Consider the following 72089-nt stretch of genomic DNA (forward strand, 5'->3'; position numbering starts at 1 on the left):
ATCTACCTAGATCCATATCACATCACATCTCATCCATTCACATCTACCTAGATCCATATCACATCACATCTCGTCCATTCACATCTATCTAGGTCCACATCTCATCACATCTATCCACATCACATCTAATCCATTCACATCTATCCAGGTCCACATCTCATCACATTCATCCACCTTACATCTCATCCATCCATTCACATTATATCACATCCATTTATATTCATTCAAATCTCATCACACCACATCCATCCACATCACATCACATTCACATCCAATCACATCACATTCACATCCATTTACATCTCATCATATCACATTCACATCTCATCGCATCCATTCACATCTACCCAGATCCACATCACATCACATCCACTCACATCTTATCACATCCATTCACATCTTATCACATTGCATTCACATCTTATCACATCGCATTTACATCTTATCACATCACATTCACATCTCCTCTTATCACATTCACATCTCCTCTTATCACATTCACATCTCATCTAATCACATCTCATCCATTTACATCCCATCACATTCATTTACATTCATTCAGCTCCACATCACATCTTATCACATCCACTTTTAGTACCGTTTTCTACTTTCGATACCGATAGGACTTTTCTAAGTTTCTGCCAATTGCTTGGCCTAGTTAAAGGTACTTTTTCTTGATCCCTTTGAATCTACGTATCAAAGTGTTGTTGAAGGTTTAAAAGGGGAAAATAAACCTTATCCAGAATTGCATAGTAAAAACTCAGAAAGAGCATTTACATATTGTATTTTCATTCCTTAAGCTTCATTAATGAGAACTAAATCTAAACTTTCGTTTACTCATTGGATCCTTGATCCTCCCAGGGATTACAAATTCTCTTTTTTGAATAAGAATTATCCAAGTTCTCGATGGATATTTTCACATTCTTTCTCAAATTTCTCAAGTAAGATATATTCAATACTCTTCTTTCTGAATAAAAGATTCATGGGATTTATAAAAATCAATTCTACCCATATTTTTTAATAAAAATAATAATACTCGAAATTTCACTTTTGATAAATACTCATAATTTGGATTATGCCAAAAATTCCTATTTTACCATTTAATTACTTGGATCTCAAATATCGTGGGAATTTCTCTTTTTGTAAAAATAAATTTACCAAAAATTACTCTTTTCTCATAATCAATTAATTATGCATAATTACAAAAAAATATTTCTTATGAATATGATGAAAATCATTCTTTTTGCATAGGATGTCCAATCCTAGAATATGGTAGGAAGTCCTCTTTTAGAATTATGCATAAAAATAAGATATGTATTATTTTCTAAAAATTTTGCCATAGTTTCGCTACTATTACCGATAATTCTCAATTTTTCCTAAAAGAGTAAAAGCTTGTAATGAAAATATGATAGTAGTTCCTCTTTTATGCTTAAAATCAAACTATGAATTTAAATCATAATTTTAACTAAAATTAAACATAACTATGATTATCCCACTAGATTAAGCTAATTTCAACATTCCTCTTTTCCCAAATTGTTAGGCTGATCCATTTCTCATTTAGAATGAATTAAAGTAGTTTTAACTACTCATAAATAATTTAAAAGAATTTATCATTATTTTAATAGCACAAAATCATGAAAATATCATTTTCTTAATCTCTAGCTCATCAAGCCAAGAGTTCAGCTTTTAATTAAGTTACTATTATTGAGAAGCATCCTTTTCCAAGGGATTTAGCCATAAAGATGGCTATTCTTTTAGAGAGAGAGATTTACTTAAGGAAAACATTACAATTAAGTATAAAGATTAACTTTCTCTGAAATAAACACTAAGATTTTTAGGGAAAGCTTGATTTGAAATAAAACAATCATTTTGAAAGCTTCTCAAGCTTGAGAAGAAGAAAGTCATTGAGAAAATTGAAAAAACCATAAAATTTGATTTTACCTCCAAGTTTGGCTTGATTCTCTAATTGCATTGAAGCCCCTGACTAATCAATTGGTCTACCAAGAGGAGAAGAGCAACTCCAAGAGTTGTTGTAGAGAGAGAGAGAGAGAGCTCCAGGCTCCCAAGAGAGAGAAAATTTTAAGGGATAATAGAAAATATGATTATTTTAATTTAATACTGGCATGGTATAGCTCTCTAATTTTTTATTACAAATGACGGAGGGTCTATTTATAGGTGAGAAAGGCCACTAACCAAGTGGGTTCTAGAATTTCCCAAGTTCAGTTTGACTCAATTTGGACAAGATTTGGACCAGTTTGGCTCTCTTTTTTGATTTGGTTTGATCCAAGAGAGAGGAGAGATAAAAATATCACAATTTTTTGAATTAAAAACCCTTCCACACATGTGAAAAAGGCGCCTACATCAAGAGTCTCCCTATCCTTACCAAGGTGTCAAAAATGCACCATTATTCCAAAATATCTCATAATTTACTAACTAATATCTCATATTTTTTAACTAATAAACTTTGTACTCAATCAACTCTTCATCTTATGTGAGTATTTACTCATTTTTGGGTAATTTATTTTATTCTTTTGGATTTATCTCATCCCAACACTTGGATTAATCCAATTGGCCCATTGGAACCTTAATTGGACCATTATCCAAAAATTTCTGAAAATGTAAACTCTTAGGCTAAGGTCCCTTATACCATTTAAAATTAATTCCTAATGCACATTAGAAAGTTCATTTTGAACTTTTGTTTCAAGGGAATCCATCTTAGACACTAGGAGGATTTTTATATCCAAAGATATTTCAATTTTGAATTATCTCTCTCTAGATATTTTCTCTCTCTAGGCCAAAACAGGGTAAAACAAGATCTTTCTTCTATTTCAGAGAGGGGATTAATTACAAGAACATAAGGGGAGGTTCTTACACCTCAAAAGTTGGAGGGAGGAATCTTACATCCTACCCCACTTAAAAAACGCAAGATGTCCTCATCTCCAGGTGGAGTATAAACTCCTTCACCTTAAGATCCAACTCATTCTGGGGTTCCTTATAGTCTGGTCAACCCACACAGAATCCTGGGATAAATATCACTTCTACAAGAAGAACATACAGAACTCATTATCAGAGAACAATTCATTCAGAACGTATAGAACATTCATATCCTTAACACATTAATGGTCCATCAGACTGGAAATTCTATTTGAACATTCCCCACGGAAATTTTAGTTATGCAAGTTCTCAATTCGTCATTCCTTAATTAGATCCCTTGGGTCAAAGGTCAAATAACAGCAATCTGTCAGCACAATCCACTAATCTCATAGTGATTTGCTGAAGTCAAAATCGTCTTCCATTTACTAACATCATCACTAGGATTCTCCCCATTCATCCTCATTGTGGCTTTATTCAACTTATCTTCTTTCTACCAGAATTTAGAAATCATCATCTTTCAATCAAAATCCAAATCAATTCATCAATTCTCAACCAAAATTCAAAAATCATATCAACCAGCATTCGAATTCATCATCTGGATAGCATTTTTGCTTATAACTTCAAGGTCTTAGATTTACTCGTATATATTGTCAGTAAAGAGCTACAGATATACCCACGGTATATACGGGTAGTCATGGTCCTTAGAGCTATAAGGTAAATACCATCATATCTAGGCCTCAAGCAAGTCAGGGATTCCACAAAATTTCGGTACTTCCATCTGAAGACCCAATTTCTAATTTATGAATCTTCATTCTGAAAATCAATTTGTATGAATTTCATCACACAATTACAATCTTTTACTCATATTTCATAAATTTTTGACATTTCTTGCTTCTTGGTTTATCCATTTTAGCGAATTCGCTCTAATACTAGTTTAAAGATCCCTGCCCCCTCCGCGCATCAAATTTTGGGGTGCTAGCACAGCAGAAGTAACACTTCTTGCACCGGGTAGAGCCTCTCACTCGGGGCCTCGCCCACGGATATCCAGACAAAGAGACTAATTCCTCGGTTCTTCTAAAACCAAACCCGAAAAAACTTCCCTTGCCCAGGAGATAGGCGATTCCTCCAGGATATTTTATTCTAACATAGTCAAGGTCTTCACTAACCAAACTAATCCAACCGAACTCGTAAGTCTCATGGTCAGATCAAGGAAGAGACTTGCACTTGGATCGTAGAGTCTAACGCTTTTTTCCTCATCAAGAGGCATAGTCGTTGATTCTTTTCTATAGAACAAGGGTTATCTGGGATTTACTTCAACTATCGTAACTTAACATAATTGAGTCTCAGTTTAGGGATCCATCAGTCCAGCCTAGCCCCATCCAATCCCATGGGTTAGCAACCACTCTAGTGATAGGATCCATTTAGGAATTTGGTTATGTTTTGCCCCGGGTACCACGGAAAAGAGTTCCCAAGCCCCCTAGAGCCGGCGCTTCAACCTTTTAATGAAACCATAGTATCATTGATCATAAACCTCCAAAATATCTATTTTGAGCTTTAATTTCCTATCATTCTTTCATCGGTGTACCTATGGCATCATTGGCACGAGAACGCTTCACCACCTGCTCACTCAGGGGCCTTTTCGATAGTTCCTAGCTCATAGTACCCAGAAATATAATCAAGTATTACATTCATTTCTTCCCCAGCGTACCTATGACATCATTGGCAACCAGAGCGCTCACCACCTGTTCACTTAAGGGCCTTTTTGATAGTTCCTAGCTCATAGTACCTGGAAATATAATCACATAAGAAAGATCCACATGGACTCTCCATTGAAGATTAGCAAGATCAACCAACAGATCCATATAAAAGAGCCATGGACTCATCCATTGAAGACTAGCAAGGCCAATCAACCAGATCCATGCCTCCCGAGTTCAGAAAACAACTCTAACTCCTTGTTCCATTTTCTTTCCTGACGCACGCGTGGGTATCTTTGGTGACCCAGAGCCCGAGCACCGTATGGTCAGCACCCTCTAGGCTCCTTCACGTAGGTCACCTAGCACTTCACTCGTAGGCCGCTTCCTTGGTCCCTCATCCACCGTACCGGAAGCTCACCATTTAAATCGAAGCAAGGCTAGTCAAGACCTCGGCCGACCTTGCTACGCGAGACGTCCTCCGTTGACTCTCTGTCAGCTATTGCAACTTTATAACTTAGGTCTCCACGACCTTATTCACAAGATGGTCAAAATGCTTCCCCAGCATTCTTGACATAAAACAGTTATTTAAAAACAGGTCATAAATACAGTTTCTAACGAACTCTCATCTTTTCTCATTGTTCCACATCATTTCTTCACTCACTAGAATGCATTAGAGAGAGAGAGATTAGCAAGAGAAAGACTCTATTGTACAATGGGAGAGTATTCTTGTATTATGAGAGATATTCACTTATATATATAGCCATAAGTGTTCATACTCACTTAAATTGTGGTCGGCCAGGCATTTTAGGCTTATAAGAGGCCTAATGCTATTACAATGACTATTCTCATAATATATCCATGACGTACATCACTTAGGATTTCACCCTAACTTACTACCACACGCTCTTGAAGAGGGAATCACCATAAATACTATCACACCATTATGAGCACCCATCCAAGTTGTAGATTTTGATAGTTGTAGATTTTGATAGTTGTAGATTTTGACACCATTGCTTCATATCCTAAATGTATGGCCTTTTGGTGTATCTACCTTATCAACTCCTTGATATAAGATAATAGTAGTAGCTCTTGTTAACCCTAGGAATGGGTTAACATGCATATATATGTATGTGCATATGTGTGTGCATGCACATGTTTGAAGACAATGTGTGTATATATGTATGCGTTTGTGTACATTTACTAGTATGCATGTGTATATATGTATGCGTTTGTTAACCCTAGGAATGGGTTAACATGCATATATATGTATGTGCATATGTGTGTGCATGCACATGTTTGAAGACAATGTGTGTATATATGTATGCGTTTGTGTACATTTACTAGTATGCATGTGTGATAGCTTGCAAAGCATTTACATGTATGTGTTTGCATGCATGTATGTGTGTGCGTGTGCGTTTGTGACCCATAATAAGGGAGGGCAAGGGGGGCATGAGTGGGGCAAAGTTTCCCCCCTTTTCCTCCCTTGCACGCTGCTCTGTGGCCGGCCGGCAAGGGAGGGAAAGGGAGGAATGAGTGGGGCAAAGTTCTCATCCCCCCCCTTGCGGCGGCGACCGACCAGAAAAGGGGGCAAAGTTTCCCCCCTCACCCTCCCTTACAGGGCAGGCCACAGAGTAGTGCACACATTGCTTTGCAGCTGGCCAACAAGGGAGGGCAAGGGTGGAAACAGTGGCATGAGTGGAGGGGCAAGTTTTGCCCCTCTCATGCCCCCCTTGCCCTCCCTTGCGGTCCGAGCCATCCTTGCCCTCCCTTGTCGGGCGGTCATAGAGCAACACACACAGCTGTGAAGGGAGGGCAAGGGAGGCATGAGTGGGTTGAAACTTTGCCCCCCTTGCCCTCCCTTGCCGGTCGTGCACTACTCTACAGCTAGGCGCAGCGCGCGGTCGGCAAGGGAGGGCAATGATGGCTCGCCCCGCAAGGGAGGGCAAGGGAGGGCAAGGGGGGAATGAGAGGGAAAAAACTTGCCCCACTCATGCCCCTATTGTCCTCCCTTTCCAGCCATGTGCTGCTCTGCAGGGCTGGCTGGCAAGGAAGGGCAAGGGGGGAAAGTTTCAACCAACTCATGACCCCCTTGCCCTCCCTTGCAGGTCCAGCCACAGAGCAGTGCGCGCATTGCTTTGCGGCCGGCTGCTAGCAAGGGAGGGCAAGGGGGGGAAAGTTTCAACCCACTCATGCCCCCCTTGCCCTCCCTTGCTGGTCGGCCGTAGAGCAGCGTGCACTGCTCTGGCGGTACGGCAAGGCAATGCAAGGGGGGGCATGAGTTTCCCCCCTCTCATGCCCCCCTTGCCCTCCCTTGCCGGTCGGCTCGCGTGGTCGGTTGGCAAGGGAGGGTAAGGGAGCATGAGAGGGGCAAAGTTTTTCCCCTCTCATGCCCCCTTGCCCTCCTTTGTCGGCTCGCAACAGAGCAACATGAGAGGGGGTAGCGGGTGAGAGGGGGAGGGGAGGGGCAAGAGAGGAGAGGAGAAGGGGGGTGTACCTGGTAAATCAGGAGGTGTAGGAGGGAGGAGGAGGGGGCGCACCTTGGCCACACACACAATGGTTCTCTCACACACACACACATTAACTTAAGAAGTCTCACACACTATAGTGCACACACACACACACACACACTAACACTTTCATTTTCACTTGTATATCTCCTATATATCTATAGTATCTAAAGCAATTAAAGTGAAAGTATATATAAAATATATACTAAATCTATTATATATCTACATATACTATAGATCTAAGTGTATATATATATAATTTATTTACACACTTAGATATAGTAAAATATGAGTGTATATAATATATATTAAATATATAGTTAATATAAATATTAAATATAATATTTATATATAAATATATATATATATATATAATATATGCTTAATCTACCATATATCTACATATACTATAGATCTAAGTGTATATATATATATATATAATTTATTTACACACTTAGATATAGTATATATATTTTAATCCCATTTTGGATTAACAAGTATGCTCCTCCGATTGAGGACATTAATAAATGTCATTAAAAGGCACTATAAAAGTTGTACATTATGAGATATTGGCCATCCAAGGCCTTAGTTACGTAAGTTTTGGGCGCCCAAGTGTGAATAAGGGCCAAATGTATATTAAAAAATTTCTCATAATGTAAGATTCCTCCCTCCAGCTTGAGGTGTAAAGGTGTAAGAACCTCCCCTTCTGTTTAATCATGTACGTCAAATGTCTGACATATCAGAAAGTCAAAGCCGAGAGAGTAAAAATGCCTGGGAAGTTACATCCATTAGACATCCCCCAGATGAAGTGAAAATATATCAGTATGGATTTTATTACTGGATTATCTTCAGTGCAATCAGGTTACAACTCCATCTTCGTGGTAGTTGATAGACTAACCAAAGTTACCCATCTCTCTCATTCCAATAAAAGAAACCTACACTGCAGTGGATGTGGCCAGAGTGTTCCTCAAAGAAATCTTCAGATTGCATGGCCTACCCATAAGAATAGTAAGTGATCGAGGCCCCAAATGCACGTCAAGATTCTAGACTGCATTTTTTGAAGCAGTAGGAACTTTCTTAGATCTCAGTACGGCTTACAACCCCGAGACCGACGGTCAAACAAAAAGGGTAAACCAAGTAATCAAAGATATACTTCGGTCATGCTGTTTGGCAGGGAACCCAAGAAGTGGCTAAGTTATCTCCACCTACTCGAGTTCGCCTACAATGCTTCTTATCTCACCGAAGTATTGGGATGAGCCCTTTCAAAGCTCTGTATGGACAAGATTGCTTAACTCCATTAACTTGGTCTGACCCATTGATTAGGGTCGAGATGTCCAGACAGATGCTTGACGACATGAAGCAGCAGATGCAATCAATTCGCAAAGATATAAAAGCTGCCCAGGATAGACAGAAGCAGTATGCAGATAAGAAGAGGTCAGATAGAGAATTCAAAGAAGCACATATAGTCTTCATTCGAGTACGTCCCAAAAGAAGTTCTCTATCTCTTGGAAAGTACAAGAAGTTATCCCCCAGGTATTGTGGGCCATATCTGATTTCAAAGAAAGTAGGTGACTTAGCCTACGAACTTCTTCTGCCTCCTCATCTCAAAGTACATAATGTATTTCATGTCAGCCTTCTTAAAAAGTATGTACCAAGCCCAAATCATGTGCTTGATGAGATGAAATCTTAACTTCTTCAACCCAAGGGCAGATGGAACTCCAACCTGAAGAAATCCTTGAAGTTCGAGAGAAGGTTCTCAGGAATAGAATTCTGAGAGAATTATTGGTTAAATGGAAGTTCTATCCTTTTGAAGATGCCACCTAGGAGAAAGAAGCCGAACTGTTGCGGGATTACCCCCAGTTTGCGAGATGAGGACATCTCGCATTTTTCAAGTAGGAGAGAATGTAAGATTCTTCCCTAGCCTCTCAAGAAGTCTAGTATCTTCCCCTGTAATCAAATCCCTCTTCAGAAATATAAAAGATCTTGTTTCTACCTGTTTTGGCCTAGAGAGAGATGATTCAATTTTTAAATATTTTTGGATGAAAAAATATCTCATCTTATTAAAATAAATTCCCCCAAAACAGAAGTTCAAAAAGAATTTCAGAAGGTGCATTAGAAATAAATTATAATCTGTTCAAAAGGCCTTATCCTAAGGGTCCAGATTTTCAAAAAAAATTAAATTAAGGTTCCTATGGACCAATAAGATTAATCCAAATGTAGGGAGGAGGTAAATTGAAGAAATAAAGAAAATCCCCCCAAAAATGAGTAAATACTCACATAAGATGAAGAGTGGACTAAGGACCAAAGGAAATACTAAAAAAATAAATTTTTGACACCTCACAGTGGGGATTCCCTCTCATGAAGTAGGTGCCTTTTTTCCATCATTGCTTTTGAATTTTAAATCAATAAAGTTAAATATTTCATCTCTCCTCTCTCCTAATTCAAAACTGGATCCAAAAAGTGAACTAAACTGATCCAAAAATGGTCAAAAATTGACCAAATTGATCTAGAAAATTCTAGAATCGGTCTGCTTGGTTAGAAGCTCACTTTTTCCTATAAATAGAAGCCTCCCTCTTTGTAGAAGCTTCATAGTGTTTTATGCATTGTTACTCTACTCCTCCCCAGAGCCAAAAACAGTGAATTTATTGATAATTCATTAGTTTTTACCATTTCCTCTTTAAAAGAATTGGTGGCCACTCTTGTTGCAAACAAGAGTAGATCCCTCAAACCATCAAGCCAAAGGAAAGCTCAAAAAATTCATGTAAGCTAGAAATCCTACTTTTTCTTTATTCCATTTAATGGTTTCTAACTTTTGTTTTCTTTAAAATGAAAAATGATGTAATGCCTTGTTGGAAAGGCTTTCCCCCTCTCTTCATTCTTGAATTCAGCCTTTCTTTATCCTAGATATAAAAATCAAATTGTTAGAATTAAACTTTTTATATTGTTTCTCATATGCATAGTTTAAAAAGGAAAAAAAAACTTATTTCATTACTCCATCATAGCCAAAGGCTCATTATAAGGACTACATAATCTCAAAGATGTGCGGAGTACCACATTGTACACAAGGAATTGAGTTCTCGTATCTACTCCTAACCTTCCTACCATTTAACTTGAAGTAAAAGCTAGCAAGTGGATCAGGCAACATAAGGAAAACCTCTTAATAAAGTCAAGCAGCCAATTGTCCTCCACGCTTAATAGAATTGCAGCGTGTCGTCCCCAACAAATGGCATTGATATGCACCATTGTTGAATTCTGCGGATCTCGGGTGTCTTGATCCTATTGAGATTTGAGGTGACATGTGAGGCTAGAGAGAAGAGTGAGAATTATCCCACATCCAAGAGAAAGGCCAAATTGTACTCTCCTCATATAAAAGGGGGACATTTCAAGCAATGGATCACAAGCACATCTCAAGTCTTTTTATGAGTACAAGTTTTCATTTTGTAACCTAACTGAACTTGAGTCTAATCTTAATAAGCACACACTCACAATCTGTCTTCTTCATTTCTATCCACCTTAGATTAGCAATGTCATTAGAATAAGATTAGTGTCAATTTAGCAATTAGGAGAGCTCGATCCGTGATTTTCAACATGGTATCAGAGCATAGGTCCATCTCTCCTAGCTTAGGTCTATCTCATTAGCATTTCATTAGGTTGAGGTGATTAAGGTACAACTAACAATTAAATTAGTCTCTTCCTTCTTCTCATTTCATTAAGATTAGGGTTCTTATTTCACTTAGCCATCTCTACACTTTTGTTGCTTCAAAATTGTTAGTGAAAGCTATATCTAAGAGGAGAAAGGAGTCGTCTAGCTTCATCTACAATTTCTCAGTAGAGCAACTCCCAAGGAAGCAATGGAGTCTAGGTCTTTGATTCAATTTGGCATTTGTGCATGCACAAACTAGAGGCACAAGGGAAATTGTGGAGGAAGAACATTTTCTAGTGGTTCTTACAGAGAAGAGAGAAGCCAATAGCTCTAGGCTGTGAATAGGTGTAGAGTAACGCAAGAGAGAGGGAAGAAGAGAAGGTAGCCTCCTTGGAGTCTACCGCAGGCCATCAACTGAGGCATAACACAAAACGCGACAGCTCAGTCGCAGCGAGTAAGAGAAAGAACAAGTGAGCAACATCCTCCTCCATGCGTAGATTGACAGCCGCCGAAAAGAGATAAGGTTGTATTTTAAAAAAATTTAAAATAAAAAATAAAAAGAAGCCATTCTCGTGTGTAAACACCCTTATTAAGGGATTGTTCATATGGACCTCATCTTTTGTACTTGGGCTACACCATTCTCATGTGTAAACACCCTTCATTAAGGGATTGTTCATATGGACCTCATCTTTTGTACTTGGGCTGCACCAGCACGAGCATCATGGATGCCTTTGACATCGTCATAGATGCATAAAATCTTTTCATACACACTATGCGCTTCCGCATCATCATCAACTTGGGCATCACTAAATCCCACAAAAGTTTGTCTAACCATGAGTCGAATATGATTATGTTGTAAGTGGCCAAATGAGCACGCTAGTTTGTGTGAAAGAGAAGAACATAACCCGTGTAAAAACACCACAACCACGTGAGTAGGCAAGCGTATGTGTGCAAACCATAAATGAAAAAATGTCTCTAGCTCCAAAAATGACCTCTAAAATATTGTATACCCTCTGGCACCGATGATGTAGCCACAATTTGTAACCCTACTCTTAGAAGAGGCCTCTAGATCTCAAAGATAGGTCAAGTCTCTATCTAAGGGGGGTACCTCACTCTTAGAGATGACCTCTAGTTCTCAAAGATCGGTCAAGTCACTATCAAGGGGACGTGTTGAGATTTGAGGTAACATGTGAGCTAGAGAGAAGAGAATGAGAATTATCGCCCGCACATCCAAGAGAAAGGCCATATTATACTCTCCTCATATAAAAGGGAAACATTTCAAGCAATGGATCACAAGTACAACATCTCAAGCCTTTTTATGAGTACAAGTTTTCATCTTGTAACCTAACTGAACTTGAGTCTAATCTTAATTAGCACGCACTCACAATGAGTCTTCATTTCTATCCACCTTAGATTAAAAATGTCATTAGAGTAAAATTAGTGTCAATTTAGCAATTAGGAGAGCGCGGTCCGTGATTTTCAACAGATCCATGTTGAGGATATCCCCTTTGACGAGCCTCCATCTTACCAATTAGTGGACCAACCAATCCTCACTTGGAGCCTTGTATGTGAATGTGATCTTAGTCCTCCTCAACCCTTCACAAGATGCAAAGAAAGATGCTAAACGACCAAATGGAATAAACCAACTCAATTGAACACCCTTTGGGCATATAGCTGGTTTCATTGAAGCTTGCACATCATTCACAAGCTTCACCCTGTAAGATTCTACCACATCCATGCTAGGTGTTGGTGGCCATTCTAGAGCAGACAAGGACGGGAGTGGCAGGTTTATAGAGTGCCATACTTACCATTGCCAAAAGAATGGAGAAACATTTAGTTTTCCACAACACTCATTTTGCCATTCTTCAAAACTAGATCTCATTTAGTATCAAACAAAAATTTATCAAGGAGTCGGTAGAGAGGAGCATAACTGTAAAATTTGCCCAAAAAACATGAAGCACAATAAGAGATGAGACCAAATTGAATCCCACAAGCAAGAAAAGGTGGAGAAATTCAATAATGCCAAAAGCCTACACTCCCCGTGTACTAAAGCAAAGAATGGCAAAACACCATACATAAGGTTGAGAAACACCAACCCCTACTCAATTAAATGGAATACCTATCGGACCAAGTAGGTTGACTCTTGATGATCCCCAAAAGACCACCAAGGCTTACAAAGCAACATCCATTGGAGAGTATATCTTTCCATACACAAAGGAAAAAGATCCCAAGGTGACCTTTGAGCTAAGCTAACACATTGAAATCCTCAAAGAAGTCCTTGACTAGAATTGTACAAGTGCATGAATAGTGATGGTCTACGGGTTCAACAATTCAAGGACCCTCCCTTCAAGCAATTCCCTACACTATAGCACATTCCAATCTCTCTCTTAGTGAGAGCGAACTTCAATGAAAGGATATAGCTGAACATACTGTGTTCCTATCCTCAAAAGTGAGCATTCCCATAATCGCATTGCTACATAGCAGTCCATGCATATGGAAGGATCTGAATGACTATGGAAGGAAAGCTAGAGGAGCAAGAGGAACCCAACCAAACTCCTTCACCTTACTGTACAACACACCAAACAAGTGGAAGTACCCATCAACAACCTTGGGCATTCAATATTGTAGGCACAAGTTCCATACAATTTTGGATGGGGATGCTCTAGTCAATATCCTCACCACTTCAATCAACAGGGTTAAGTGTCAAACTAGTTAATGGTTCAACAGCAAAACCATTGCACATGGTGCATGACTTCACATCAAATGGTTTGCCAAAACATAAGGCACTCATTTGTAATGGACTTCCAAATGTTCAATGATAAAATCGCTATTAGCAATACTGATTATTTATATACACGTTACCTTGTGGTGGTTGCAATTGCAAGGGTGCAACATTCACCAACACGGCATTCACATAACCAGTTAGGCACCGTCAAAGAATCAAGCAAGATGACAGGCCAAACAAAACGGAGGGGAAGAGTTAGGCGAGAGGAATGGTAGGGACAACAATTGGCTACAATTGCATGCAAAACGATGCCATGTGAATTTTCCAAAAAAAAAAGGTTTAACTGCTATGTTTTAAGATATGTTTTAGGAGGTAGATTAACTGCCTATCAGATCAGTGTTACCAATGACACCGTGGAGAAATGGAAAAAGTCAATACAAAAGAACACTAAACACATCTCTTTCAATATTTTAAAGTGAACCAACTTTTACATATGTGAAGGGCTCTTAAATATGAGCTCCTTGTGTACAGTTCTAACCCCTCATGGGTTTAGCTGACCATGAAGAATTTGTTGGGTTACTATGTCCACCCACTTCTTCAAGTGTCCTAGTTCATCCATGTGTAAATAGTGTTGAAGAACAGTGTCTAGGGTTCATAGTCACTGGAAAGTTGACATAGATGAACAAAGGCAGACGGGCAGGTAATGAATTCAAAGATACGTGTACAACAGTTGCAGCATGAATGGATTCCACTGCCTTTCATATGGAAACTATAATTGTGTGACTGGAACAAACAAGTCTGTGAACTTAAGAGTCCAGAAAAATTGCTTCATACACCTGAGAGTGAATTTAAAAAATCTTCTCAGTTGTACAAAGTGTCTCTGCTCCTCCTGTACAAAATCTGTACCCGTGTTCCAAGGGAATACTCCATGACAACACAAATTTTCATAGCTTATCAAATATCATCATCCTGACTTTATTCAGGTTCTGTTCTCAACCATTTATAAACATCACTAAAACCTGCAGAAACACTCAATTCCACAAAATCCCTGAATTAGCAAAGAATAGCAGGCATCCGTGCACACACCTACACAAATATGGACTACAAGCGTCTATGAGACAATGGTAGTTCATCAATACGCATCCATCACACAGTGACACATGGAAACACTTAGATTGAGAGAAGAGGGAAGGGGGAGGGATGTGTTGCGAAATAGCCCATGAGACCAATGATGATCAATGTATGAGTACTGACGAATGAAAGAACGTGTGTGTGTGTAGAGATCTTCCGGAAAGGGCGCGCAGGGGGCGGGGGGGCCGCCGGGGGGGGGGGGGGGGGGGGGGGGGGGTTGTGTGGTGTGTTTTGTTCTGTCGTGAAATAGTCCATGAGACCAATGATGATCAATGTGTGAGTACTGATGAATGAAAGAACGTGTGCATGTGTGTGTGTGGGGACACTTTCCTCAGGGTGGGCAGGGGGTGGGCGAGGGGGGAGAGCAGTGATGGTACAATGTGTGAGTACTCTGGTGCATCCCCTATATAAAGCACAATGAAGGAGTGAATAGATGAATGTGTGTGTGCGTGTGTGTGTGTGTGTGTGTGTGTGAGAGAGAGAGAGAGAGAGAGAGAGAGAGAGAGAGCGTGTGTGTGTGTGGGTGGGTGAGAGAGAGAGTGTGTATGTGTGAGGGGGAGGAGAGAGAGAGAGAGGAGAGAAGAGAGACCTTATCCCTGCCTAAGGTGGGAGTGTCCACATCGTCTTCCCATTTGAAGAATGCACACTCAGAAATCACCTGCAAAATATCCAACATTTATCAAGCTTTACCAATTGCAAGTCTAGGTAGATCCAAAAGGATCACTACCTTTAATATATAATATCATCACTATGGAATGAACCTTAACTAATTCATCTGTTGCATTAACCGGCCCACACTGCCTGTCATAGGGCCTTTCATATATAATATCATCACTATGGAATGAGACTTAACTAATTCATCTGTTGCATTCGGCCCTCACAACCGACCTCTAGCCACCTCAAAGCCTCTTGAACAGGTTCATTTCTGCTTAAATGGTCCAACAGCTGTTTCCCCACCTGTTGAATGATGGGTGATGTTCCATTATCAGACTCCTGGACAAGAACAGGTTTGAACAAAATAACTAAGCGTGAGTCCTGGACCCCCCCCAAAAAAGAAAAAAAAAAGCTTTGAATGGTACATCTGAAACAGTATTGGGGAAACTTACATACACGCTTCCTCTTAGTTTCTCATGAAGCCAGAAATTTGAAGAAAACAGCCTTACTTTTTGAAAAAAATATAACTATGATTACATTTTTTTCATCTGGCTCAATTGCTTCTAGAGAAGCTCTCAACCCTCCAATTTGAATTTTCAACCAATAAGCTGAGGCTACCCTTCACCAAATCTGATCAGCTACTTACATAACCTTGCAATGCTGCATTCCAGCTTGCCGGATCAATACACTGCAAATTATATTCTTGCAAGAATTCAGGTAAATTTTTGCTTCGAGGATTGTCAGAGGTAAGGAAGTCTTCAAGCCGAATCCTAGAGTATTTGAACATTTCCAACAAAAATGTATCTCCCCTATCTTGACGAAGACCAGCAAGCACCCTTCCAATCATATCAAGACCAAAATCACTCTGCACTACATTGCTTATTTTCAACAAACCCCCAACTTGACCAAGTAACAAGACTCCTGCTGCGGTCAGCCTCGTGAGCATTTCAGCTAGATATTCTGGGGCCTTAGGTGCATCCAGAGTCAAATCCTCCAATAATTCCATAATCATCTGAAAGCTGTAAACAATTTAGGACATAAGGTCTCAAAAAAACAAACTCTTTCATCAAATAAAAGCAATAATTCATCTTTACTTGTGTCTCTAGATGCATTCCCTAGTATCTGCAATTTTGTTGGAAAGCATGGTGTGCCAAGATCACACGGTGAGAGTGGAGATGGAGATGGACGCTCAAGCCATGGTGATAGTGACCAGGGCTAGAGATAGAGAGAGAGATGCAATAAACCTCAAGTGAGAGAGATTGCACATGAACACAATGATTGTATTATGAATGATAATACTCACACAATGTACAATGTATTTATAGGCACTAAGGCCATATCTTATGACCCATAGAGGTGGTTCACACCGAAAGACTCAAGAACCATTTCACACTATGCAATTGGCTTCAAGGTGCCATAAGTTTTGGCGTGATTATTTTCCTGGAGTCAACAACTCGTTGAAACTCTTTGGCATAGCTGGGGGTCTATGCTCGTCCCTAGGTAAAAGCGTTGTCAGCCCCGCTATTCTCTTCCTATCAGGACTAACTGAGACTCTGATTATTCCAACACCCCCCCTCGGAGCCAAGGTGGTGAGACCCAAACGTAAAAGAAGCAACCAACCTCCAACTCCATCACATCACTGCAAAGGGCGACCTAGCCATGCGCACGTCCCATGCCATAATTATTCCCGACCGAAGCTGAGATTATTACTTAGTCACCTCCCCGACTCCTAAATAGGATAAGAATACATCTTTGCCTTTCATAGCATTAAGGCTTTACGACAACTCCAAAAGACATCCAAAATATTCAGATTTTGGGGGACAACCTCGGCAAAGAACCCTTGACTCATACAAAATAGGAAATCAAAAGGAAGATAAAAGATAGGAAATTAGGATGCTTTGAAACCTCCGCTTCAGCATATGTCGATGAAGTCCTTTTACATGGTCGTTTCCAAGCCAAAGAGACTTGGGGTCCAAGCATGGTTCTCGAGGTAGATGATGAAGAAGCAACCTCCAACTCCGTCACATCACTGCAGAGACGCGACCTAGCCATGCGCACATCCCATGCCATAACTATTCCCTCAATCAGCTTATGACCGAAGCTGATATTATTACTTAGTCAACCGCACCCCCTCTGTAAGATTCCTCCCCTACCCCCTTTTTGATGTCTAGTATCTTTCCCTGTAATCAATCCCTCTTCAGAAATATAAAGACCTTGTTTCTATCTGTTTTAGCCTAGAGAGAGAAAAATATTCTAGAGAGAGAATATTCAGATTTTGAATATTTTTGGATAGAAAAATATCTCTTCTAATTCAGATGAGTTCCCCTGAAACAGAAATTCAAAAAGAATTTTCCAATGTGCAATTGGAATTAATTGAAAATAGCTATAAAGAACCTTAGCCTAAGGGTCTAGATTTTCAGAAATCTTTAGACTATGGTCCAATTAAGGTTCCTATGGACCAATAGCATCAATCCATGTGTAGGGAGGAGATAAATCCAACTTGTAAAAAGAAAATACCCAAAAATGAGTAAATGCTCACATGAGGTGAAGAGTTGAAAATGTACAAGGTTTATTAGTAAAAAAAACTATGAGCAATATTAAAAGTATGACATATGTAAGGAAGAGGAGTTCTTTAAAGGAGGTGCATATTTCACATAAGATGAAGAGTTGAAAATGTACAAGGTTTATTAGTAAAAAAATTATGAGCATTATTAAAAGTATGACATATGTAAGGAAGAGGAGTTCTTTAAAGGAGGTGCATATTTCACATAAGATGAAGAGTTGAAAATGTACAAGGTTTATTAGTAAAAAATTATGAGCAATATTAAAAGTATGACATATGTAAGGAAGGGGAGTTCTTTAAAGGAGGTGCATATTTCACATAAGATGAAGAGTTGAAAATGTACAAGGTTTATTAGTAAAAAAACTATGAGCAATATTAAAATGATTTCATTATGACACATATGTAAGGAAGGGGAGTTCTTTAAAGGAGGTGCATATTTCACATGCTTGAATGAGTTTTAAACTCATAAAAATTGAGATATTTCATCTCTCCTCTCTCCTCATTCAAGTCGAGTTCCAAAAAGTTAGCTTAACTGACCTAAAAATGGTCAAAAAGTGACCAAACTGACTTGGAAAATTCTAGAATCAGTTTGTTTGGTTAGGAGCTCAAATTTTCCTATAAATAGAAACCTCCCCCTTGTTGAAAAATATATAGTGTTTATGCATCGTTACTCTACTCCACCTAAGCCAAGAACTGTGAATTCATTTAATAATTCACTAGTTTTTGGAGCTTCCCTCTTTCTTCAATCCCCATTAGTGGCTCCATCAACATACTTAACCAATTGATTGGTTGGGGACCTCTACCGTGAACAAAGAATCAAGCAATTTGTAAGGTAATTAGTGAATATTGCTCTTTTCTATAATTTCTCAATGTTTCTCTCTTCTCAACCCCTCTCAAGCTTGAGAAGCTTAATTGGTATGGTTTTTTAAATGCTATTAAAGTTAATTGGTGAATAGTAGTGAAGAGTTACATAATTTAATAAATGCTATTGAAGTTAATTTCCATTTATGTTTAAATTCTAATGGTTTTTATGTAATTTCTCTCTCTCACTCAAGAAATGGTCATACTCATGACCCATTCTCAATCCAAAAGAAGCTTTTCATAAAGCTTTTCCTTAATCCAAGATTAAGCTATGCTTGAGGCCAAATTAATGATTTTTTTTCTATGCTTTTAGTTTATGCATATTGATGATTCAATCCATTATGGATTAAGGATCCAATTAGAGATCATTTTAATTATTTCCTTAATGATAAACTTTATACCTTAGAAAAATTGAGATTTATCAGTCATAGCAACGGAGCTATGGCAAAATTTTTATAAAAATTATGCATAAAATAATTTCATTCAAAGCATAAAAAGAGGACTTCCTACCATATTCTAGGAATTATCATCCTAGACTAATTGAAAGAATTTCATTATAATCATGGAGAAATTGAATTTTTATATTATGCATAAAGAATAAGTTTTTATATCAAAAGTGTTACTTTTATCATTTTTATTTACTTGCATAGAAGTATGCATAATGGATAAAATTTTATATCAAAAGTGTTACTTTTATCATTTTTATTTACATGCATAGAATTATGCATAATGGATAAATTTTTATATCAAAAGTGTTACTTTTATCATTTTTATTTACATGCATAGAAGTATGCATAATGGATAAATTTTTATATCAAAAGTGTTACTTTTATCATTTTTATTTACATGCATAGAATTATGCATAATGGATAAATTTTTATATCAAAAGTGTTACTTTTATCATTTTTATTTACATGCATAGAAGTATGCATAATGGATAAATTTTTATATCAAAAGTGTTACTTTTATCATTTTTATTTACATGCATAGAATTATGCATAATGGATAAATTTTTATATCAAAAGTGTTACTTTTATCATTTTTATTTACATGCATAGAAGTATGCATAATGGATAAATTTTTATATCAAAAGTGTTACTTTTATCATTTTTATTTTCATGCATAGAAGTATGCATAATGGATAAATTTTTATATCAAAAGTGTTACTTTTAGCATAATTGAATTTCATGCATAGAAGTATGCATAAAAGATATGGGAAGTGATAAGATATGATAAGATGCATATAAGATGAGTTAAGATGTGATAAGATGTGTATGGGATGAGATAAGAAGTGTATGAGATGAGATAAGATGTATATGGGTTGTGATAGGGTGAGAATGGATGTGATATAAAAGATTAGATATGAAGGCATATGGGGTTATATGAATGGGAATGTGAAAACGGATGTATGTATGTGGATGTGTGGATGTGGAGATGGGAGTGTGGATGTATGCATGTGAAAATGGATGTATGCATGAAGATGTATATGCATAGATGTGAATGTGGATGTAGACGTGGTTGTATAGAAGTGAATGTGGAATGTGGATATGGATGTATGTATGTATGTGGATGTAGATGTAGATATATAGATGTGAATGGGAATATAGATGTGGATATAGATGTGAATGTGAATGTAGATGTGGATGTATGAACATGAAAATGGATATATGCATGAAGATGTATATGCATAGATGTAAATGTGGATGTGGATGTGGATGTAGATGTGAATGTGGAATGTGGATGTATAGATGTGGATGTATGGGAATGTGGATGTGGATGTATGTGAATGTGAATGTAGATGTGAATGTGGAATGTGGATGTATAGATGTGGATGTATGGGAATGTGGATGTGGATGTATGGGAATGTGAATGTAGATGTGGATGTATAGATGTGAATGTGGAATGTGGATGTGGATGTATGTATGTATGTGGATCATAGTTGCCACACGTTTTTTGAAACGCGTTTTTGAAACGTGTTTGAAACGTTTCAAAAACGTTTCAAACAAATTTCCAAAAGTTTTTTAAAAGTTTTTTTCAAATTTTTTTTCAGGTGTTTTTTCCAGGTTTGTTTTAGGGGGGTGTCCATAAATTTATGTTTGGTACAGTTTAATGCTAAAATCTACATTCAACTTTCATATACATGAATCATGATACATCATGAATGATGAATCCATGATTCAAATTTCATACTGAATCCTGATTCTTAATACATCATACATGATTACAATTTACATCATACAATGATCATACATGTAACATGAATCATGATACATCATACATGATACATGGCAGTCTTCAGGAATCAGGAATTAGATCATAGATGGCAAAAACCCATATAATTATTAATAGCATAACCAGTTTGAAGTTACAAGTTACAACTTACAACATACTAAGCAACATACTAAGCACTAGTGAATAGTGTCAAATGATAAATCTGAAATCTGAAATACAGATGTCTGTACCGAAAGACCAAATACAAAAACTCTGAAAAAACAAATGGTCTCCAATGTCTGGAGTCTGGACTCTCAACTCTAGACTCAAGTGTCAAGAGTCAAGAGTCACTAGTAGTAACTAGTAACTACTCAGCATCATCCTCCTCTGAGGAATGTGAGTCTGTGTCGTAAGAAGATGAAGCCTCAGCCTCAGCCTCAGCACTCGTAGATGCATGATCTGCTGATGTCGGTGCCCGTGATCGTGTCATAGTAGCTGGTGCCATCATCTCCTCATATAGCATGGCATAGATGTCGCGCTCCTCAGCAGGGATCTCTGGTACGTCCTTCACTTTCTCTATGTCGATCTTGTCGACATTCACTTGGCGCGGCTCAATGGGATTGCCTTGCTGCTCAATTAAACGGAGGTTGCAATGACAATACACCAACCGTTCTAATTGAGCAGTGGACAATTTGTTCCTCTTCTTTGTATGGAAGAGGGCCCATGTGCTCCAGTTTCTCTCACATGGACCAGAGCTGCAATCCTGTGAGAGGACTCGTAATGCAAGGCGTTTCTGTCAAAAGATAACAGAAAACTTTATAAATAATAAGAAGAAACAACTTATATAAGTTGTAAGTACTAAGTTGTTACTTCAAAGTGCAAACTTATTACATGTAAGTTGTAACTTGTCAGTGGGCACTTACCAGAACTGGAGTACCGATGCCATATTTCTCCGATACACAATTTGACCCATTATCTGTAACTACCTGCACTATGTTCTCTGGGCCAATCTCTAGCACTGCCTCACGCAAATGTCTCCATATGAATGCTCCAGTAACAACTGTACCTGGAACCGAGGCATCAATGGCACGCAAAAACATTGTGCCCTTACAACAGGACACCAAAATGTTATATACATTTCTCTTTCTCATGTCTGTCCAGCCATCACAAAGCAATGTGCATCCATATTTCTGCCAGGTTGCCTTCAAAGGCTCCATCTCAAGCTCCACTGCCTTCTTCTCCTTCCTTAAGTGGGTTTTGCGAAGGGACTCATAAGATGGACCCTCCCACTCATACCCAATGCGGCTGATAGCTTTAATGGCCTTCTTCCAACGAGGAGTACGCACGACGTGAAATGACAAAGCGCATTGTATAAACAACTTTGTCAATTCACGTGTGGCCTCCTTGACAGCTTGCTTTTGTATGCCTGCTTTAATGCCTGCCCTCTTTAGAGAAGGCACGGTGGGCAATGAAGATCTGTGGGCTACAGGAATGGAGCTAGACCCACCTGCTTGACTCTGCAAATCATCCTCTGTCCTAGCTCTTTTGGACACATCACCTACAGAATCTGTATCCTGTACATCATCATCAATAGGCTGAATTCCCTTTGCTGCTTCATGTTCTCTCTTCCATTGCTGAAGAGACGCTACAACCTCTCTTGGTACTTGACTGCAAGGGCCAATGCCTTCCCCTCTTACTCCTGTAAAATGGGCCTTTACCCTAATAATAGACCCACCTGACACTTTGGCACAAAAATTGCATTTCCACCTTTCTGTGCCTGAACCCCCATATCTGCTCACAGGAGTTACGTGGTTCCACATGGCATCCTTAGCCCGAGGCATGATGAATGAATGAAGAAATTTGGGCAACCTGGCAAGAAATGCCCAAATTTCAAATCTGAAATTTGGTCCAAAATCAGAAAAAATCAGCATTTAGGGTTATTAAAAACCTGAGAAGCAGGGTGCGTAGGGGCCGGAGGAGTAGGCTTGGTGCGTAGGCAAGGTGTGCATGCACCAATGTAGGCAACCTGGCAAAAAATGCCCAAATTTCAAATCTGAAATTTGGTCCAAAATCAGAAAAAATCAGGATTTAGGGTTAGTACAAACCTGTTACCTACGGTGCGTAGGGGCCGGGGGAGAAGGACTGGTGCGTAGGTAGGGGTGCAAGCAAACCTGGAAGACTTCAAAGGCTGGAAACGTCTCTTTCAAGCGTCACTTTCAAAACTGAAATGCCAGGAGATACTGCATCGTACGTTTTCTATCATAAAAAAAAACTGGCCCAGCAAAAAAACGCGTTTCAAACGTTTGAAACGTTTGCACGTTTCAAACGAGTAGCCTAAAGTTTGAAACGCGTTTTTTTGCAACTATGATGTGGATGTAGATGTGGATATATGGATGTGTATGTATGAATGTGGATATGGGATGTGGATGTATAAATGAGGATGTGAAAATGGAGATAAGCATGTAGATGTGGATGTATGGATGTGAATGTGGATGTGGATGTGGATGTATGGATGTGGATATGGATGTGAATATATGATATGTGATGTGAAGGAATCTGAAGTGAAGAGATGGAAAAGGAGGTGATTGGATGAGTACACATATACATGGAATGTGGAATAAGTAATGTGGATTAATGAGAGATAATGTGGAAAAATGAGAGTTAATATAGAAACTGTATTTGTAAACTGTTTGTAAATGCTGTTTGTAAATGGTTGTTTTATGTCAAGAATGCTGGGGAAGCATTTTGACCGTCTTGTGATTAAGGTCGTGGAGACCTAACTGATAAAGTTGCAACTGCTGACGGAGAGTCAATGGAGGACGTCTCGCGTAGCAAGGTCGACCGAGGTCTTGACCAGCCTCGGTTCGATTAAAATGGTGAGCTTCCGGTACGGTGGATGAGGGACCAAGGAAGCGGCCTATGAGTGAAGCGCTAGGTCACCTGCGAAGGATCCTAGAGGGTGCTGACCATACGGTGCTCGGGCTCTGGGTCGCCTAGAATACCCACGCGTGCGTCGAGGAAGATATTGGAACAAGGAGTAAGAGTTGTTTTGTGAAACCGGGCATGGATCTGGTTGACTGACCTTACTGGTCCTCACAACGGATGAGTCCATGGCTCTTTTATATGGATCTGTTGGTTGATCTTGTTGATCTTCAACGAGAGTCCATCTTGATAAGTGATTATATTGCCGAGTATTATGGGCTAGGAACTATGGAAACGGCCTCTGTGTGGACAGGTGGTGAGCGTTCTAGTTGCCAATGATGCCATAGATACTCTGATGAAGGAATGATGGGAAATTATGAATCAACTGGATAAATTGGGAGATTGTGATCAATGGTACTATGGTTTCATTAAAGGATTGTTTTAAAGTTAGCTGATGCTAAGAAAAAGGCAATTTTCATATTGGGTGTGTAAGTGGTGTGGCTAGTTTTATGTTTGCATGAAATTCCGGCTAGGGGGCCTTAGAACTCTTTTCCTTGGTACCCGGGACAAAACCTAACCAAATTCCAAATTGGATCCCATCACTACAGTGGTTGGGCGGTTGGCTAACCCATGGGATCGGATGGGGTTAGGCTGGACTGATGGATCCGTAAACCGAGACTCAATTTCTGTTATTACGATAGATGAAGTAAGTCCCGGATAGTAATTGTTCTATGGATAGGAATCAACGGCTGTGCCTCTTGATGGGGAAAAAAGCGTTGATCCCAATGATCCAAGTGCAAGTTTCTTCCTTGATCCGACCGAGTATCTTTATAGGCGCAGTTGGATCAGCGTGATCAGTAATGATCTTGACTACGTTAGAGTAAAAAAATTATCCTGGTGGAATCGCCCGTGCTTTCCGAGTAAGGGAAGTTTTTCCGAAAAAACCGACGGATTAGTCTCTTGTCCGGATATCCGTGGACGAGGCCCCGAATGTGGGACCCCTGCCCCGTGCGAGAAGTACTACTTCCGCTACTAGTACCCGAATCCGTTGCTCGGTGGGAACAGGGGGATCTTACAGTTGGTATCAGAGCCTTTGGTTGATAAAGATCAACTGAGAAGACAAATAGGTCAGGAATTTATCAAGAAACACAAAAAAGTTGTAATTGTGTGATATAATTCATACAATTTGATATTCAAACTGAAATTCATAATTTGGTAATTGGGTCTTCAGATGGAAGTACCGCAATTATATAGAATCCCTGACTTGCTTGAGGCCTAGACATGATGGTATTTACCTTATAATTCCAAGGGTCGTGACTATCCGTATATACCGAGAGTATAACTGCAGCTCTTTACTGACAGTATATACGAGTAAATCTAAGACTTGAAATTATAAGCGTTAATGCTATCCAGATGATGAATTTGAATGTGGTTGATATGATTTTTAATTCTGTTTGGGAACTGATGAATTGATTGGGATTCTGATTGAAAAATGATGATTTTTGAAATTTAGTCGAAATATAATAACCTGAGCAAAACCGCAATGAGGATGAATGGGACGAGTCCCTGTAATGATAAATGATGATAATGATTTCAGCAAATCACTATGAGATTAGTGGATTGTGCTGTCAAAGTGCTACTGTTAACACTTGACTCGGTATATCAAGTTAAGTGATGACAAATTGAAAACTTGCTTGACTGAAATTCCCGTGGAGGAATGTTCAGAAAGAAAAATTTTTGATCTGATGGACCATTATCGTGTTAAAGATATGAATGATATGATCTGAAATGAATTTATCTAATGATGAGTTCTATATAAGGGATATTTATCCCCGTATTCTGTTGGGTTGACCAGAATATAAGGAACCCTAGAATAAATTGGATCTTAAGAAAAAGAGTTGTCCTCTACTTGGCGAGATGAGGACATCTCGCACTTTTTTAAGTGGGGTAGAATGTAAGATTCCTCCCCTGCCTTCGAGGTATACAGGAGTAAGAATCTCCCTTTTTGATCTTATAATTAGTCCCTCTCTAAAATAAAAGAAAGATTCTGTTTAAAAAAAGGAAGACCCTTCCCCTAGAATACTTCTCAGGAGTCACGCTGTTTTAAGGATTCAGAACAATGAGTTCAGAAGTGAAAATCGGTGTTTTGGATACCAAGGTTTTGGTTTTCATTCGAGTACGGCCCAAAAGAAGTTCTTTATCTCTTGGGGAGTATAAGAACTTATCCCCCAGATATTGTGAGCCTTATATCTGAATTCAATGAAAGTAGGTGACTTAGCCTACAAGCTTCTTTTACCTGCTCATCTCAAAGTTCTTAATGTATTTCATAGAAATATGTGCCAAACCCAAATCAAGGAAAGACGATAAAACTTCAGTGACAAGATACCGTTGGCTTCTAGGTTACGCTAACTCCTTCCTTTATATAAGTCGTAACTTTTACCTGTCGCTCACAGCAGTAATCTTACTTCCATCGATCTCCTCTCTTTCTTAATCTCCTTCATGGCTTGGCAACAAGAACTAGTTTTATCCATAATGATTCCTCACCTTCAAGACGCAAGTGAGTCTGTGAAGAAGGATTTTATAGAACAGTATGAGCGCTCACTTTTCCCTCACTTGGGAACTTCTGTAGCGCAGACCAAATGGCGGACCTATCAAGACATAACTAGGGTAACACCCTGGGGTCAGCAACATTTTCGTAATAATGTCCGCTTGGCCATGGTTATTGAAGCTTTGGGTTTGGGTCCCCGATACTACTGCGTCATGAGATCAAGGCATCCTGGGTTTTCTGAGCGGGTCTTCTTATTGGCGTGTTTTCTTCCTCATGAGAAGATATGCCTTTACCCCGTTTTTGGCTTGCCTCTCAGAGGTCCTTTTCTTAGAACACCTCATACCACTAAGATAGGCGCAGCAATAACCCACAGAATCATTCCCATAGATGAGTTACCTTATACTTGTGCAGCTTGTGAGGACTGCTTTTGTGACCATATGATGGACGGGCTTATGGAAGTGTAAAGAGTTCCTCTATCTTTACTGTATAAGTTCCGAGAATGAATAAAGTTTAAATCTTGTTCGTATTTTGAATCTTGCTCTCTTTAAGACTTATCTTGGTGGTTAATCTTGATTAAAATTTTTCTCTAAATCTCATATTCGTGCATCTTGCGAAATTATCCCAGTTTGCGAGATGAGGACATCTCGCATTTTTTTAAGTGGGGTAGAATGTAAGATTCCTCCCCCACCCCCTTTTTGATGTCTAGTATCTTTCCCTGTAATCAATCCCTCTTCAGAAATATAAAGACCTTGTTTCTATCTGTTTTAGCCTAGAGAGAGAAAAATATTCTAGAGAGAGAATATTCAGATTTTGAATATTTTTGGATAGAAACTAATTCAGATGAGTTCCCCTGAAACAGAAATTCAAAAAGAATTTTCCAATGTGCAATTGGAATTAATTGAAAATAGCTATAAAGAACCTTAGCCTAAGGGTCTAGATTTTCAGAAATCTTTAGACTATGGTCCAATTAAGGTTCCTATGGACCAATAGCATCAATCCATGTGTAGGGAGGAGATAAATCCAACTTGTAAAAAGAAAATACCCAAAAATGAGTAAATGCTCACATGAGGTGAAGAGTTGAAAATGTACAAGGTTTATTAGTAAAAAAAACTATGAGCAATATTAAAAGTATGACATATGTAAGGAAGAGGAGTTCTTTAAAGGAGGTGCATATTTCACATAAGATGAAGAGTTGAAAATGTACAAGGTTTATTAGTAAAAAAATTATGAGCATTATTAAAAGTATGACATATGTAAGGAAGAGGAGTTCTTTAAAGGAGGTGCATATTTCACATAAGATGAAGAGTTGAAAATGTACAAGGTTTATTAGTAAAAAATTATGAGCAATATTAAAAGTATGACATATGTAAGGAAGGGGAGTTCTTTAAAGGAGGTGCATATTTCACATAAGATGAAGAGTTGAAAATGTACAAGGTTTATTAGTAAAAAAACTATGAGCAATATTAAAATGATTTCATTATGACACATATGTAAGGAAGGGGAGTTCTTTAAAGGAGGTGCATATTTCACATGCTTGAATGAGTTTTAAACTCATAAAAATTGAGATATTTCATCTCTCCTCTCTCCTCATTCAAGTCGAGTTCCAAAAAGTTAGCTTAACTGACCTAAAAATGGTCAAAAAGTGACCAAACTGACTTGGAAAATTCTAGAATCAGTTTGTTTGGTTAGGAGCTCAAATTTTCCTATAAATAGAAACCTCCCCCTTGTTGAAAAATATATAGTGTTTATGCATCGTTACTCTACTCCACCTAAGCCAAGAACTGTGAATTCATTTAATAATTCACTAGTTTTTGGAGCTTCCCTCTTTCTTCAATCCCCATTAGTGGCTCCATCAACATACTTAACCAATTGATTGGTTGGGGGCCTCTACCGTGAACAAAGAATCAAGCAATTTGTAAGGTAATTAGTGAATATTGCTCTTTTCTATAATTTCTCAATGTTTCTCTCTTCTCAACCCCTCTCAAGCTTGAGAAGCTTAATTGGTATGGTTTTTTAAATGCTATTAAAGTTAATTGGTGAATAGTAGTGAAGAGTTACATAATTTAATAAATGCTATTGAAGTTAATTTCCATTTATGTTTAAATTCTAATGGTTTTTTATGTAATTTCTCTCTCTCACTCAAGAAATGGTCATACTCATGACCCATTCTCAATCCAAAAGAAGCTTTTCATAAAGCTTTTCCTTAATCCAAGATTAAGCTATGCTTGAGGCCAAATTAATGGTTTTTTTTCTATGCTTTTAGTTTATGCATATTGATGATTCAATCCATTATAGATTAAGGATCCAATTAGAGATCATTTTAATTATTTCCTTAATGATAAACTTTATACCTTAGAAAAATTGAGATTTATCAGTCATAGCAGCGGAGCTATGGCAAAATTTTTATAAAAATTATGCATAAAATAATTTCATTCAAAGCATAAAAAGAGGACTTCCTACCATATTCTAGAAATTATCATCCTAGACTAATTGAAAGAATTTCATTATAATCATGGAGAAATTGAATTTTTATATTATGCATAAAGAATAAGTTTTTATATCAAAAGTGTTACTTTTATCATTTTTATTTACTTGCATAGAAGTATGCATAATGGATAAAATTTTATATCAAAAGTGTTACTTTTATCATTTTTATTTACATGCATAGAATTATGCATAATGGATAAATTTTTATATCAAAAGTGTTACTTTTATCATTTTTATTTACATGCATAGAAGTATGCATAATGGATAAATTTTTATATCAAAAGTGTTACTTTTATCATTTTTATTTACATGCATAGAATTATGCATAATGGATAAATTTTTATATCAAAAGTGTTACTTTTATCATTTTTATTTACATGCATAGAAATATGCATAATGGATAAATTTTTATATCAAAAGTGTTACTTTTATCATTTTTATTTACATGCATAGAATTATGCATAATGGATAAATTTTTATATCAAAAGTGTTACTTTTATCATTTTTATTTACATGCATAGAAGTATGCATAATGGATAAATTTTTATATCAAAAGTGTTACTTTTATCATTTTTATTTTCATGCATAGAAGTATGCATAATGGATAAATTTTTATATCAAAAGTGTTACTTTTAGCATAATTGAATTTCATGCATAGAAGTATGCATAAAAGATATGGGAAGTGATAGGATATGATAAGATGCATATAAGATGAGTTAAGATGTGATAAGATGTGTATGGGATGAGATAAGAAGTGTATGAGATGAGATAAGATGTATATGGGTTGTGATAGGGTGAGAATGGATGTGATATAAAAGATTAGATATGAAGGCATATGGGGTTATATGAATGGGAATGTGAAAACGGATGTATGTATGTGGATGTGTGGATGTGGAGATGGGAGTGTGGATGTATGCATGTGAAAATGGATGTACGCATGAAGATATATATGCATAGATGTGAATGTGGATGTAGACGTGGTTGTATAGAAGTAAATGTGGAATGTGGATATGGATGTATGTATGTATGTGGATGTAGATGTAGATATATAGATGTGAATGGGAATATAGATGTGGATATAGATGTGAATGTGAATGTAGATGTGGATGTATGAACATGAAAATGGATATATGCATGAAGATGTATATGCATAGATGTAAATGTGGATGTGGATGTGGATGTAGATGTGAATGTGGAATGTGGATGTATAGATGTGGATGTATGGGAATGTGGATGTGGATGTATGTGAATGTGAATGTAGATGTGAATGTGGAATGTGGATGTATAGATGTGGATGTATGGGAATGTGGATGTGGATGTATGGGAATGTGAATGTAGATGTGGATGTATAGATGTGAATGTGGAATGTGGATGTGGATGTATGTATGTATGTGGATGTAGATGTGGATATATGGATGTGTATGTATGAATGTGGATATGGGATGTGGATGTATAAATGAGGATGTGAAAATGGAGATAAGCATGTAGATGTGGATGTATGGATGTGAATGTGGATGTGGATGTGGATGTATGGATGTGGATATGGATGTGAATATATGATATGTGATGTGAAGGAATCTGAAGTGAAGAGATGGAAAAGGAGGTGATTGGATGAGTACACATATACATGGAATGTGGAATAAGTAATGTGGATTAATGAGGGATAATGTGAAAAAATGAGAGTTAATATAGAAACTGTATTTGTAAACTGTTTGTAAATGCTGTTTGTAAATGGTTGTTTTATGTCAAGAATGCTGGGGAAGCATTTTGATCGTCTTGTGATTAAGGTCGTGGAGACCTAACTGATAAAGTTGCAACTGCTGACGGAGAGTCAATGGAGGACGTCTCACGTAGCAAGGTCGACCGAGGTCTTGACCAGCCTCGGTTCGATTAAAATGGTGAGCTTCCGGTACGGTGGATGAGGGACCAAGGAAGCGGCCTATGAGTGAAGCGCTAGGTCACCTGCGAAGGATCCTAGAGGGTGCTGACCATACGGTGCTCGGGCTCTGGGTCGCCTAGGATACCCACGCGTGCGTCGAGGAAGATATTGGAACAAGGAGTAAGAGTTGTTTTGTGAAACCGGGCATGGATCTGGTTGACTGACCTTGCTGGTCCTCAACGGATGAGTCCATGGCTCTTTTATATGGATCTGTTGGTTGATCTTGCTGATCTTCAACGAGAGTCCATCTTGATAAGTGATTATATTGCCGAGTATTATGGGCTAGGAACTATGGAAACGGCCTCTGTGTGGACAGGTGGTGAGCGTTCTAGTTGCCAATGATGCCATAGATACTCTGATGAAGGAATGATGGGAAATTATGAATCAACTGGATAAATTGGGAGATTGTGATCAATGGTACTATGGTTTCATTAAAGGATTGTTTTAAAGTTAGCTGATGCTAAGAAAAAGGCAATTTTCATATTGGGTGTGTAAGTGGTGTGGCTAGTTTTATGTTTGCATGAAATTCCGGCTAGGGGGCCTTAGAACTCTTTTCCTTGGTACCCGGGACAAAACCTAACCAAATTCCAAATTGGATCCCATCACTACAGTGGTTGGGCGGTTGGCTAACCCATGGGATCGGATGGGGTTAGGCTGGACTGATGGATCCGTAAACCGAGACTCAATTTCTGTTATTACGATAGATGAAGTAAGTCCCGGATAGTAATTGTTCTATGGATAGGAATCAACGGCTGTGCCTCTTGATGGGGAAAAAAGCGTTGATCCCAATGATCCAAGTGCAAGTTTCTTCCTTGATCCGACCGAGTATCTTTATAGGTGCAGTTGGATCAGCGTGATCAGTAATGATCTTGACTACGTTAGAGTAAAAAAATTATCCTGGTGGAATCACCCGTGCTTTCCGGATAAGGGAAGTTTTTCCGGGTTCGGTTTTGGAAAAACCGACGGATTAGTCTCTTGTCCGGATATCCGTGGACGAGGCCCCGAATGTGGGACCCCTGTCCCGTGCGAGAAGTACTACTTCCGCTGCTAGTACCCGAATCCGTTGCTCGGTGGGAACAGGGGGATCTTACACCCTCCTCCCCCCCTCCCCTTCTCCCCGACTCCTAACTGGGATAAGAATACATCTTTGCCTTTCATAGCATCAAGGCTTTAAAACAGCTCCGAAGACATCCAAAATATTCAGATTTTAAGGGACAACCCGACAAAGAACCCTTGACTCATACAAAATAGGAAATCAAAAGGTAGATTAAAAATAGGAAATCGGGAAGCTTTGAAACTTCCGCTTGAGCATATGTCAATGAAGTCCTGTTACGTCATCATTTCAAGCCAAAGAGACTTGGGGTCCAAGCATGGTTCTCGAGGAGAAAATGAAGAAGTAATTGTCGGTGAAGCACATCTCATCGATGAAGAAGTAGCTGATGCATAACACATACTTTGATACAAGCATCAATGCAAACTTCTTAAGGTCCGATGTGAACAGCTCCATAGAGGAACTTTAGGATGTGATTGACATCACAACATTACTCATTTGTGTAGCTTGTGCCTCAAAACACTTAAAAAAGCGTTGATCCGTTGAAGTTTTTACCAAATGATTAAAGCACATGATAATGATGATGAGGATGGCTTGCGTTGTAATGATCTGCAACTTCCCCTCTTGCTTGCGTTAATGGCCTTCAGGTTGTAGTCGACTTAAAAAGGCGTTGATCCGTTGAAGTTTTTACCAAATGATTAAAGCACATGATAATGATGATGAGGATGGCTTGCGTTGTAATGATCTGCAACTTCCCCTCTTGCTTGCGTTAATGGCCTTCAGGTTGTAGTCGACTGCTGTTTACAGAGCGCTTTGTTCCCTGCCGTCGCCTCAGGATCACTAGCCTTCAACAAAGTGCAACACCAATGGCCGTGACGGCACGGCGACAATCAACGCAAAGGCGGACACTGCTAGTGGGTGATGGTCATTGGCTAGCATCTACAGTAGAGACAGAGACGACCAATGCCACAGCACGACGAGTAGAAGGTGCTACATGACAAGTAGAAGCAAAAAAAAGTAACAACGTGACTAAAGCCGCGGCAGCGTGGTAGTAGGTGATAGGGGTCTGGTAACTATAGGCATCATAGTTTGGCACGTAATGCAACGCCCAAAAACGGTGAGGGCTGAACTGACTTGGGCTGTGATAATGCACCAAAGTGCACCCATTGGTGGGTACGGCGCTGCAGAGTGGTTGTGGCTTACTTGTTGTAGAGACGAGCGGAGCCCGTAAAGTAGACTGCAGCATGTGGCGGAGCATCCAAGTTTTCTACAGGCACCCTCAATGGCCTCCTACTGGTGCTTGGAGATGCTTGCTCGCAAGGGCGGAAGCGCTATGGTGGTTTGAGGCTATTGTTGTGGAGCTGAAAAAGTTGCTAGGCGTATGGCCTCCTACTGGTGCTTGCTCGCAAGGGCGGAAGCGCTATGGTGGTTTAAGGCTATTGTTGTGGAGCTGAAAAAGTTGCTAGGCGTATGGGATGATATGAAAGGGAAACCCAAAGGGGGAAAAAACACACGATGGTCCAGTCCAGGAAACGCAGAGCATCATCAAGGAGAGAAAACACAGATGAAATGGGGCTATGGACGTTTGAAGATCACCTTATAGATGGAAGCTCAAGCCATGGTGATAGTGACCAGGGCGAGAGAGAGAGAGAGAGAGAGAGAGAGAGAGAGAGAGAGATGCAATAGAGCTCAAGTGAGAGAGAGATTGCACATGAACACAATGATTGTATTATGAATGGTAACACTCACACAATGTACAATGTATTTATAGACACTAAGGCCTTATCTTCAGACCCTTACTAAGAGGTGATTCACACCTAGAGTGTTCACACCAAAAGACTCAATAACCCTTTCACACTACTGAGACTCCAATTATTCCAACAAATTTGAACTCATGCTTGAGGTTAGGATGTCAAGGATAGAAAGAATGCTAAGGCCCGACATTGCAACCCATGATTTAAGGGAAAAAGATCACAGAAATGGGAAGAGTTAACAAATAGGATGAAAAGAAACAGTTGTTTTCTAGTGCTTCAGAACTCTTTTGCTAGACCCATTTTCTTTAACACCAGCATACATTCTTTTTATTCTTACTCCTACCCAACATATGCAACACACAAGAGGATGGAACAGAGAACAGACCACCTTTGTCCCCAGATTAAACCATTGCAATCACATCAGCAAATTGAGAATAAGCCACAAAAACCTCCAATAAGAGCCTGGACAAGGGATGGACAAAGGATGCCTCAAGGTTCTTGTAAAGACTTTGGCCACATCCAAGAGGACAAGTGTATAAAGGCAAAGAAGGAACTCCAGCAGCTACATATGTGTTTTTTCTTTCGACTCTCTCCAAGGGGTGAGCAACTTCTATTTGGTCCCTTCCCCCTCTTGCTCATTACACCATACCTATAGGGAGCACCATCCCGATCTTAAGAGTCGAATTCAGGAATAACAAAGACACGTATCCACTAGACTGCACACGAGCTGGAATCTAGGTAAATAACTGAGAACATCTTTGGCCAAGAATGAGTACTAAGTAAGGCAAATGTCACGTGCATCCCGTCACCAGTCTGGACACTTCAAGCATGAAAAGGGTTTAGTGGATTCCAAGATGCCCAAATATGCATTAATGTACAAGCTTTGGGAATGGAGGATTAACAATTACAAAAGATCAAGCGCCTGAAGCTTGCTCTAGACGCCCAAGATGGTTTCTAGGACACGGAAATGAGCATTGGAGTTCAAGTGTTAAGTGAAAAGCATATATGGCCAACTCCTGAGATTTGGGAAAGATCTAGCTTTGAAACATGGTTCTACATGGTGTTCACATACTTTTCTAATAAGGTGGAATACAAAGGAGCACACTCCTAAAATCTAGGAGGGTTATTATCTTTGGACAACCCCCAATGGAAATTTCGTTGTCCACAAGCTGAGCAAATGGGGGACATTGTTGAAGTACCTTTGACCTCACACGTGTCACCTTAGCTCCACACTTGTCTTATAGCGTTTACTTGCCATTCTAACTCATGAGAGCCCCAAATCCATAAATTGGAGTTCTTTGCATTGGCAAGCTCTTTGTTAGAGAAGAGTTGAGCAAGCAAGCAGGTATCCTCTTTTACAGTCAACAACTCAAAGGCCTTCAATCAAAGCAGCACACAATCAAGCAGGTGAGTCACCTCAATAAATGATTCAACTCAGCAGCCAAGCGATTCAGCCCAGCCCATAGTCCATGATTTCCATCCGCCATCACAAGCTCTACTGCTGCGAACTAGCCTCTACACTACTTCACTTACCTCTACAAAAGGATATTCTAGCTCTCTAGCTTTTCTATGGCAATATTCTTGGTATATCAAGTGTACTTGCCACTCTACATGCTGTACCAGCCATTGTACTTGGTGTACCAATCATTGTACTTGATGTACTAGCCAATGTACCTATTGTACTGCCATTGTACTTGTTGTACTGCCACTGTACTTGTTGTATTGTACCAGCCATGCACCAATCATTGTACTTACTGTACCACCTTCTATACCAACTGTACAGGATGCCCTAAATGATGCACCAATCATTGTACTTACTGTACCACCTTCTATACCAACTGTACAGGATGCCCTAAATGATGCACCAACCTGATGTACTTGATGTACCAAACGCTCTAAGTGTTGTACCAACCTGATGTACTTGATGTACCGATTGTACCAGATCGCCCAAGTGTTGAACCAGCTCTACCGGAGAATCACAACCCACACAGGATATTGGCCAAGTTGTATGCGACCAATATTTATGGATTCATTGTATATAATTATGATGATATGGTATTGTATGTGGATAACCCGGTTTTACCCGAATATAGGAAAACCCCCAAAGCTTGTACGTGGAATAAAAATACCTTTTTAGGGGGGTCAGCCCATTCCAACCCTAGTGTCATGTCCATTGTGCAAGTTCTTTGTGGATTGTGGTTAAGTGGTTGTGGCCATGTTTAATATGCATTGATGGTATAAGAAAGTGTGTCAAAGGCCCTAGTTCCCCAGGCAGATCGTTTTCACTTGGATGCCACATGGACATAATTGGCAGTTTGTGAGCCCTTGTCTGGGACAAGTCAACCAAGGATCCATTGTAGAGCGTCATGGTCAGGTGTACAAGTCATGTACATGGTCATGGTCACGTGTGCATGTCCCGTACATGAAATCGGTGCATGTCCCACACGTCTTTGTAACCCTCTGAAATAATGTAGAGGTGTACCGGGCATTTATTAAGCTTCCTGCCGGATGCATGGGCACCAATCTAGGTTCATGAGACATAGGCTTTGAAGAGCCACCAAGGGCTTAGTGCCCAATCCACCAGCCCTAGCCCCAACATAGAAGCTGAAGCACACACTTGTATGAAAGCACCTACAAAGTCTGCTTGTCCAGAGAATCGTGGGCATAGACATACAGACCCACCAGCATTTAATGGGAGTTCTAGCATTTATTTGTCCAAAGTGACACAGTAGAAGTGGCCGACTGGAGCATATGGAGACATGGTTCATATCACACCTTTCATACTGCCATTCTTCAGGGAGAATGATAGGTATGAAAAGGTATGATTCAGCCCCTGGTGGAGTTTCATACGTGGCCTTAAATTTGGGGCCATATATGCCTGTGGGAGTTGGGACTTAATGACACTTTGCCATTCACATTGGAGTCTTGGACAATTTCACAATTGACACTTGATACTAATCTGGACAGTGGACATCGTAGATACATTAAAGAAAAATTGAAACTTGAAAGTAGAAGCCTGGGCCCTTGGTGGCCTGGAGATTGGCCCTAAGCTTTGAAGATAAAAAATAAAAAACTTGAAACTTTGAAAGTTGATACTTGAAACATGAGGAAAACTCATAAACCAAAAGACAAAATTCACACAACTCAAACTTCAAAGATTGAAAGACTCAATCCTCAAGAAGTAAATCCAATGACTAAAGATGCGGCATGCCATGACTCCTTTGTCATCATTCTACTTCCTCATCATCATCTTCTTCCTCCACATGAGAGGGAGATAAAGCATCCTCATCTTCATCTGTCTCATCATCACCTTGCTCTGCAGTAGCAACTTCCACTTCTACATTTTTGCCTCCCAGTCCCTCATCCTCCTCAGGCTCTTGAATTTCTTACAAGGCAATCAGCCTTTCATCATCTTTCTCTTTATTGATCATCTCCAAAGTCACCTCCATCTTCTCATACCCTCTAGCCTTGATTTTAGATATGAGTCATGGATTTGTGTGTGTATAAACCAGCTTCTCGGTGTTTGTGGCCTTCAACCTGTTTCTTCTTTTTGTATGAATGAGAGAAAGTGCTCCCTTGAGAAAGCACACGAGTTGCAAGCTACTGCAATTTGAGAGTACTTGCACCAAATGCCTCCCACCACTTGACTACCTGATGCATTCTCTTCTCGTCTTTTGCAAGTGCATGAGAGAAGGAACTCCCCTCTAATCTGTACACATCCAACTCATCTCTTAGCACTCCTTGCTCATCCACATTCTATCCATGATAGCTCTCTATGAGGGTCATCGATCAATTATGAACCTCTCCATCTAACTCTTTTAACCAAAATCGTGAACCCGAACGATAGACAAACACTTCAAATACCACACAGAGCTTTGAAATACAGCGAAAGAACCATAAACAATATAAAAGACACCGCATTGAGCCAGAACGGCTGGCCCCTCGTAGGAAACTTCTTTATTCAACTAGAAGCTTTTACAAGAAACCAAGGTGCGGGTGCATCCAGCATCAGATTTTCCACAGTGTTCTAAGCAACTAGCCACAAAGCATAGCAATATTCAGACCGGGTGTAAACGGAAGGGGCAACTGAACACGGAAAATCTATTCAATCATGAAATCTGAAAATACACATATGCATGCCAGATAAAACAAGATGACAAAGCTGCACAGTACACCACACTAGGGGCCAGAAGATGGGCTGAACAAACCCCCCCCCCCGGTTCAAAAAGAAGTCTGCTTCCAATACAACTTTGTGGGTGCCCAGGGTTCACCACTGGCTGCACCTATTTCTATTAGAAGTCATCTCCTGTCTATTTTTATACACCAGGGCCTTTGTTGTGGGTGTGCCCGCCCTTATGAAGTGTTTTCTCATTTTTCCCCTCTCTCCATATTTTTCCCGTATTTTTTCCCATTTTTCTATGGCTTGGGTGGCTTCCGTGTGGTGACAGGAGGGCCTTTATGCTGGCCGACTGAACCTTCATGTACCCGACCACATTTCTGTTCTGGCCGACTCAATTTAGCTGGCCTACTGGAGGTTTTTGCTGGTCGTGGAGATTCAAGACCAGTCAGCTGCCTGTAGCACAGGCCGACTGGTATATGGGGCCATATAAATAGGCCCCCAGCCCCCCATTCCATTTTGTATCATACTCCGGGATCTTCTTGTGTATATAGAGCAGAGTTACACGCCTCTATCTCTCTCTCTTGTGCTGTATTTTTTCTGCATGCGTTTTTGCTCGTGTTCCCAGATCTGGTCATCATCTCCGCTGCGTATTATGACATGGTATCAGAGCCCTAGGCTCTAGATAGTTCTTGGGATTTGTGTGAGCAAGAGGGGGACTGTTGTGTTGCTGATTGGTGGACTGTTTTGGACTGTTCGGGAAGAGGAGAAGCAAGAGGACGGCGGGCTGATTTTCTGGACAGCCACTTGCAGGTATTAGTTCTTCTTTGTTCCCACCCACCCACCCTTTTCAGAGTACATCCCCGCAATGGCAGATCTGTTTGAGATGGCCGAGAGGCATGTGAAGATCCCAACACTCCCCACGTTCCCGGTGGACCGTCAGTTGGACGGGAGCAACTACGGCATATGGAAGGTTATGATGGAATCTGTTCTGGGGCCTTACGACCTCGCTGATTTCGTCGTTGTTGGAGTTCCACGGCCGGAAGTAGAGGAAGGGGAGTTACCGTCGATCCGAAAGGACCGGGAGGCTCAGACACAGATGTGGGGTCGTGTCAACGCCAGGGTCCGTTCGTTTATCTTTCTCAACTGCACACCGCAGGTAATCAATCATGTAAAGCATATGACGCTGGCCAGAGGTATATGGCAGCATTTGGCCTCTCTTTACAACAGGGTATCGCCCATGAAGAGGATTTCCTTGGAAGTACACATGCGGGTTATGAACCCTGCAAAGTCGTCGACGATGCGGGAGCATATTAACAAGCTGCAGGCTCTTCAACAGGAAGTTCTTCAGGTTGGGAAGGAGATATCGTCAGAGGACATGGCCATAACGTTGCTGTCGCACTTGCCCTCTCAGTACTCAACATTTTACTCGTCTGTGATTACCAGTGGCAGGCTCAGAACCATCACGTGGGAGGAGCTTGTGCCCATGGTCCTGGACCAGTAGGAACGATTCACGAACCCTCCTCAGGGTGGAGGTTCGGAGGCCTTAACTGGCCAACGGTCGAAAGGCCGTAACACAGGCAAAGGGAAGGCTTCGTCGGAGAAGTCTTCTGAGAAGAAGTCCGTTACTGACCGCGAGAAACTAAAGGCAAAGAGGACCTGTAATGATTGTGGCGAGAAAGGTCACTATTGGAGGCAGTGTCCCAAGCGGAAGACCGAGAAGGGTGAAGATTCCTCAGCAGCAATCATGAAGACTCCGGCTTTTGTGCACCTAGAGGTGGTGGACACCGATGTTTCATTTTCTTCAGGCAGGGAGGAGATTGGAGGACTCTCCGCAACGGATACTCGGGAGTGGATTCTAGACAGTGGTGCTTCCAGGCACATGACTGCTTCCCGTTCTGGTTTATAGGATCTCTGCAAGCTTTCTGGTCACATTCTTACTGGGGATACATCCACTATCCCAGTTCACAGTGAGGGCAGGATGGAGATAGTTCCCGATGGCAGAGGAGGGAAGCATTCCTCCCAGGTGTTGTATGTTCTGTCACTTGGTTTTCATCTGTTGTCAGTGCATCAGGTTTGCAAGACTGGCGTACGGGTGGAGTTTGATGAGCATTTTGTTGCTCTCCGAGACAAAGCAACAGGCCAAGTGGTTTGGGAAGACGGAGTGGAGAATGGAGTTTACAAGCTTTCAGCACTCTCTCTCCCAGGTGCTCAGGTTTGTGATGAGTGGCAGTCTAGTAATGGGCACTTAAGTGTGGATACGCTGCAGGTGCAGGCTTTCCGGGACCAGATGGTGGATAGCTTGCCAGTAGATGGCAGCACTTGGCAGGAACTCTCCAGTACTGATGTTGGTGGTTCTTGTGTTCGTGAGTCAACGGAAACTAAACAGGGCACTTATGCTCTGATGTCTCGTAGTATTCGGGACAAAGAACCTCGTGTAGATGAGGATGTTCTTTCCACGGGGACCTTTCGGAAAGCAAGGCAAGTGGCAGTTGATTACTTGCAGAAGGAGGTGCATACTCCAGGCTTTGTGGTTCCGGATTCAGAGGGCGTGGTTGACAGGTTTCAGAAGGCCTTGCGTGGTCTTCATCAGGTTTCCAGGACTTGTTTTTGCACCGTAACAGGTGTTGATCCTTGTGAGCAGTGTGATGCCTCTTTGACTCAGAAGCAAATCATTGATCTGGTTGATGGACACCAGATTGGACAGGAGCTTCCTGATGAGGCAGTTGAGCTCATGGTTGCGGATGACTCTTTGGGAGGCACGATTGCGTTTCCTATGGTTTCTGCGGCATGCGAAGGATCATGGACTCTTGTACACAGGAGGGGGATTGTTGGATGGAGTCCGACTCCACGGTTGGAGTGACTCAGTTTGGGGAGGAGATCCGGACACGAGGAGATCTACTTCAAGCCCAGGAGCAGTTTTACGGAGCAGTAAGAGACAGTCATCTTTTGCCTTGTCGCGGACAGAGGCAGAGTACCGGGCTGTTTGTGATGCTGCTTGTGAGGTGGTGAGGATGCAGAGATTGCATTGCAGATTTGGGCTTCCACTGGTGGAACCCATTGTCATCCAGAGGCACTTTGTTCGTGAACAGATCATTGCTAATGACATCTTGCTAGAGTTCTGTTCAACGGAGGACAGTACAGTGGACCTCGTCACGAAGTCGCTCTCTCAGGATTTGCTCAGGAGGCACCCCAGCTCCCTGTGGTTGGTTTCACAGCCAAGAGCTGAGAGGGGGTGTTAGAAGTCATCTCCTGTCTATTTTTATACACCAGGGCCTTTGTTGTGGGTGTGCCCGCTCTTATGAGGTGTTTTCTCATTTTTCCCCACTCTCCGTATTTTTCCCCTGTTTTTTCCCATTTTTCTATGGCTTGGGTGGCTTCCGTGTGGTGACAAGAGGACCTTTATGCTGGCTGACTGAACCTTCATTTATCCGACCACATTTCTGTTCTGGCCGACTCAGTTTAGCTGGCCGACTGGAGGTTTTTGCTGGTCGTGGAGATTCAGGACCAATCGGCTGCCTGTAGCACAGCCCGACTGGTATATGGGACCATATAAATACGCCCCCAGTCCCCCATTCCATTTTGTATCATACTCCGGGATCTTCTTGTGTATATAGAGCAGAGTTACACCCCTCTATCTCTCTCTCTTGTGCTGTATTTTTTCTGCATGCGTTTTTGCTCTCGTGTTCCCAGATCTGGTCATCATCTCCGCTGCGTATTCTGACAATTTCTTCCAATAAGGAAAACTGTCTAGAAGCCCACGACCAGCTCTTCCTCCCTGTTTTTAGCCTCTGTCCAGCCTCTATTCCTCTATTCAAGAGGTAAATCCACCGGCCATCAGTGGAGAACATGCAGAAGGAGTCGGCCAGCTTCTCCCATGCAGCCGGTGAACTTCAGTCACGATGGATGGCTATAGAAACTTGCCAACAAGCTGAAAACCAGCTGACCAGCCCTCATGCACTCCTGAAAAGCATGCGCCCCCCTCCAATCTAGAGTTTTGTCAATAATAGAGGCTTCCCCGTTGAAAATAGCCCACACGTGTGCTTTTTTGGTCCAGAAAGGGGCGCCTACATGAAGGAAGTCCAAATAATGTCCAATGCCCGATCTTTGGCCACCACGTGTATTAAATAAGTCCTGCTCAATGTGTACTCACTTATAAGTTGTCCGGTCACTTGTAAGTGAGTGTGAACCTGCATCCATAATTATTAACATGTGAACTCATAAAGCTGTAAATTGAGTTTTTGGGAATACTTACCATCTGCAAAACACACGTAAACCACCTGTCAATCCCAAACAGGTGTGCACATACACATCCACAGGGTGCCCTACCTGCAAAAATAAAAGAAGCAAAATACATAGCCACAAAACATCTTGCCATGCCATTGGACTGCATAAGAGCACCACTCTTATGATCCATACCCATGCCCAAGCCAAACATGTTTCACATGTCCATATGGTTCACCAAGGCAACAACCCTTCCATGAAACCATAGATGCTCGCCAGGGTTTCCCTTTTCCTGGAGACTTTACTCACTAGGATCACCAACCCTTCCATGAGTCCAAATATTAACTCACTAGAGTCACCAACTCTTGCATGAGTTCACAGAGTCACCAACCTGAAGTCACGCACTAGGGTCACGACTCACAACCCTTCCATGAGTTCATGAAATACTCACTCGACAGAGTCACCAACTCTTCCATGATCACATGAGTTCAGATAGTGAGAAATCAGAGTCACAAACTCCTCTCACTAGGCAGAGTCACCAGCTCTTCCATGAGTTCACATTCTCACTCAGCAGAGTTACCAACTCTTTCATGAGTGCATCCATCCACACAGTTCGTGTAGACAGAGTCCCTACCAACAAGATTTTGGATCACATGACCCTTGGTGTAGACATAAGTCCCTTGCCAACAAGGCATCATGTCCATGCACTTCGTGTCGGTACTCAAAGCATACACTTTGGAGGAGAGGTGGACTCAAGTTCACTCTACCTACTCTGACCACACACCTTAGAAGAGAGATGGGCTCAAGTTCACTCTAACACGTGCACTCCGTGGTGGTATTCTTATCACAAACCTGGAAGGAGAGGTGGGCTCAAGTGTAGAACATAAGACACAGGCATAAATATCCTAGTGCTCCATAAACATTCAGGGCCCTTGAGAAGGTGGTTGGGACCCAATTGGGGGTGTGGTGTCACAGTGTGCTAGGGTCCTTGAGAGGGTGGTTGGGACCCAATCAGGTGTGTGGTGTGCTATCTCTATCTCTCTTTTATCATTTCTGCAAATTTCAGCAAGCACTTTATGCAATCTCTTCTCTATTCCATTGAAAGAATACTTCCGCATAATTTGCATATCACAGGAGGTTAACACAAAATCCTCATCACCACACCAGTACACATGGATTCAATGCAGTACATAAGGCTACATTCAGACTTGAATACGTATTAGGTAGTTTTTCTAGTCTTGATCGAGTGTATTTTGAACAAGACATAAATTGACACATTGACATTAGACGAGCATATAAATAGAGTCTCTTACCCTTGAAGAATCTGTTCTTGTTTAAGCAGAAAAGGTTCTGATTTGTGCAAACTTGTTAGCAGCTTCACCAAAAGCTCTCTTTCAAAGTTATTTTTATCCAAAGAAACAGCAATCCACGTGTACACCATTGTAGAATAGAACATGGGAGCCCTTAAATCTTTCACACATTGTGCTGCCTCCCTCAAATCTCGGGCACTGCCAAGAAGCAAAACAGTATAGTACTTACTAAAAGGCTAGAAAGAACACAAACTGAAACCTTCAAAACCTGCTAACTAAACCAACCTGAAATACTCAATCAAAGCAGCTTCACTTTTCTTTTTCAACTGCTCTTCACTCAAAGGCACAAATGCAGGTGCTGTTGATGGTCTGCTACTTGAACTTTGCTGCTGCTGGTGAGTGGTTGATGCCATAGACGTACTGACTGCCCTGTCACTTAGAGATCGCTCCAGATGGCGCAAGCTTCTGTTAGAGGATCCAGACCCATACCTGTCCATTGCAACAGGCCTGTCCAATAATGGCCTTTCAGGTGGGATTTCAGGTGGGGTAAGAGGCCTTTCAGCTCCAAGATGAGCACCAGAACTGTAAGCTGGCAATGAAACTGGCCCAAACCGCCTGTTCTCACCAGAAACCATCCCTGAAGACACATCTGCCAACAGGCTTCGACCAGATCCTGATGGTTGGCCATGCATGGACATCCCCCTGCCAAGACCTCCCTGAGGACCAAGAGTTACAGAACCCTCATCCCCTGATCGTTGAGACAAGGGTATTGGTGACGGCCTACTCTCGCAGTGCAGCCTGTCTTCTACACGCACATCCTGTACAATGGAGCCACGAATGCCCATCAATGGTTGAACTCCTCTAATGCCTCCTACCTGGGTAACACTGCCCATTGGTGTGTTTGGAGAGAACATGGGTGATGGAAGACCTCGCATGCTGAAGTCTGATGGAGGCACAAGTCTTCTTCCAGCTGCAGCTCCTATACTTGTTCCACGAGACACGCGACCAGCTTGTGCAACCGTAGCCTGCCTCTCTTGCGCTGCATCTCTATGTACCTCCTCAATCTTCTTAGGCCCCTCAACCTTCCTCCTTACTTGCCAGCCATTCCTCCGAAGGTCAATCACATCCTTCAGCATAAACCTTAACCTTGAAGAGAGTTTCTGATTGTTGGATAGCCTTGACATCCTATCAAAATAAGCATCTATATGCTCCTTCGCTTTAGGATGATCAATCATATGACCAATAGTGCTCATCAGTTTACACAATGCTTCTACGTCTTCTTCTTCTTCTGCGTTTTCATATTCACCTAAGAGCTTTCTTATGCATTCATGCATGATTCGTTCTGTCAACATATGCTTCTTGTAAAGCTCTCCAATAAAGCGAATGTTACCCAACATCCGCCTTTTAGCTTTCACACGTTTCTCCTCCCGTTCTTCTGGGCTCGTCTTCTCCTTGCCATCTTCTTCCACAACACTGGCCTCAGCCTGCTCCCTCTCCCCCCGATGAAACTCTTCTTGACATTTGTTCAACAAGACCCGTTTAAATGTGACCTTTTCACCATCTTCAACAAACTCTGGCATATCTGCAGCTAGCTGCCTACAGAACATTGCATACATTTCACAAAAGGTTGGTTCTGTCAGTGCTTTGTCAAAAATCTGCGAGATCACTCCAGTAAGTGTCATTGCAGATTGTATTTTCACGTCCTTCACTTGCTCAAAGAGTTTCTCAAAGTTTTGGGGTGTCAGCTTATTGAGTATCCCTTTCATTTGTCTCTGCTTTGACTCCTCTTCATCAGAAGTTTTACCAACCTCATACCTCTTTTCAGCCTTATGAACCGGAGGAAAAAGGGTTTGTGGTGATGGGATGAGTCCTTTTTGTCCAGCTGGTATTTTTTGCCATCTGTCAGAGTCAACCATGTTCATCCTAGTCAGACCAGAGCTTGCTGAAGGTGTTAAAGGCTTTCCTGGAATGAAACCCGAGACTAAAGGTGTCACTGAGATTCCTGGGCGAATGTTGGGGGGCATTCGAGGAATAAGACCCTGGGTGTTCCCTGTACGAAAACCGCCTTGAACCCCAGTGTCAGGCCAGAGAGGAGAATGCAGGCCCTGGGTTTGTCTTGGCCACCTTGCTTCATCAAAACTGTTAGCTGTATTACTGCGCCTAGGGCCACCACTCAGCTGACGATCCAGCAGCCTTCCTGAGCTCAAAAGCATGTTTTGCTCAGCAAACCCTGAAAAGGCCGCTTGAGGATTCAGAAGCAACTCAACAATGTCAGCCCTCACCTCGAAGTCCAGAGGAAATTCCATGTTTTTATCCTTGAATGTCAGCAAGAAATCCCTTGTGTATGTTTCTCCCCCCTTGACCTCTGAAGCAAGTGTCTCACCAGTTCTGATACTGTCACCAGTTTCTGTACCGATGATACCTGTTGGTGCCTTCAGAGAAGAAAGCTCGACTGCATCCTCCCAGTCATCAGGCTCTTTAGGTGCTGAAATTTCCTCAGGCATAAACAACTGTTGGACTAGATCAATGCTTGGGGCTTTTGCACTACCCACTTTGGAAGACACCAGTTCATCAGACTTCTTCTCTTCTGGAGCCTTGTAAGCATTATATAAATCAGCAGCTGTGCTTGCTGCGTCTGCTTTTGCTAAAATATCCTTCATCTTCTTCTTTTTGCTGCCATGTCTTATGTCTGCGGTTGCCAGAACAGATGTGTCCAATGAATTCCATTCTTTGATTGAAGCGAGTAGAGACGATTCAGCATTCACAATATTGCACACTTCTACAGACTCTGTTTGCAATTGTGCCTCTTCCTCTACTTTACAAACATCATTGGAAGAGGATGAGCCTGCAGTGTCAGTATCAACAGTAAAAGGGGAGACCGCATCATCAGCACTCACAACCCTTTTGATACAGCTCTCGTCTTCAAGTAGTTCACGTGTGCCTTTGTATACTTCTGCTGTATTTTCCAATACTCCCACCATACTAGCAGCTTCGGGTGCCACTAAAGTTTCTGCAGTCTCTAAAAATCCTGGACTTGGATCATTGGTAAGCACAACAATGGAGGCAGGGGAATGCAAAGTATCAAAACATTCTACTTGAACAGCTAACTTGTCATCTGGCTTCTGATCATTACTGGGTACCTGTGCATTGACCGACTCATGCACACTGACATCATCTTTATGTACACTGTTAACCAAAGGTTCAAGACATAGGCCAGCAATGGCCACATCTAAAGGTATTGGAGCCTCAGTGGTGCAGGCTACCTTTTTTTCCATATTGTCATATGCTGAAATATTGGGCACACTTTGCACCTCAGATTCAACCCTAACATTATCCAACGCATGCTCATCACTAAAACTGCCAGCTACCAGTGCTTGAACCTCTGGAAATTTTACATCTGCAGCTTCTGGTATTATCCTTTCTGTCAAGTCTGTAGTACTTGTTGCTAGATTCGCCTCAGCATGTTCTTCAGCTTTTGGTGTCACCACTTTTGCCTTGTACGTGTCCGAAGTCTTACCCTCAATCTGCTTCTTGCCTTCTGGAGCCTTGGGTACCTTGTGTGCATCCCCTGGATTGGCTTTTGATGAACCTTCCTTCTTTTTCTTTTTCTTGCCGCCTTGTTTGACATCTGGAGTGGCACTGTCTTTTGATAGAGCCATGTTTACAGATTCTGCTTGAAATTCTTTATTTGGTTCCTGCACTCGTACAGCATCGCTGATGGGTGCTATGGACCCCTCTAATTTCTCTAACTTGCTGATTTTTACTTCAACATCAACTCCAGATTGCTTGACTTGTCCAGGAGCTTGAATGGCTTCCCTAGCTGAGGTTCTCTCTGTCTTCCCTACCTTGAAATTTTTCTCTTCGGCAGATATATTCATTGCAGGTTGAATTGATCCAGAATGACTCTGAACTGCTGCTGTACTTATCCCAGAAGTGTCTACACTTGTATTACCCGTACTTGGACTAAGTACTGTAGCGATCATACTTGGTAAAGACCCCCCTTGACCTTGCGAAGCTTCGTTAAAACTCTGCTTACTTGAACCTGTGCCAGTTACTGCAGTGGAGATGCCTGAATAAGCTGGCATGGAAGGCTGATAATAATGCTGAGATGCATGAGTGTATGGCCCATTCTGTTGTGTGGAATACAGGCTTTGGTTAATCTGATGATGAGCTCCACCAACATAGCCTAAAGAAGGCCTTGTGTGAGAAGGACCATTTGAGACAGCTGTCGTTGCAGGAACCCTGCTGTCAAATGAAGAATCACCCTTTAAGCTCTTGGAATCAAACCTCAACTCCTCCATCGTCTCCGGATGCACAATTTTCACAGCCCTGCTTGTGCGAGGTGGGATGAAATGATTTGTCACTGGTGCAACCCCAAATGGAGACCCTGGCATTCCTGAAACTATTGGGCTAGCCAAAGCCCCGGCCAACTGATGAGGCATCTGAGGAATCTGTTGCCCAGACAATTGACCAGGCAGGGAAGCTAACTGAGGCCCAATCAGCTGACCAGCCAGGGGAGAACCCGTCATGGATTGTGGAAACTTCAGTACTTGTCCTGCATTCTGCTGCATCCGACCTTGCTGAGATTGTACGGTATGTTGTGAATAAGGCAGTTGAGCAAGTCCTTGCTGCTGGGCTTGGGCAGTGACCAAATGGGCTTGCATTTGCAAGCGTGCTTGATTGGTTACTGCAGCTTGTGCCTGCATGTGAATGGTGTGCTGACCCTGATTCTGGAAGTACCGTGGTTGTGGGATTCCAGCAGGCAATGCAGTTACTAATTGCTGTGCCTGAGACCTCAAACCTTGCTGCTGCCCTCCCGATCGCTGCACCAGGGACCTTGGACCTTTCTGCTGCCCTCCTGCAGAAACTTGGGCCACTGCGGCATTAACTGCTTCAAAACGTGCCTGATCTTGCTTTTGCTCATCAAGATTAGGAGGGGCTGAGCTTGTTCTCGCAGGAATCTATTGGAATATGAGAGAAAGGCATGGCACTTAGCAACACATAAATGCGCGGCAGGAACCTATAATTATTTAAAAAAACTTGAAAAAAAAAAGGAAAATTCAGACCTGCACTCCAGTGTTATGCCCAAAACTTGGTCCTATGCTACCAAACTGAAATGACAGTTGGGGATGTACAGAACTCCAAGATGACTCCGCAGATCCAGCTGGAGAAAGACAAGCAATCAACAAATGCAACTTCCAAGACAAAATAGATATGAAACGCTTGTTCACAAAGCAAACCTGGTTTTGGAACAAATGGAACCGCTTCTGTAGATCCAAGAGAGGAAGAGCTGGACGGTGTCCCAGGCCTAGATGGCCTAGAGACATCCCCATTGCTAGGTTGCATGGAAGGCCCGGTCCCTGTGATAAGAGGCAAAGACGTAAGTACGGTTCCTTATAAATTCAAATGAAAAAATCAAAATGAACTATTCTCATAACCATGTTGATTGTTTGGATAAAGCCTTTTGCTCAGGCCAATGAAAAACTTAAACACCTGACTGCACGTGACCGTGTTGTTGCCCTTGGTGTTGGGATGAAGCATTTTGTTGAGCCCACTGACTGTCGGAGGGTTCCAGACCAGCAGACAAATGTCCTCTAGGCTGGCCGTTAGCTCCACTGGACCGCCTGGAACTCACCATATTTAAGAAGGTGCTGTAATATTATGAGTATCTAAGACAAAACTACATGCATGCTGTTCGCCTTCTGAAATGAAACCCATGAATCCCGAACAAAGATCCATGAATCATTAGAGTTTTTAGATCCCTTGGGATGAACTGAGTTAGACACAGCAGCTTTATCAGAAAAACTTATCAGGCAAACCCTATATAGAGAGAGAGGGAGAGAGAGAGAGAGAGGGAGGAAAGATTAATCATTGCAATTCCTTCACAAAAAGTAGCTTTGACAGTATGGGCTCTACTGGCTAATCGACTCCAGCATGCCCAATGTGTCAAAGCAAGCTTCGATAATACTTTAGTAGGCACTTGTCATGCCAAATCTACAACAGTCTTCCACATCAGCAGCCGGTAACTGGACTGGAAAGCCACTGCTGGCAGTGCAGATTCATTCAAAAGCACAATTTAGCATTCAAAATAAAGGTGTTCACCACAGATGATGCAAAACTTGGAGAGATGAAGAAAGCATAGTGCAAACCCTAACAGCAAATCAATGATGGTCACTCCACAGGTCATGTATGAAGAGAAGCCCTACATATGTACACCATGAACTGAAGCTATACTGTGACTGTGGATGCTCACCTGGGAACCGGTGAAGGTTGCACTGCAGGAGAGAGTAGGGGGGCATTGGCTGAGGAGCCCTGCCCTCCTGCGCCACCTCCCTTCACTGTCGAAACTCTCTGATGAGAAGCACCACCGCCAGGCCTCGCGCTTCTCCTCTGCTGCGAGTCGTTCCGGTCTAATCTGGATTGGTGATGGGACATATATAATGGCGTATAGAAATCCAACTTCTTATTCAGGCGTGAGAAGCACAGATCGGGCGAAAGGATTCCCCGATCTGTCGAGGAGCCAAAACCCTAATTCTCGCTCCAGAAAGTGAACACCATGGCTGCGAGCGATTTTGAAACACGGCTATGGCGGAAAACTGCTGTAAACGATCAACAGAAAAACAGGAAAATCAGAAGAAAAACATGCGCGCCGATTAGTATTTTCCTGCTGATTCTGGATTAGAACATGCTTCCTGCGTTAAAATTATGGTTTAGAATTAGGGTTAGGGTTTTTTCTGCTGTGCGCGTTGTGATGAAGGCTGCAAAGAGGGAAGGAAGAGAAGGATGGTGAGTCCGTAGGTGCCATATATCACATGGATCGTATATATATATATATAGTATTTTTTCCCCTTTATTGGTAACCGGCACCTAGAAAGCTGCACAAGTTTTTTTGCACACGCATTTGCACAACTTCATTCTTAGGGAGCACAAAAAGGAGAGAGGTTCTTGGAGGAATGACCAAAGTAGGCATATGGGGGAATGAGGACAAGAAGCACGTTCGTTGGTTTTTCCACGAGAAAGCTAAAAGGGCCCACATCTTTACTTGGCTCTGAATCAAATGCACATCTCTACCTGGCTCTGAATCAACTGCACATCTCTACTCTCTAATCTGACTCTACCTTTTATTTCCCCCTCTTGGAGCCATCTTTGCTTTTCGCTACATTCAATACCCTTTTTGAAAGTTTGTGAGCATGGACATACTTCTCTCTGTGAATGTAGTTATTCAGACCGAATACATTCAGAGCTTACTAGCCCTGAAGAGATCTCGAAGAGTGTTTTGATGGTACATTCAAAAAGCTTTTTGTTGTTTGTACTTTTTCTCTCACAGCTGCCCCCCCATGGAATTCTCTGCCTCCCCCCCCCTAACCCTTCCCCCCAAAATTCTTGGCCGAAAAGGGCAAGACGAAAGCCGAGCAATGTGTCCAAGAATTGTCTCACCCATTCCGACTAGGAATTGTGGGGTTGGAGGAATTCCTCACCATCTCATAGGAAAACTATTGGTCATAAAAAAAACAAGGTTAATTCAATTGGATATTAATTTTGGTACACTTGAGAATTGAGGAATGTTGTACGGCCCAAAGTGAATTAAGAATCCAAGAGTCTTGGGGTATGACGAAGGGGAGTGAGATGGATTCTAGCACACATGATTCGTATGCCATGCCATCAAATCCAACAAATTGTGTGTGCCTAATGATTTCTTAGTGATGCTCATATATGTGGGTAAGGGAATTATCCCAGGGGCAATCCCTATAACAAAATATTTATTGGCTAAAAATGGAAGGTTAACTAAATGTGAAAGTGGTGTACAAATGGTCAGAAGGCACAAGTTATCAAATGTGCAACCTAATGAGGTTCTCGCAACTGAGGTTTTGCATGAAACCCTCTTAGAGTTGTTTGAAAAAACCCTGACTTTAGAGCGAAACCAACAAGATACCTTGAAAGTCCTTTGAGACATACACCACTATTTAGGGGGGCAGTCCATAGCCCCACCGTTTCCTGTTGAGCTCCCTTAATCAAGTAGAGTTCATTTAGACTCTACTTGACGAGATTCTGTGTGATCTACATGAAGACAGTATGTCACGTAGTCCAAAGCAGTTGTTGCGAACATCTTCAAAGTGCCACTCTTTGGGGGGGGGGGAGGAAAAAGAACGAACAAGGATGCAATCAATATATTTTTTACAAAAATGATCTCACCTACATGACCTTAGGTGTACACATGAGGAATATAGAGCGGTTGAGACCAACCTGACATTGTCAGGCAAGGCATAAAAATGGTGGATGAGTCTTGCCGCCGCCGATAGTGCTAGGTAGCCTTGCACTTGGGTCGAGCTTGAGAGCACATTCCACAAGGAATTTTTACCTGTGAGTGATGAATGAGCTTCACAGGTCATGTTGGCGTGAGTGGGATAGATACTCCGTGAGGGGCATAACACTCACTTAGTATATTTCAAACTATTGTGAGATAGTTTCAAAATTGAAGGGAATCGATGCTTTCCAAATTTTGCACAGAGTTATGCATAGTTTAGAACTCAAGTACAAAAGCTTTGTGCAACCTAAAGAACCTAAAGACCTCGACAAAGCGATCAAGTACACTCAGATATACGATGATATATCTCGTAGATCGCAATCAGTTTTCAAACAGCAGTCTAGAAAGGGTGGGGCATCAAAATTTAAAAAGGATTTTTTTTCGGAGTAACAAGGAACAAGGAAGTCGTGGAGTGCAAGAGAGAAAAGGGGAACAAGGGGCCATTGGACATTACAAATCTCACAAAGAAAGGAGATCGTAGTCCCATTGGACATTAAAAATCTCACAAAGAAAGGAGATCGTAGTCCCATTGACTGATCAATTAAAAACAAAAGGTAAATACAAGTTTTACTTTCAACTTCGTTACCAGAGAGGTAAATTTAATGTAGTAGCAGATGTGCTGAGTCGCATGCCAATGGTGAATGAATTGAGCTTCACCATATTCAAGAACAAGTTCTTAGATTCACTACATGGTTTGTGTGAGCATGATGCATCTTATTTAGAGGTTTGGCCTCCTGTATGCGTGCGCACTAGCCATCTGCCAATCGCCTTCCTTATTAGAGAAGAGTGCTAATCCGGATTGATTAGTCAAGGTTTCTACAAGAAGAAGAGGGAGCTATAGTTTGGAGAGACTAGACGAGTCTCTTGGGTTATGTACCAAAACGAAGAGCTCGAGGGAGGACCCTTCACTAAATTTGGCATTTTTTACAATGGGGGGTGATAAAGTTCGTCAGGGGGGAAAGGTTCAAGAACTTTTCTATCATTAATGGGTACTTGCTTTACAAAGGTAGAGTTTTATGTACCATCTATTGGTTACTTTCGACGCCAAATTCTTATTGAAAGTCACAATAGCCCAAGTGTTGGTCATCTCGGGATACAGAAGACCTACGCAATAGTAAAAGACAAATTTATTGGCCTAGTTTGTTTAAAATGCAAGAAGTGTCAAGTCAATAAACATGAACGCCTCCTGGTTGGAGGTTTGCTACATCCATTGGATATTCTCAAAGGAAAATGGAAGAGTATTTTCATGGATTTTATCATTGGTTTACCTAAAATGACTCAAGGCAATGACTCGGTTTGGGTAAGGGTTGATAGATTGACCAAGATGGTCAAATTTATACCTTACTAAAAAGGAGGTAAAACTCATGAGTTAGCTAGGTTGTTTATATCGAACATCTCTACAAGCTATATGGCCTACCCACATATATCATTTCAAATAGGGATAGAAAGTTCGATAGTCACTTCTGGAAGAAAGTCTTCAAAAAGTTGGACACTACTCTGAGCATGAGTACAACTGATCATCCGCAATCTGATGGTTATATCGAGAGAGTCAACCAAGTGGTAGAGGACATGCTTCGAGCATATGTCAGTGAAAAGCTATCCAATTGGAAGAAGTATCTACCGCATTTGGAGTTATTTTATAATAGTTTGACACATTCAGTGATTGGATTTAGTCCATTCATGTTAATGTGTGGTTTCCACCCAAGATCTCCTATGGTTGTAGGGCTACAAAAGGATAAGTTTTAGTCTTTCAAGGATTTCCTTGAAGACATGCAAGATATGCTAAAAGTAGCAAGAGATAACATTCGTAGTGCAAAGGTCATGTAAAAATGTATGCTGATAAGAGCTGTAAAGAAGTGACCTTTGAAGAGAGTGACTTTGTTTTCTTTAAGGTCTCTACAAAGTCTGAGACTCTCAAGATGAGAAAGTGTCAAAGCTTTCTCTTAGATATTGTGGTTCGTTTAGAATCCTTAAGAAGATTGGTGGACTTGAGTTGTCGGAGAGCTGTTGAGTACATTCTGTTTTTTCATGTCAGCATAGTCCAAAAAGGTGCTGACCATAAGGAGCCTTGTCCCAAGCTCCTATGGAAGAGTGTCCAATGTTTGCAAGAACATGAATCTAGTCCTTGGATTAGGCAGAAGGGGCTCATATTCTTGTTCCTCATCTTTACCATCTAATATCTTATTACAAGCTCTATAGATACATGGTGTGAGCTTCCACATTACCAATCGTGAACCAACCTTGCATCTCTCATGTAATGCCTTCCAAGGAACAATGTATATTCAGGGATGGAGTTGTAGCACTAGGTGAAATGGTTCTATGAGGACACTCGGTAGCAAGCTGCAAGCCATTGCAATGGTGGAAACATTGAATAGGTGGCCTACGTGCCATATTGTTGACGTCCCTTGCTCTTTGTTGCACCATGGCTTCAAGCAAAGAGCTATAGTCAATGGTTGGAGGTTGTTTAGGATATCCATGGTATAATCAATTGTTTTGGAGGTTGTTTAGGATATCTATATGAATCATATTACTCATATGACTTCTAGCTCTCATATTCTAGACAATCGGGAGTCCATTGGCAAAGTCACCGAATACTATTGCAAACTCTCAAAGTCCACTCGCAAAGTCACCAAATACTATTGTACTTTTGCGGACTCTGGGAGTGCGCTAGCAAAGTCATCGAATACTATTATACTAGTGCAGTTCCAGGAGGAACCAGTTGGGATGGTAATATTAGAGGTGGGTATGGCATTGGTGATAGTCTATATATACGTCACCTCACAGTACTACAGGTTTTTGCCTAGAGCTTGTGCCTATTGAGAAGCATTTGGTATGTGTGGTAGGGCTAGTGGTTGGCTTTGGCACCAAGAGCATAGGTTATGGTGTCGGGTTTCCTTGGTACCAACAATGAGCTATGGCATCGTTCCCATGCTATCTAGCCTAAGCATTGGACATTATACTTATATGATTTTGGTGACCAATTGCACACCAACCCATTTTTCTTTGTGGGAATAGATGTGGGTGTCTTACTTGAGGTGCTAGCTAGGGCTAGGCCTTGAGGTTGTTTGGCCCTTAGGTCTACCCCTACCACTGTTTGGCCTAAATGGTTGAGCGAATTCTCTACCAACTTGTCTATGCTCATGTCCTTGCCTAGGACTCTTAGCACTCTAGCTTGCATAAAATATATAGTACATGGCTTTCGAGTGAATTTCAGCCATTCTAGTGCTTGTGGCTCAAAGGTGGTGAAAATGATACGGTGGCTAAAATCAACGCCATAAAGGGCTCCGAAAATGGTTGACATACCCCCCTTCTTGATGTAGATTCTGTCCTCGAAATATGTCGATGAAGACGTGTCGAGGTTGTATGCTGGATGCATGTTGTGATTGGAAATGTTAGAGGGCTTATAAGGTTTGTAAGGCAACATGGTATAACGAGTAAGGTGCTCTTGTGGAAAATAATTGAAATTTAAGCACAATGCAGATACCTAATCAAACAGTGAGGAAATATTATCGTGACTCATCAAGTGTTATGATGACCCGTTAAATTTTTCTAGTTAAGACAAGGGTAATATTAAGGCTGGTCTAAATTTAATCTAAACTAAGAAGCAGTAAAGAACATGCCTTGGGTTATGACCCTAGTCTCTATACACTATCACTTTTGTGAAACCATCTCTAGCCTTATAAATGAAACTGCTCTAGTGATTTATTACAAGCTTTAACCTTTGCTTCTTCAAAAAAAATATAAATTTTAATTCTAAGATAAAAAATGTAAAAGTAGGGCACCACCCTGCAGAGACACAAGTAATGGCCCAGAGAGTCCATATAAGAGTATCTAAGAATTGCTAAGTGCCTTGACAATTATGGTTTTAGCCCTTTTATTGTTTTTTGCTACAAGGTCCCATCCCACAAAGATAAAGGCTATGGTCACAAGGCTCTATCACTAAGAACCAAAAGTCCTACCAAGATGTCCCATGGTGATGGTTATCTTCTTAGGTCTTTATTATTATTATTATTATTATAAAATTTAAACTACTTACACTGTCACAATTCACCTAGAAGACTCTACTCTAACTAAAGAGGGCACACTAAAAGGAAGGTGGAGTACTTGGCATACTTTAAGACAGATCTAAATAAAAAATGTACTAGGACCAAATCTTAATGGCTATCCAAGTAATAACTAGAAAAGTGATAGATCAGTCACACAGAATGATACAAGCAAACAATCAAACAAACTTGAATGTAGAATTATTAAAAGGATTGAAATTGAAAACAATAAGTACTATTTGAGAATGGGTTTAAGATGTACTTGGTTAGTTGTACGGTTGGGAAGTCAAGTTGTAGAATTGTACTTGTAATTTTGAGAACTTCCATTGTTTCTTTCTATGAAATTGTTGCTTCCCATGAACCTTTTAAAAAAATCTTCAAAGTCATCACAATAGGTCATCATCAAATAGCCATATTTCATATGCTAGGTCGAACTCAGAGTCACTAAGCTCATCATCCTCACGGTTTGATTCTAGTATATATGCCTCCTATGGTGTACGAGAGGATGGTTTGAGTGCATCCTCACTTTGATATGGCATGGGTATTAAAGACAAGTGAGCTAAGTAGCTACCACTAGCTAAGCTATCAAGGAAATAACCCACCATGTTCCAAATAACCCACTAGCTAAGCTATCACAAGGAAATAACCCACCATGTTCCAAAAGGGATAAGGAGTTGGTAACATCGTTTCTTAGAATGCTGGTGTATAAGTGCATAAGCTCTTGCCCTTCTCCTTTTCTCTACAAGATCTTCCCATGCAATTAATAGAGTCCTCCCACTCGATACAGTACGCTCACATCATCATGTCGTTGTTGTGTCTCTCCTACCATGGATTGTAAGAGTTCTATCCCATAGTGCCTCGAATAAGTTCTATAATGCCATCATAAGTAGGATGCTGTGGATAACGCTCACAACTAAGACATGTTGAAAGGGGATAAAATTGTAGGTAAAAGAGGTCCAAAAAGGAGGCTCCATAACATCACCCTCCTAATGGTGCATATAAATATTGTGAGTTAGTTTGGAAAGGAGGAATACTTAGCTGCCCTTGATAGTACCTATCCAGATAATTCGGATCTAAGATAGGGTCACTCATATTGGTCCACAAAAAGTCCATTTTTAAGGCTTGTAGTAACAACAATCGTACTTTTATTATCTTATTTTGGTATATTCTCTTTTCTTATCATCTTTTTTAATTTTGATTGTTGATCGGATTTTTAGTATGTGTATACATGCTATATTCATGTACATGTTGGTGCAAGCTATATTGTTGTGGGTTAGTTTTGTCTAATTGGCTTCCTCTTGATATGGACATGAAATTTGTCGGGAAGAAAAATGTGGTGGTAAAAGTGATGATATTAGCATAAGTCTCCCCTTCGTGCTTCCTATCTTATACCTTGACCTCAAAAGGTATTCTAGGTTTTTTGTAACCATCCCTTTTAACGTTTCTGCAGCATCAGTGCTTGTTGGCTAGGAATGCTCTTTGTTACTTGTTGTGGCATATCAATCTCTAGCTTTAAGGGCGGTAAAGGGCTTTCATAAGACCAGATGGACACTTGTCAGTAAGGTAATTTATACTTGCGTAGTGGGTTACTCTAGGGAAACCAATGGGATTGGGGCTTGGATAGCCAACAATGGTTTTGTAACATTTTGTGATGTAGAAGCTTTACCATCAATCATTTGTCTTGTGTGATATGGTTTCTCTTTGGGATCCAGACTTGTTTTGATGTTCATGGTGGTGAAGGTTCACTTACAAGTTTTCCCTTTGTTTGAATTTGAGCTATTGAAGCTTTTGTTCAATCATTGAGGAGACTTGGGAATTTGTAAGCAACAGTAGTGAGACTAGTGGTATACCTTTATGTTTTGGTATCCAAATACAATGGTCACCATTCATAGTATCCTTGAGCTTTCAATAAGCATTTAGGTATCCATTTTGGGGTAACACGTAGTTTGGACTTCTTGCGCCAATTATTATGTTTAGGCCTCCTTTGCTTTGGTGGTACAAATGAAGAAATATTGGGAACCCATTTCAAGGTAGATTTGGGTTTCCACTTTTTAGCCGGCTGTACTTATTCATGCTTATGACATGGAGGTGTTTTCCATGTGAAGGTGAAAGAATTGAGAGTTCTGTGAATAGTGGACAATGAAGTGGAGGGGGTTTCCTTAGATTTTGTGGATGTTGAAGTTTCCTCCTCATTGCAGCTCTCGACAACAAGAGTGAGTGGTGGTAGGGGTTTATGAGTAGAATGTTCATGGCTTCACCCACAGAGACACACCTTGTTGACCAATCAATCATATACCCAACAGCCTTCATCCATGTGCGACCAAATATTATCGGTTTAGGTAATATTCTTGTAGGCATAACCAGGAAGTCACCCACCAAGTATTTGTTGCTATCACAATATGTTTCAATTTGTAGTAGCCCAATAACCCCAATTGGTTCCATGCATTGAAGGGAATTAAATTGTGACTAGCCCCTGTACCAAGCAATGCATTGTAGGGCACTTTACCATAAGGGATAGGCAATTGAATGGATGTTCATAGAGGTGCTATGTGCTCCTTTGTGTCTCCTTCAACTTCTCCCACAAAGGTTTGTGCAGATCCAAGGATAGCTTCTCATTATTACTGCTCTCAAATTTGCCTTTCTTTAGCCTCTTGTTGAGCTTAAGCTTTCTTTAGTTTCACTTTTTTCTTGGCTACTTTCTTCTTATGTGTGACCCGCAATGCTTCCTTGGTAAGAGGATCACAATACTTTTTGAGTTTACTACCATTAAGGAAGCTAACCCAAGAGCACAAATAAAGTCCTTATTTCCATATTAACAAAAGCTGTTTAGTCTCAATGCAATGTTTGGGAATTCAAGCTCATAGCAGCTTTATGGGCTTATCAAACCTCTTACCAAGTTGCCAATTGGTTGCACGCCACTTAAGATGCTATATGGGGTTGAGGTGGTAATTCCTGGGAATTCATAATACCCAGCTTAAGGGTAGTAGTGATTGAGAGACTTGAGGATAACATGTTGGCCGACCGGCTATTCATTCTTGAACAACTGAAAGAAGAAAGACAAATTGCTATATAGAACATGTTACAGAAAAGGATCAAAGAAAAAAAGGTTTGATAATAATATCAAGGATAAGGAAATCAACAATGATGGAGACCTTGTACTTATGTATGGAGTCTGCAACAAAAAAAAGAAACTAAAGTATACCAAAAAAAGACCATTCATCTTGTTGATTAGGTGTAGAGGTTGCAATCAAAGCCAAACCCCTGAAGTAATTGGTTATGTGGACTATTAAGCTAGTGGTGGCTCTAGCTTTTATTGTTTGAGTGTGATTTTCTTTTCCATTGTTTGGTATCCCTTTTGTTGATTCCAGATCGGAGGAAGTGTCATTGCTTATTGAGAGTCTCAAGCCCTGTATTACACTGAATCTCATTCCTAAAGAGGGCCCCGAGACAAAGGTGGGTTGATACGAGTCAACTTGGGTCAACACCATAAATCTATCTCTAAAATGCACCCCAGATCACAAGTGCATATCATTGTAGGCTATTCAGGGCTAGGGGCATTTCAAATAGTTCTTTTTTTTGGTGTGTTAGGAGGAACTTGTCTAAAATGGGTTTTAGATAGTTCTTAGCACTTTGGGAAAGGTTGTATACGTACATTTTTCGGGCCGATGAGGGTTCCCTATGGTTTATGGGAAATTGTAAATTTTTTGGGTCTTGTATCAAGTGTGCCCAAAATGACCGCAAAACAGCTTAAAACCTATAACCGGCAAGTTTGTGTGTGCACTTTTCAAAAAAGAATTATACTTTTTTTGCCCACTAGTCTTTTACCTTTTCCCTTTTTCCTTTTAATTACTTTTTTTCTTTTTCACTTTTTTTAAAAAAACTTTTTGCTTTTCACTTTTGTGGTTTACGTTACTAGTTTATGGTTTACGATTTTTAGTTTCACCACAACTACCTGAAAAGAGGTGATCATGGTTTTTTGAGTTCGCCAAGATTCCTTTTTTGACTTGGGGCCTAAAGCCTGCACCAAAAGACTTACAACTTGTGTCCAAATTATAGGTGGATTAAGTTAAGTTAATCTACGTAATTAACACTAATACAAAAATACAAAAAACATACAAAACACAGAAATTAATTTTTCTTTTGCAAATCCTACCCTAAATTGTTGTTTCTAACCCAATTTCTTTGTGTAAGGAGTCTAAATTGGGGTGAACCCTATGTTTTAAAACTAATTTTAAGGTCTATTTCACCTAATTCATTAAATTTTAAGCTTAATTTATTTTTTTTATGTGTAAAATTGAAAAACAACAGATAATAGAAAATAAAAGAAATTGAACAAAAAAATTAAATTGTAGAAATCAAAGGATATACAGTTTTAAGACAACATGAAAAACTAAACACATAATTTCTAAGATAACAAAAGAATGTAACAAAATCAAGAATTTACACTAAAATACAAAGTAGTTTTGAGATTTCCTATCTATTCTTTTCTTGCAAAAACCAAAAATTTGATCAATTAAACCATTCACTAACTCTCAAAATGCATTATTGCTATGTAGTGGGGGCTATTCCTTGGCAGCAGTGCCACTTATAGAAAGCCCTAGCACCAAAGAAAGAACATAGAGAACAACCCAATGTCGTGGGGCTTTGGCTAACCACGCTCGGGAGGAGTATAAACCAATTTACCATGGCCTAGCATACAAATGCACAGTTGGGGGGTGTCACTCACCTCATGAAAGGGTTAACAGCTATGTAAGCACATAGTCTTGACACTAACTATTTCCCATCCTTTGGTTTACTCCCTTGATCACGACTTCTCCCCATCTAGTGACACATTCATTAAGGGAAAGCCTCTTCATATACATTATGATTGCATGCATTATCTGCAGTCATCAGCTCCACATAAATTCTCATTAGGCCTTATGGTTATGGTACTTATACATCTATGGCTTTTGGGAGCCACTTTCATCTAGGATCTTGGCACCCACGACTAGGATTATCATTGTGATATAGTTTCTCCATCAGCAATAGGTTTACTTTGTTTTTTATATCCTTTATCTAGAGCACTTGCTCTTAGATCTTTTATCTGAGATCCAGCCATTCCATTATGGAAGTCGGTTGACTTCGCGATCTTGATTTGGGATCCTAGTGTTCATCCCGTGATCTACATTGGCCACTTTACATTATACTTCATCATCTACCTTTTGGTACATTATTTGCTCCCTTATACCCACACTCAACATCACATCTTTTTCCACATCCGAGGGATTAAATGTGCTTTGGAGGTGGGGGCATGTTAACCCTTTTGGGTTAACACATTAGGCCTTTGTATATTGAGCTTCATGTATATCTTTCTAGGGCTATCCATGCATGTATGTATTGCACATCAGCAAAAAGAAAATGAATCCATGCGGGATTATGTTTCTCGGCTCAAGCACTTAAACTCAAGATGCAAAGCGAGGGAAAGGCTAACTAATGAGTTATTTCCCTACTTTCGGAGAGGAGTCCGAGATCATAAGATGCCTGATTTTCTACCAACTACTCTGGATATGTGCTGTTGTAAGTTGCCATTCAATATGAATATAACATGCTTGAGTTGCTGCAACCCAAAGATGCCAAGGGAGCTTCGGTGGTAGCAGCATCACGAGTCTCTAGTCATTAGGACGCGGGATCCAAGAACAAGCAAGTTAGCAACTTGACAGTTGAAGAACTTAGCAATGCCATTTTGGAAAAGTTAAAAGTCAAGGATGGGAGAGAAGCATCAGGAAATGCTCATCTCTACTCTCGGAGAGATTTGATTTGGTGCTTAATCTGTACACAAAATCATATGAGCACTGAATGTCCCCACCTAAGACCGAGGCAATTACTTTATTGTGCTCAGTGTTAAAGACTAGGAAACCATGATACTGCCATGTGTTGGTACACGAGGATCCAGCTTTTAGCACAATTGCCAGCACACACCCAGAGTGCCTCTAGCCTTACCAACACCACCATTGCAATCCAACGTGGTTGCAGGGTAGCCGAATACGTCCTACTTACCAAGAGGGATGTTCAGGATGATGCGGGACATATTGCCATTACCACCACCTATTCTACCACCACATCCATGACAAGCCAAGATCAACGAGGTGTTGATTGAGGAACCTTGGAAGAGGGGGAAGTTACACGCAAAGTAGAAGTGAATAACGACTACTATGAGGAACCAACTAAGATTACACCAGAGTATTATGTCTTACAAAAAATAGCACGCCAATACCAATGTTCCAAACCACGGTACAATGGAAGGGAGAAGACATAAACTCAACTATGAGAATGGGACCCATGTAGTGTTATCATTGTAATGGACCTCATCGAGTAGCGAAGTGACCTCTTAAAAATGTGGCTAATGTTGGCCAAACTTAGCCGATATAGCAGCGCAGACCAACACCATGCCCACTCTTTCATGTGTTAAGTGTGGTGTTAATCATCTGATCAAGGGCTTCCCATATCATTCCAACGTCAATGCCTCTACATCAAACCATGCCACCATCACGACCATAAGTGTGCAGCCTAGGAATATTGCACACCAGTAAATGTCCTGACGTGCATAAACAAAATAGGTGGACAAAGGGAAAAACCCAGGTGGTATTACAACCTCTAACTCTGGGAGAAGAAGAAGAGTGAAAAAGGTGGGCAAGGGTGATACCCTGGTCATAATTTAGGATGGATCCAAGGAAGATAGCATTAACACTGGTTCCACCCAATCAAAGGAAGGAGGCAATCAAGTGCCACCGAGGCTAGATGAGCAAGCAAAAAAGAGACTAGCAACCCCCAAGGGTGTTGGAGAATATCCAAATGCTAAGGATGAAATAAAAAAACTTGAGGAAGTGAAGGCTCTTGTAGAGGAGTTTCAGCACAACAATGAAACAAATTGAGGGCTAACATGGGTAGCAATACAATGTATCCATAGAATGAGCTGTTAAAAGAAAGAAAATTGGATGTGCCTACTCCAATTCCAGAAGAGTCTGAGGAAGGGACTCATAGTGATCGGATGGCAAGAATGTTTATAGAGGCAAATCAGGAATTGTCAAACCATTCATCCCCTAAGATTGAATACAAGACAAATACATGGAAGGAGCCCTAAATTGCCAAAGAACTTAGGGACATAGGCAATCTCTCAACAATTCTATCTACAATTATCAAAATACCGCTTAGACCATTGTTACGCAATACGCCAGCACTATGGGAAGATGTCAAGGATTGGGTAGAAGGGAGAATGAACCCAATGACCGTGGCCAAGGAGAGCCACACACCTCTGACAGGGAAAAACCAAGAACCTAAGGAGAGGGGAGAACCCATATTCATCCAAATACCTATCAACCGCGATTGGGAAGGTATTATGAGAGTGATAATACAAATGTTACAATTCCAATCCACCATAATGGGTACAAGCACTTGCTATCATAGATGGCGGTGCAGGTGTGAGCATTATCACCAAGCGATGCTGAGAAAATTGGGGAAAACCAGAGTTAAGAAACAGCGGACCTAATCATTAAAATGGCAAATGGAACATCCTCAAGACCAATGGGGTTGTTGAAAAATGTTAGGCTAAAAGTATGTTGAATCGGGAACGATTCCCACAATCTCAGTGTGCATGGTGGATGTGTAACTCATGGAAGAGGAAACAGAGGATGAAGCCTCAAGGACAAAAGTACTTGAACTGCATGATCACACCAACACTCAACATCTCACGAAGCGATAGAAACAAAAGAGGTATATCACTCGAAGTAACGCCCTGTTGCGAAGTAAACCCATGAATGCCAAATGACTAAGATATCTCAAGGTCACTAAGGTGCATGATGAGTTCTCTAAGATAACCTTGGAAGGATTAAAGGAGGAGAAAACTACGCTACAAGAGTCTGATGCACCAAGGCAAAAGCAAAACCCACTAGTGGACACTTGTGTGTCATAACATCCAACATAATCTGAATCACTAAAAGCATGCAGTTGTGACTCACCTCACTTTGGATAAAATAATCCAAAATACTAAGTGCCCTGTAAATAGTGGAAAACCAACTTTACAGCTTACCAATGATTCTACCTGGGCTTTGCATAAATTTGCTCAACTCTGAGATCGCATACTGTATATATGGCCTCGTGTTGCACACTTCAGAAGGGATCCAACAACCTACTGATACAAACTAGCATCAAAAGAGTCTCCTGCATCTTGAAGACCAAGTCGTGTACCTATCTCCATAGGTGTAGCCATAGGTTTACAGTCTTCAAGATTAAACCTCTCTTTAATAGCTTTTGTATATATTTAGACTACAACATAACAATGCCATCATTGCGCTGCATAAACTGAATCTCCAAATAGTAATGCAAGGGCCCAAATATGACATCTCAAACAATGACTGCAAATCATCCTTAAAGGTTGAAATCTAATCTATATTGGGTCCTGTGAGTAGCATGTCATCAACGCAGAGAGAATGATGACCAAAAATGTGTCCTTACTCTTCACATAGAGGGTACTCTCTATTGGACTGTATGACTGCAAATCATCCTTAAAGGTTAAAATCTAATCTATATTGGGTCCCGTGAGTAGTACCTGAGGATTTTGATTTTGGCTTATAGCCACCATGCGAAGAAGCTTTACCTTTGCCTTTCTGATTGGCACAAAAGCTTGGTCACCAACTTGCATAACAGATTTGTTTGCCTAGACTGCTCTTCTTGTAAGAGTACTGAAACCAGCTCATCAAATGTAAGGGAATTTTGATTTCCCTTCATCACATGAGTCTAAGGGTAGAGGCAAAACTTTGATAAGAATCCAAAAATGCATTGAGAACTGTGGGCACCAATGTACTATTAGGATATATCTCATTCACACTAGCGAGCTACTCCTTAAAATCTTCGATCTTGGTCAAGAAGCTGTCCATTGATGAGTCTCCCTCATTCATGTGCTCAGACTTCAACTGTTTGCGTAGATATGCAACACGTGCTTCATTGCGCATCTGGTACAATGTAACAAGTGCATCCCATGCCTGTTTTTTGAAGTCTTATATAACCGAATATGAGGAATAATGTTCGGGTCACAGAAAGTGCAAGCAATGCATGTGCTTGTATATCTCTTCCATCCCATCTCGTTTGAGCACCAGTGGGAGGTACTGGTGGTGCATGTGGAGTAGCCACATCTGTATCAGATTTCACTTCAAATGTTCCTGCATCACCTGGTTGCACTAGTAGTTATGAAACAGGACGAGTTTCACTACCACTGACCACATTTCAAAGGCCTTTAGCAACCAATACATGCCTCATCATATAGGACCACAATGGGTAGTTAGTCCCATTAAGTTTGTTCTCAGCAGACAACATGCTGAATACATCACTACTGCCAGCCATGTCTGTCTACCAAATGCAAAATCTTTCAACACACTGCAAGTACTCACAGTATTCACTGAATGCGACCCCGGATGGCTGCCAACTGACTGAATCACTTGCAAAGTGTATGAAAAATGACAAAGAGTAGAGAGTAGAGTGTTACTAGCGAAAGTATGATGGTCAATATTATTGAAAACACTATAGATGCTACTACACACCAAATCTTTGTGGCTGCACACCCCAAACACCCAAAATCGAGCAGAAACAATTAAAAATGACACTTCTCCAGAATGTCTGCAGAAATCTCGCGGTGCCCAAAACGCACCCGAATTGCACTACGAACCCCAAAAACTCTGTATACTTCGTATACCAAACACTATAGTATATACCTTCTTCTCCTAAGAGGGTATCTCAATTGGAGACAGAAAAACAGGGTCGTGTGAGGAGGGAGGCAAAGTACTAGATCAAGTGTCAAGAAAGCTAGCTTTGATACCAATTGTTGGAATTAGGGTTAGGGTTGCAGCAATGCGCACACACACAAGATAGAGAAGCTTGAGAGCACACAAAATCACTAGATTAGAATGAACAAATGTGTGCCAGATACAAAAGATAAGTACACATCCCAAAATGAGTAGATAAGAGGGTGTACATACGCATAGGGGAAAAAACCTCCTAAGTGTGTTCACACACATCACTACCATATAATGCTACAAGAGCTAGTCAAGGAAAAGATCAGACAAGCTCAAGGCAAGGGAATCCAAAGAAAAACAAAGACTCCAAAGGGAGAACACTACAAGTAAAATGGGTTCACTCACCTTACTGGAAGAGGATGACCTGGATATTGAGCCACCATGTCTCAATGTAAATTTCTCTACAAAGGGTAGTCACACAAAGATCATTGCATTAATTCATATGGGATCAAGTCATAACTTGATTTTCTATGAAACACGGGTAGCTCTAAACCCTACAAAGAGGCAACTAGTGCACAGGTTCGTAGGGTGCATTTATTAGTTACACAAACAATGTGATTTTTTAATGTTAACATCTCCATCAGAAATAATACCTTGGTTGGAAAGGTATTTGTTATGCCTGTAGGAACCATGGTAGAGGAGATGATTCTTGGACGATCCTAGATTTGTGCCAGCAATTGTAACATCCAATGGGAAAAATGTACAGTACAACTTAATGATGGCAATGACACCATGACCATCCCATTATGGAGTTCATCGAATAAGGGAAAGCAAGCAGTCACATGCGACATAGAGCCGCCAATGCCAAGTAAAGCGAAAGAATCAACAGAACAGGCATCCACCTCAAATTAACATTGCCATTCAAGAGGACCACAGAAAAGGCAGTGACTGTATCCAGTTAGATAACAATGGGTTCCCAAATCCCAGCTTAAAGAGGACCATAGAAAAGGCAGTGACTGTATCCAGTTAGATAACAATGGGTTCCCAAATCCCAGCTTAAAGCCCAAGGATACTATGATAGTGACGAAACCTCATGGGTGTCAGGGCAAAGACATAAAGATACATGCGAGAGCCAAGGGGATTAAACCGGGGAAAGAAAGCAGCAAACCAAGCATGCCCGGACACACCTTGACATTCAAAAGAGGTGGGTAAGAAAGAAGCACAGGGCTATTATCAAGGAAATTCAAAAGTATGGGTACCAAAAACCGACACAAGATCCAAAGTGGCATTTAGCTCCAACAATGGAACAAATGGGAGTCATGGACACAAGCAGAATCAAGGCCCAGATATATCAAGTGTCAAGGCAGCGCCGAAATTGGTTTGGAGGAAGAAAGCCATTCACCCAAGTAAACAAGGGAGTGCAACACCTCCAACGTCACCCCAAAAGGAGTTCAGGCAGAGCCAAGTGAAGCCACATGCACAAGAAACGCAATAGGTTCATGAAGATTTAGTAGATGTACTCCTCTACTGGATGGAAGGAAAGCTAAGAAGTTCTCACTCAAAACTAAAACGTCTACAACAATGCCTACCCGCAAGCTCCAAAGTAACAACTTGGTTTCCTAGAAATAAGACACAAGGAAGGGGATAAAGAGTACCCAAAACCAAGCCATAACTTCCAATTTAAATGGGTACAAGGTAGCAGGTTATGCATCTCACGTCATAAAGTGTCCAACCCATTTGATGCCATGAAACAAGTTCATACGTTTCACATTCTCAATTCTCCTCCTCTCAATGCATATTCTTTGATTTTGGAATGTTTGAGCATATAGGACTCCATAGGGTATCAACAAGTGCATGCATCAGGGAGACAAGAGGTTTTCTCGTCATGAAACGCTCCGAGCTATTTCATGTCATGAACCCGTCATAAACCACCTCATGCCAGCTCACGCCATGAAATGGTCAAAAGAAGCTCCCAAAATCGGCTTAGGACATCTGGCATGCCCAATAAAGATGGCCGTTGGTGTCGACGGCCTACTTGCGGTCATCATCTACGCTTTGTCCTACCAGCACTTCGCTATATTCGTATCTCAGGTAGGAGCTCTAAGCCTTACTATGTGATTGCTTCAAACATTGGTGCTCATGTCATTATGCTTGCACATAATCACCGAGTTGTCATGACAATCACACATGCCATTATGCTTGCACATCTCACATTCTAAAAAGCATGCAAGATTTAAAACCGTGAAATAGCAGTCTGTTGTGTCATGGAATCAAATCCCCATCTACACTTTCACAAAAATACATAGTTGTTATACATCCACCTCCTAAATGATCAATACACTCACTAACACAGCTCACAAAACTTAGAGCCGTGAAATATGCTCTGCCATTTCATGAATTAACATTTCACAAGTTAACTAGTTCACGCGTTAACATTTCACAAATTAACCTTTCACGAATTAATCTTTCACGGGTTAACATTTCATGAATTAACCTTTCATGGGTTAACCTTTCACGAATTAATCTTTCACGCGGGTTAACCTTTCACGAGTCAACCTTTCACAAATTAATCTTTCATGGGTTAACCTTTCACAAATTAATCTTTCATGTGGGTCAACCTTTCACGAGTCAACCTTTCACAAATTAATGTTTCATGGGTTACCAGTTCATGAATCAAGAATTTCACAAATTGACCATTCCATGCCTCCTAACACTTTCATGTCATGAAATGCAATCTATAATTTTGTGTCCTGAACAACACTTTGCTGTTTCACAGCACAGACTAATTCACGTTGTTACCCTGCTAATTCACCACATCACTCCATTATTGTTGTTTCTCACCTTACTAACACTCTTTTCATCATACGTCACCAATGAACACACCATGACTAATGCTCTATTGTGAATATTACAGATAGCTACCACTGAGGATTCTGACCCAAAGTACGAAGGAACCCTGGCCTTGACTCAAGCTAGCACCACAGGGTCACCAGTTGAAAAGAAAAAGAGAGGACCATGGGGAAACAAATTGACTTATCTAGGACCTTATGCTAAGGATCTCAACCGGACCATGCTCAAGGAATCCATCCAAACAAAACAAGGCAAGATTCTATTTCAGTATCACTGCCTAGAGTGCTTGAAGATACTGGAAGATATAGACGTCCAATATAAGTTGGAAAAGGTTAGGTTGGGCAGTACTATCCGCACATTCAACCCATCCCTATGTGTAGAATTTTTGAAGTCTTACGACAAAAATACCAAAAGGGGAATGATCGCAAAGCCAGATGGCTCAATAGCACAAGATACAAGATGCGCTTCAACTGCCACCATCCATTCCCTCACATCTTCATCACATCGATCAGATGTCGATGGAAGACATGTTGAAGAAGGTTGCATACAACTCAAATGGTGCTGAATATGAGACCATCAGGGAAGAGGTAGATAAAAGAGCCTGTAGGGCAATGTCCATGATCATGCAGGTAAAGCCAGTGGACAAGTATAACAAGGTACCTCTTCACAGAATCACAAAGGTGCATGAAGAGAAGGAAGAGGATCGCGCCTAGTTTATACATAAAGAAATGGAGCACTACCTCAAGTCCCACCAATCAAAGGTGTGCAACCCTTGCCTTCTCACCAAATACTTAGCCATGCAGCAACATCCCATTACCCAAAGGAACTCAAGAATAGGAAGCATCATAAGCCAAGACACAACAAGAAGTCATGGGTGGATACGGAACACCTCACAGTAGATTTGCAGCAAGGACAAGTTGTCCTTAAAGATACCAAAGAGATCCTAAAGGAAATAACCAAAGGAGTCAAGGAGGACAAGAAGCCACACACAAACCCAAAAAGATGAAAGGTAGTATGCAACAAGTGGAAGTGGAGACCAAGCGCCTGGAAGAGGAGGTTGCCAAGGATATTACTTCATATCATGCAGTCCTGGTAGAAAACCAAACAACATTGAAGGTAACCACCAACCTTGTCCCCCAATTGGGGATTGAAAGCATAACCTTCATAGAAAATTTATCCTCGAAATCTGCGGTTCTAGAGTCAATACTCCAAACACCACCTTCCATCCCTGTTTTAAAAATCTTTCACCTCTACATGATCGAGTACTCTCAGATCTGCCAACCTCAGCTGAAATAGGTGCACCCCAAGAACAGGAAGAACATCGATTGCCACAAGGGATTGTAACACAGGAGGACAAAGAGGCCTCGTCATAGCATCCAGAAGCTGCTCGGGAAGAATAAGCACCAACGGCTAACAAAAGCACAAAAGGAACAAAGAAGGTCTCAGCCCCAGTACTTTGAAAACATCCAAGGTGCAAGGTCCTTCTTAGACTATATGGAGATTCTAGCAAATTCAAGAACATTCCTCGAAGAGAATATGGAAGGTCTGGACAACTTACTACAATTCCAGTTCCATGAAGTAGACAATTCAACCCGCTACCACAGCTCATCACCTTATGGTCACAAGAACAAAGAGTGTGGCATTGTCACCTCCTCACCACTCATTTAATGCATGACAGACACACATACTTATGGAAGCAGGTCCAAGACAAGACAAACTAGCAGGTGCAAGCCCTCAAAGACCAATTAGCTGCAGCCAACGTCACACACAAGGATGTCATCATTAAAAGCTTAAAGGCTGCCGAAGAATAGGAAGAAAAGCTCACAAACATGGAAGGGCACAATACACTATTGAGTAAGACTATCATCCAAACAACTAAGGAGAATGAGGAGCTCAAAGTTCAAATAGAACAAGCCAAGGAATAACTTCAAAAGGAGGTGGCGCACACCAAAGAGAAAGAGGTACAACACACATAGCACAAAGCTGAAGGACACTCACACCACATTCTAGGTCAAAGAAGAGGGGTACACCAGCCAGATTCATTAGTTAAAGGAAGAAATTGTTGCCTTCGAACAAAAGGTAACTAACCTCCAAACATAATGAGAATAGCTGAACAAAGCACAGACCTCAATGAGGCTATAAGTGCCAAGACCAAGGAAATGGATGCTAGTAAGCCACCAACAGTTTCTTGAGCATGTAAACCAACAACTCCACAACAACCAATCCTTGGCATAGGAGCACCTACAACACATCAAGGAGGCTCAAGCTCAAGTCATTACCCACACATAAGTGCTAAAGAACCAAAGATAAATAGAACTAGTTGATCGGGATGAATGGGAGGCAGCCATCTCCACACTCCTTAGTGATAAGAACTCCAGAATCCAAGAGCTGGAACAAAGGCTCGCCATCCAAGAACGCTCTCAAAGGAGTGACCAAACCGAGGAGGTTCGTCAACTCATCTAGCGTGCTTCGGAGATACACTCTTTGCCAGTGAACTGCTTGGGCCCCTCAAACTCTAACTTTGTTTTTATCTACACTAACACTGTCTCATTAATCTCACAGAAGACCTCATTTTAGGGGATCTAACCCTTATACATCAAAATACAAAGAGAGATGCTGACCTAACACTCTCTTATTAATCTCACAGAAGACCTCATTTTAGGGGATCTAACCCTTATACATCAAAATACAAAGAGAGATGCTGACCTAACATTGGTAATGGGAATACTAAGGGGAGACAATTCTTACTAACCCTACTGATATCTTCTTTTTCCAGTTACACCCAATCATGCTCAACCTTCGTAGTTGGTATATCGGGTGTTACAATAGTCTATCATTCTGGAAGACTGTGTCAACAAACTCAACCTACTCATGCCAGATGATATGATATCAACACCAACCAACTATGAGGTTGTTTCTTGAAGCTACCAATGGATCATTAGCCCCATGGGTGGGTTTAAGTTTATGATACACACCAATATGTAAATCTATCTTAATCAACCTTATATCATCCCCTGGGTACTATAAAACTATATAAAAAGATACATAAACATCTGGAGGCAATGCCAACTAATATTATATATGATTTTGATTGTGAACATATTGAATATCCGACTATAGCCTAAGAAGAAATCAAAGACCTCCATGAGTTTATGAAAACTGTGAAACCCCCACAACCTCCACCCAATTAAGGGAAAAGCTAAGAGGATAATCTAGGATCCTCAACCTCTGTAACTTACCTCGTATTTACTTCCCTTCTAAGTAAACTACTAAATCCCTATCCTAGTGTATCTCCTACTAAATTGAGGAAGATTGTATATTTTCTCGTTACTCTTTTATCCCTGTTGATTTTCCCACTAATCCTCTCGACCCCGAGGAGTTACCGGACAACTCGATGAGATACGTAATCTACCTCCTCGTGATGATTTACAAGATTTTACTGATGAAAATGTCATTGAGTCTTTATCAGTTGTAGAATATGAGGGCCTCATACTAGCAGGGAATCTCCTCCTAAAGTCCAAATTGATGTTCAAAGTATTGATGCAGATTACACCCTTTAAGCCAACACGAAGAATCTTGCCAAAGGCCTACTCTACCTTGGAATTTAGGCGGCAACCATATGTGCCATATCCTCTACGAGCCCCAATGCCCGTCTTAGCGGAGCTGCTACCAATGGGAGATGAAGACACTTTGTGGGAAAATGTGGCAAGGCACACCAAACTGGCAAACCTACACTTGGCTGACCTGCTAGGAATCTGTATCGTCACATTTATGATCAGTTATTGTTTTCGCAGGGGCAGGTGACCCAAGCAGCATCCAATATGTACACGGGGTGGATACACAACAATAGTAATAGATGCTACTAACCCCCGCCTAGTGGACTTTTGAATACAGCTCGCGACTGACAAAAGG

The 72089-nt window shown here is 40.9% G+C and overlaps 2 protein-coding genes across 9 annotated transcripts; both read right to left on the bottom strand.

Annotated features, from left to right (window-relative positions):
* Positions 1 to 13885: 13885 nt before the first annotated feature.
* Positions 13886 to 50040, bottom strand: LOC147626098 (uncharacterized). Of its 8 annotated transcripts, none has more exons than XR_015268778.1 (10): positions 49469 to 50040; positions 48709 to 48839; positions 48456 to 48575; positions 48282 to 48379; positions 43501 to 48176; positions 43219 to 43413; positions 15875 to 16247; positions 15428 to 15567; positions 15164 to 15232; positions 13886 to 14462 (listed from the first exon to the last, which is right to left on the bottom strand). XR_015268778.1 is itself a non-coding variant. In XM_086817656.1 (10 exons), exons 1-10 carry the CDS (start codon positions 49648 to 49650, stop codon positions 14436 to 14438), a joined length of 5976 nt encoding a protein of 1991 aa, XP_086673782.1. In that variant the 5' UTR covers positions 49651 to 50040; the 3' UTR covers positions 13886 to 14435. The 8 variants fall into 8 exon arrangements, 2 of the variants coding, with proteins under 2 accessions (XP_086673782.1, XP_086673783.1); XR_015268782.1 differs by having other exon boundaries at positions 15463 to 15567; positions 15681 to 16247; XR_015268780.1 differs by having other exon boundaries at positions 15681 to 16247.
* Positions 20974 to 22704, bottom strand: LOC147626099 (uncharacterized). Its single transcript, XM_086816989.1, has 2 exons — positions 21787 to 22704; positions 20974 to 21656 (listed from the first exon to the last, which is right to left on the bottom strand). Exons 1-2 carry the CDS (start codon positions 22702 to 22704, stop codon positions 21231 to 21233), a joined length of 1344 nt encoding a protein of 447 aa, XP_086673115.1. The 3' UTR covers positions 20974 to 21230.
* Positions 50041 to 72089: the final 22049 nt, after the last annotated feature.

This window comes from Cibotium barometz, chromosome 23, assembly GCF_041138505.1.
Source record: "Cibotium barometz isolate CiBa-2024 chromosome 23, ASM4113850v1, whole genome shotgun sequence".
Classification (NCBI taxonomy): Eukaryota; Viridiplantae; Streptophyta; class Polypodiopsida; order Cyatheales; family Cibotiaceae; genus Cibotium; species Cibotium barometz.

Excerpts from the sequence above, each read along its gene's own strand:
- LOC147626099 (XM_086816989.1), bottom strand. The coding sequence starts at position 22,704 with ATGCCTCGGGCTAAGGATGCCATGTGGAACCACGTAACTCCTGTGAGC. Across the intron at positions 21,657-21,786 it reads GCATCGGTACTCCAGTTCTG|AAACGCCTTGCATTACGAGT; the intron begins GTAAGTGCCCAC and ends ATCTTTTGACAG.
- LOC147626098 (XM_086817656.1), bottom strand. The coding sequence starts at position 49,650 with ATGTCCCATCACCAATCCAGATTAGACCGGAACGACTCGCAGCAGAGG. Across the intron at positions 48,576-48,708 it reads ACACGGTCACGTGCAGTCAG|GGACCGGGCCTTCCATGCAA; the intron begins GTGTTTAAGTTT and ends CTCTTATCACAG. Across the intron at positions 15,568-15,874 it reads ATGCAGCATTGCAAGGTTAT|GAGTCTGATAATGGAACATC; the intron begins GTAAGTAGCTGA and ends GTTCTTGTCCAG.